Consider the following 72,089-nt stretch of genomic DNA (forward strand, 5'->3'; position numbering starts at 1 on the left):
CTTTATGATCCTAGGACCAAGCATTCTTCAGTTATCATCTGGAAACTGATTGACTGTTCTGCGTCAGTGTGACCCTGACCCTCGATCTACCGACCTCAAAATCAACTGTGGTCATTTACTGGTCATGTCCAATCTCCATAATAACTTTCATGATGCAAGGCAAAATATCGACATCTGCAAAACAATATACTAGAATTCCTCCTTTTTCGAAAAGGGTGGGGGCGGCATAATAACTAATACGTGAAATTATTATTCTTGAGCTGGTGTTCCTGTTTATCGATTTTTAAGTGATATGCAAACATATGGATAATGTCATGCTTGTGTGTTTGTTCGGGTTTAACGTCTTTCTCAACAATTTTTCAGTCATATGAACAACGTGTCACGCTTGTAATAACGGGAAATAAAATTATCGTTTAAAACATTGAATACGAATATGTGTTTGCTCGTTGCCCCAACTATATTATGTGTAGCATCTTTTTTTTTTTCGCATTTAGGAGCCGATTGCTTTAAAATTCCTGTTTTTGGTTTTACTTGAAAAAAGGATATACTGGCTTCCACTTATTGAAAAAAAATTCTGACTCCTAATTGACTGAAAAAAAATCTGGCTCCATTTCAGATTTTCTAAATACATACATATTCATTGGGTGGGCGGATAGCTCAGTGGTTTGCACACTGGCCTTCCAATCCTGAGGTCGGGGTTCGATCCCCGGCAGCTACTCGGGAATTTTCAGAAACGCTTTTCAGTGTTTCCCACCCAGCTAGAGGTGTACTGGTCAGGAACCCAGGCAATCCTTGCATGTATCAGTGCTATACACTGGACACGTTAAAGAACCAGGCTGTCTATTCGCAACGAGCTAGGCTAAGTTAGCCGGACAAGCCTGTATCTGATTTCTGATCTCTCTGTGGGGGCTTTGTCTCACTCTGTCCCTCTGGTCAGATCGCTCTGTGTCTGTACTAGTAGAGGATGATTTCGCGCCCTGTGTGGCTGCAGTTGCTGTAAAGCGCCTTTGAACGTGTTTATCATGAAAAGGGCGCTATATAAATCTGGTATAATAAATAATAATTACTCTGAAAGCCGTTTTTTTTTGCTTTGAAATTGCTTTTAGATTTAACATTTTAATAATTACAAAATAACGTTTGTAGCCTCAATATATTTCATAACATTTTCTTCAATATTAAAGGAGAGCATCATTTCCATACCTTATAGAAATGATTTAAAACTGGCATTCACTTGGTTTGTTCTTGAAGTAAGTAAGTTAGTATTTTATATTTATAGAGGGCGACTCATTTAGCTGACGTTCATCTACCATGAGGCCCTCTTATGGTACAAAGGATTACAAATATGGTTTAAATGAAAACAAAAAATGATAGTACCCCATAAGAAAGTAAGATGCAAATATATAACAAAAAAAGAAAACATTGATATTTCATAACTAACGTTACATATATATTTCATGGCATATTAATCCATTTACTACATTTTGCTTTAAAACACTGAAGTGAGCTGGACGCTTTAGCTAGAGGTAAGACGTTTCAACCCGTGCCTTATTAAAATAGTTTGGCTATAAATGTATATGTGTTTAATGCCAAATAAATGATATGTTATGTTATCTTATGTTATATTATGTTATATTATGCTGTGCTGTGCTGTGCTGTGCTGTGCTGTGTTATGTTATGTTATGTATTCTTTATAAATTTTGTATAATTTATGATATTTCATCATGCTCAAGTAGACAGAAATGGCCATTGTCCAAAATGTTTGCAGAAAATTCATTATGCCATTAATTTTGATGAAAGAAACGTCAAACTATTAGTAAACAGTTATAAAACACAAAATAAAGCTGTCAGTATCATTTGTTTTCTAGGATGCCTCAAGTAATAGGATTTAATGAGACAGAATTGAAAAAATAAGGTTGAGTCCTGTGGGACCGTTTGAAATTTTGTCCTGTAAAGAGTAAAGGCAAAATATTATAGAACTTTTGCCACATGTAATTAGGTATGTTTAAAGATGTCTAACTCTGCCCCTTCTGTTTTAGTTGAACAGCAAATCAAAACTTTCCGATTTTGTACAAAAAAGTAGAAACATGCTACAAAAAAGGAATATAAGGAAATAAATTGTCCCAGTGGGGCTTGAACCTATGGCCCTATGGAAGGAATTGAATACTCTTCAAAAAGAGGTATACTATAAGGTATCTAATACCTTAAATACTGAACACTGCCGAAGAAGAGAGCTAGATTGATTAGGTGTGTTGTAAACGGTATACATAGGCGTAAGAGCATACTGATAATTATACTTATTGCTCACTATAATTCAGCATTTGGCTGTTGAATTATTCAAAACCATCTGCAGTAATACTTCCTACAAGGATATTGCACCACAATAATGATTTCTACTTAAAATACTAATTTTCCAAGTTTTGTTGATATTTTGTTGACATTTTTTAACTTAAACCTAAAGTACCTGTAATAATGATTTTCAATATTAAAACCCTCTAAGAATTCAGGATTTGGCATGCACAAAATTGCAAGATTGTACAGGGGAGGACCCCCGTACCCGCCTCATACAGAATTGATACAACACTTTCTCAAATAAAGGTAACCATTTTATGAAAACAGCTCATAAACACATAGGCAAAAAATGTGAATAACAATATTCATAGTTTTTAACTGTTTATGATAATAAAGCATTTAAAGTACAACCTATTATTCAGTAAAACATTAATCTTGTGCACCTTAGTTATTGACAAAAATGACTTTCTCTTTAAACTCAGCAGAATGCAGGAGATTCTGTGTTTAAAACAACAAAACATTACAGGATGGGTCTCCCCATCGAGCAGTCTCCCCAACGATATATTTACACGCATATATACTGTGTATAGAATATCTGAGTCAGGGGTGCGCCTAACAAAAGATTTACAAGCATATATTTTAAAGCTTAGAATTCAGATCTCAAAACATTTTTTTAGATCTGCTCGCTGCGCTCTCAAGTTTTAAAGTAAGCTGAGGTCTAGACAGCCATCACTTTTGTTTTATCTAAAAGCAATTATTTTACAAATATATTGGTGAACTTTATCAGACATTTTGCTTGCATTTTCATCAGATAAGCCACACAAGTCCCAAGGCCAGGACATGCTCATGATGTTCAGAGGTGTTATTATATAAAAAAAATCCAAAAGTGAGTGAGGACATCTCCAAATATTACACTGAAATGCACCAGTCAATTTATTTGCAATTGAAGCATGATCAAGTGTTGGTACCTTTAAATTTTGATACATATTTCTGTTTTAAACTTGCTTTTTTCAGTCGGTAAGAAATTCTGCACGTAGGAAATTTTTTGCTCTATATACATATAGACAACTGTCCCATTTCCCCTTAACTGAGGCAAATTACTCAATACAGAATTTTTGTCTTTATCGCGCTTATTAGTTTTAAATAACATATACATGTACGAAATAACGTATTGAGACAAAAAAATACCTTCGGTTCACTCTGAAAAAAAATCTGGGCTTCAAGGTCTGTAAAACTATATCCTGACTAAAAATCTCAATAAACGGATTTGTTAGAAGTCCATATATGCATTATTATACCAGTGGAATATAAAACTTGATATTTAATATTTTGTTGGCAAACTGCCTTATAAGATAAATATACTTGTTACCGATATTAGATTTAATTATAAACTCGAGTTCATTTTCGGGAACCCAATATGAAAATCAAAGGAAAACCCCAGTAGAAACCCAAAAGTTCATGAACTTCTGCGTATACCTAAACTAATGTAACATAAAACTGTCTAGTAACATTTACCGAATACACTGTATTATAAGGACTATGCACTCATTTTACTAAATTTGTTTGTTTGTTTTGGGTTTAACGCCGTTTTCAACAGTATATAACGGCAGGCAGTTACCGTAAGGCGTAAAAAATTGTTCGTCTCCGGTACCCCAACCTACCCTAAATTTTTGGCCCGACCCTGACTGTTTTTATGGCCTTGGAGAATATATTTTTCAACTTTTTGACAAAAGTTGCAAAACTGCACTTTTTATGCTTTAAATATGCTCAGTGATGTCAGAAATCACCTTACTGATGCTCTAAAGACATGACCCCCTTGCTTGTATTCATTTTTTTTACACAAAAATAATTTCTAAAAAGTCTAAAATGTCAACAACAAAAATTTCCGACCTACCTATCCTATATTTTTTTAGCATGTTACCGGAAACAAAGAGTTCCTGGATTCTGTAACAGTAGAAACCTGTTCTCCGCAAGTAACTGCCAACCTCCACACATGAATCAGAGGTGGAGGACGAATGATTTCAGACACAATGACATTTATCAAATCGTCACGGTGAACATACGGCCGCCCGGAGAATAAACGGTGCACGCATGTCCGGTGTAACATTAAATACTGATCGCGTTGGAAATATTCCCCATGGGTCCTTTTTCAATGTTGAGAATTAATCCCGTCAACATTTAAACATTAAATTTTGATCAAAATATCTTTTTTCAACGTTGAGAATCGACCCCGCCAACATTTCAACATGAAATTTTAATCAAAAGGGTAAATTTTCAACGGGGTCAATATTTTACACCAGCTTACATTTGCATACTTGTCTATAACCGTTTACTTTTTCTTTGGTGCCATTCATTCCGTAAGCTTTTACGTGGCTATTATTTTCCTTTACGTGGCTAAAGGAATAACGTCCGTCTATTGGTCCATCCGATCGATCATCGTGACCGCTCCATATCTTCCTAAACGGCGGCAAGATTTTCATAAAATAACATCAACTGTTAACCGCATAAAGGTGACGTGCAGACCGGAAACCCATGTCACTAGGTTCAAGGCCAAGGACACATATGGAAGTCAAAGGTAAAATAGCTAGGCGCTAGGACGATTTTTCATTAAATTAACATCAATTTCTTACTTCACCAAGACGGCATGCAGAGTGCACAACCTACCCAGATAGGTCTAAGGTAAAAGTCGTAATTGAAGATCAAACTTTAAGTAGCTTAATTAGGTGTCCGCTTTATATCTTATCTTAACAACTAGGAAGATTTTCATAAAACTAGCGTCAGTTATTAACCAGACGAGGTGCAAAGCGCACAATGTAGATTACTAGGTTCGAGGTCAAGGTCAGAGTGCACAACCCGGGTCACTAGGTCCAGGTCAATGTCACACTTTAAGGTCAAATGTCAAACAGCTTGTGTCCACTCCGTATCGTCTAAATCGCTTGAAATATTTTCATAAATCAGCATCAATTGCATATAACATGAATACCATCTGTAAAGCAAATAGTCCAAGGTCAAACTCACATATAGAAACCAAAAAAAATCAGATTAACAGTACAATTAATTTGCACACATCTGGGTACACTGAATCCCAAACATTATAACTATGAGCATTATAGCATTATAATTTTAAGCATCTAAAGTATCCCTTTCCATATTAAAACACGAATGACAGGCTATTATTCAAGCCACACTTCCATTTTTAAGCTAATGTTAGATAGAAACAATTGTTAGTCGTTCTGCATTTTTATTCTGATATGACTAACAATGCTTAAATAATCACAACGATATTATTTTGACGCCACGTCGACGTGATATTTAGCGCCATGTACGCATTGAGAATCACCGCTTTCAAATTTGATCAAATATTTTACTTTAAAACATGTTTGAAGCGAAATGTCACATAGCACAACTGTCTTGATTAATTTAAACACACGCGGAGTTGGTTTATATTAATATTAGCTGTGCAAAATAATTCGCCATCATTTGCACCCTAATGGAACAGAGCGGACGCAGTGGTTCAGTGGTAACACTGTCTGACTACGAAACCAGGGGTCGTGAGTTTGAGTCCCCGCTCCCGAAAGTATAAATTACTAACATTGGGATAGGAGTCCCGTGCTTTCACGTGTCATGTTAAAGAACCAGGGAAGCTTCTGGAATTGGAGCGTCTTCTGTATCTTGCACTATCCTTCCATTAACATTACTAACAGTCGTCTAGAGGAGTCGCCCATATGGGTTACCGGTGGCGACTATAAATAAACTTATATACGAACGTATAGCCATATCCTGTCCTGCCGCGTATATATGTATATATTGGCAATAAAATATGTTTAAACTATAAAATCTTAAAAAACAAGTTAGTCACCAAAATAAAAATATGAGTGTTTCAATTCACTCTTTTTATACCTTTGATATCCATGAATCTGATACACCGGACCCTTTGTTTAAATTAATCAAAATTGTCAAAACACACGATCACCAGAGGGCATGGTAAGATTTTTTGTAAATGTGTTTTGGAAAGTTTGAAACTCTTCTTGTCAGATATTACCTGTACGGTTTTAAAATAAATTCACAGAATTATTTCTTTGGTGACCTTCTACCAAGACCGTTCATATTATTCTGACTTATCAAGTACAGAAATGACTTGGAGAAATAAAATAGAACATTCTTCAAAATTCGCTTGTCTCTTACAGAAACATTCCTTCTGTGTCTGTTAAAGCAATTTCCTAATTTATAAAAGAAATGACATCGCTGCCCGGCGGGTCTAAACAGATATGTTCAGCGCAGGATTTTACGTTCGGCGCATGATCGACACATTGAATTTAAAACTTTAGTGCGGTAAGAATTGTTCTCAATTTGGTCTATAAAAACAAATAGACAGTAAAATTACCTTACTTGCCTTATCATGTAATAAATGAAGTTTCCACACCTGATTTAAAATCCTAAAAATGATGCAATTTAAATGGGAAACGGCGAAGTTAAATGTTTAGAAACTTTATGCCAATGTGAGCAATTATAAAGTTTATAGACGCATTTCTTTGAAAGTATAGCAAAACAGAGAAAAATTTTTATGGACTATAATCTTTCTCCTGTCATCCGTCCAAATCAGAATGTCTATCGTTGTTGAGTTGAAATACACCATATACATGTATACGAAAAAGGCAATGTTTTGCGCAGGATGAACATTTTTTGGCGATGTTAGGAAGCAGGTTATTGTAAACTGCATCACAGATAGGGCAATGACCGTTTTTGACGCCGTCAAACAATTTACTTTTATAAATTATAATTATAAAATAGATGTTACTGTATCTATTTAACATTTGAGCTGACCATGTACTGGTTTATATATGGAGACGTGTTTCTTTATAGCGATTTTATTCAGCAGATAGAGTGCAGTGACCAATTTGAACCATTGTGTTTATTGTTTTTATCCGATTTCTTTCGGACCTTATACTTGTTTCTTCATGCATATGTCTTTTTCCATAATTGAATACAAGAAGAGTTCTCTTAGTCAATTAGTAGGACCATGTTATTAATCTATACACATTAAATTTTCCGCCCTGCAGTTGATCGTTTTCAGACTTCCGGAGTATGTAAAGATATATCCAACTTTTAAAGAAATGTTACAGTTTTCAAAGATATGCGCAGATACAGGAATTATTTCAGATTAATGCATTCTTTCATATTATTCTATTACTGCTCAGAAGCAAGAGATAATATATCATTTATGCGAGGAGTACAAAAGTGACGGTCTAAAATATAAGGAACTGAAACTAGATTACTGTACCGGACAAGTGGTGCATCGGACAAAACTATTTGAGAATGAGAAGAGAGTATCACATGACATACACATTTCTGAGGACGGCAAAATACATGTCAGTCTAAAAACAGGAATGAAATCGTTGTAATATCACAAGAACATGCCCAATTGAATTAAGATTTACAATTTTCAACAAATGCAGCAGATTTTAAACACAGTCCAGAAAAAATACGTATAAGTAAAGCTGATGCGTCAGAGTTTTATTTACCGCAAACCAACTGCGAATGAGAAGATATCAATGGAAGTAGTGATTTTGACGAAATATATCAAACAATCCCGGGCGTTATTGGCACACTTAGAGAACATGATCAGCTTTACTTGCAAAGGAAATGGTATTTGATAGTAGTAGCAAAAAAAACGTATATGCTATCTACTCGTTTAAGACGTTGTCGAGTGGTTTTCGAAGACAACTACAAAAATCCCAAATGAGATATATGCAGGACGGGACTTTAAAGCTCTGAAAAGTTGGATACAAATTGAACGCTTTGTTGGTGATAAATCTACTGAGAATAGGTCGGTGAATATATATTAAAAATAACAACAATAGTTCCAATGAACATCAAATAACCTGATATATGTTGGCTATTCAAGAACATAAGCATATTCCATGCCTTACTATGTCAGACAGAATGTTCCCTATCCCAGGGATAGCGTGGAATGAGAAACCAAGCATTAGCGAGGTTTCTTATCCGTGCTGTACCGAGGGAAGGACAGTCACCTGCGTTTCAAAGGGACAGGCAACATGTAAGATTCTTTTTCTTGCCTATCATGTTAAAAGATGTTGTAAAATGAAACATGTTTCGGCATTATGTATATTTTATGACAAGGATTAATGTGATGCTTTAAAGTGCGCGCTATTTTAGCTAAATTGTATTTCTTTCGGGAAAGACAGGGATACACGGATAATTGTATACTTCCCCGCTGGGTAGGCAAGAACACCTTTCCTTCCCTACCAACTGAGTACAACAATCAGATCACGTGCTGGGGGCAGGTATTCTTATCTTTCCCTATGGAATTACCTAATCTAATATTGCGTGTACACGCCTTTATTTCCTTTTGTCAATTTCTTCAGGCTAAGTAGATGTGTTCTACATACGCTATTGATTGGATACTTCTTAACTCGTTTTAGGTCATGGGATATCTCGTGCGTCTTGCTATCCGTAGATGGGTTCTGAACAGAAACGAAACCCTTTTTATAAGTTGAAAAATACATTACAAGATTTTTTATATGGTAGTATAGAAATATGCGTCCAGAGGGCACCTGAGCATTGGGCGGTAGTGAGGCTTGCCGGATTACCGCCCATGCGCAGGTTGCCGAGGGACGGATATTTCTATCCGAATCGTAAAAACATGACTGATATTTTTTCTTGCATATCGTATACATGCTAGCATTTCATTCTGGCAGATTATTTTTCTTGCATACCGTATTTAACAAATAATAGGTAGAAATACTTAGTACTGTAGTACTCTTTCTTATAGTAGAGAATGAACACAAAGCGGGGGAAATTAACGTCCGTAAGCAGAAGTGACGTCATGATGTTTTGCGTTACACACAATAACAAAGTTCCACTTTAGTTTTATCGTTTGTAGCGTAACGTTATGTTCTTACGGAAAACTAACGTATTTTGAATCGAGAAATATACTATAAGGAACGGAGAGAAACTATCAAGGTACCTGCTTATTTCGTATTTTACATAAACAATATATTATCAGTGCATGAACCACTATAAAAAAAAACACGAGAGTCATCTGGCATGGGGGTGCCAGATGGGTTTTGCCGGCATGGGTAAAATCACCGGAAACGCCAGTCCGATGTGCAAGAATAAGTTATTTCGAGCAATCGACATCATGTGCCGTGCGCATTAAATAAGATTTTGAGCGCTCGAGATAAGATTTTGAGCGTTAGAGATAAGTTGCCATGCGCCCGAAATAATTTGTCAAGCGCTCGTGATATTTTTTTCTGAAAACAAACGGGTCATGGTGGTTCTAGACCGATCACATCAGTTTCGGCGCTCAGACAAATACTACTACACATGTTCTTGCAAGCCATCACCACCAGCGGCCAACTCTTTTCGCAAATCATAGTGTCAACACTCTCCCTGAAATGTCTTTTGCGTTCAATTGTTTTGACAAAACATTTAGAGAACATAAGTCATGGTAACTTTGTTTTTACCATATCAGTATGCCATAAACAACACACAAAGAACAGTCGCTATATAATTTGAGTGGTCGAATGACTTTCTCTCTTCACTGTATAGAAACTACTTCCTACTGCTAGATGTGCCATGCTCAAATTCATCACTGAATGGAATTACACTCACGTTACCGTAAAGTTGGTTGGAAAGCAGATCATTTGGGCCAACTTTTTGACCTCGCTTAAAAACCTGTCTCAACTTTGGTGCTAAGTGGCTAAATTATGATAAAACAATAAAACAGTTACCTCGGGAACGCTATCAAATGTTATTACGTTACATACATAACAGAATGAAACGGCAGAAATGAGCCACCATATAATTTATATTATTTGTTTATATGCTTTATTATTCAACTCAAAGCGGGGCAATATACGCTTGAAGTACTAGATTACAGGAGGAAGAAGTGAAATTTTAAGAAACATTTTTGGGGTTGTATGTAAAAGGGTTTGAGAGGGGCTGGCGGAGTGTGTTAAAATATGTGTCGGTTGATTGGGGTTATGGTGTTTTGTGCGGCGGTGGTGACGGAAGACTAGGGCACAAGAAATAAAATAATTGGTCAGGATGGGAGGTTAATTTGTGTGTTTGGTGTTACGTGCATTGTTGCACTGATTAAGTCTTTGTCTAATTACAAGCCATCTATGTTCCATGTTTATGAATAGTTTAATTTGAAGTTTTTCTCTGTGCACAAAATACAAAGGACCTACTTTTTGGGTGTGCGAGTCAGAGGGGGTAAAATGTGGCGGTTGGTGTTGGCTAGGGTGTTTTGTGCGGCGGCGGTGTCTGAAGTGTTTGTTTGTGGGTGGGGAGGGGGAGGGGGGCTAATACTGTATATATGAGGAGAGTAGAGTGGATTTCGCACGGCGCAAATCGTCTTATTACTACCAACCTATATCCAAAGTTTAAGGTCAATACCTTGAATATTTGCTCTGGAAACAAAATACAAAGGACAGCTTTTACATTTGAACTAAGTTTGTGACATTGAACTTTGACCTACCAATCAAGTTTATTGGCTCTGTACATCGTCTCATTGCCTTCTATTTATATGCCGAGTTTGAAGTCAATATTTTGCACGGGTTTGAAGTTATGCTCATGACACAAAATATAATAGATCTGACCTCTTGCTATGACATTTGGCTTACCGATCTGGTGCATGCGCTCTGAACATAAATATAGTCCCATCGCATCCTACCTATATGCCAAGATTGAAGTCAATCCCTTCAATGGCTATTAAGCTGTGCTCAAGACACGAATTATGATGGGCGAACAGACTCACTCGTCATCACATAATACGTCAATTTGTGTATGTAACTTCAAAATATAAAAACACAACTTGACTTCTAATGATGATGCTTTGCTATATCTGTCATTATAGGTAAAGAAGGCGTAATGAGCAGGATTTTTGCAAACAAGTTGCATCCTTGAAAACGTATTTTAATAATAGCAAAATTTGATCATCACCCGAAGTACAGTTATTGGAAAGGTTAAATCCACACTTTTTACGCAAATGGTATCGGAAATCACGGTTTAGCCTAGCCCTAAATAGTTGTAATGTTGCCCCTTTTACGGCGATTAATTTAGTTTCGGGCGTCCATTTAATTCAAAAGTTGTTTGTTCTTTTTTTATTTATTTTCCATTTAATTTAACAGGCCCGTTGACACCTGCACGGTGATATAATTTACAAGTATGCACTTAGACTAGCTTACGTTATGCAAAAATCATGTCAAAATCTTTCTACAAAGTTTTATTTTTCGAGCGGAATGAATAAGTAGTGTGTAATAAAATGTTTCTTAGATTAAAAAAAAAACACACTAGAATTACCATATAATTATATTTTACTGTAAAATGAGCGAAGAAAGTACGGAGATCTCCGACATCACGTTGACGTTATTTCCTATGAAATTATCCGTTACGGAGTAGTAATATATTTACGCTTTGCCACGGAACGCGCATATATGAAAAGAAGTTTTTACAGAACGTGATCGCGAGAATCTCCGAGAGTTTGTTAACACACGTTGACCACCCCAAAACGTGTCAAGAACAGCAATTTTATGCTAGAATTTTATTTTGCTGTTAAAGAAATGATTAGCTTTTCGTGAAAATAAATTTCAGTCTTTAAAATCTAACATTGCATTCACTTCTGGGCTTGTTATTTGAATTGAAACCGCGAAATAGTTTCAGTTTATTTGCATTTTGCAGTTCGAATTTCAGATTAAGTTAAACCCCTTTCAGCTATTTCATAAATAGCGAAATAAAAATTCCCTGGAATCTGTACAGTAGATGTTTTCGAGACCGACAAAATTTATTCAATTCGCGTACACTTTTAACATCTGATGTTAAGTATTAGTGTTAAGATTCTAAGGTTGTCTTTTTGGCGATGCTAGGAAAAGAATATGGACTGAGTACACTGACCTCAGATCACAAATAAGGTCGACAGGTAAGGTTTAGCTTATTTTGCGCGGCAAAAAGAAGTATGAACGGAAAAGTTGAGAGAAATGTTTTCCCACATTGTGACTATATTATGTGCAGAAACACAAGCATCAAGAGTTTCTAATAACAATGTACCCCAGTACGCTGGAAACCGTATAAAGGAATCAGTTGCACAAAGTGATGCCATTTCTGACCCCTTTTCCATATCAAGGCAACAGAAATCAAGACCTTCGCCGTCGAACCGTGGTTAGTGGCAGTGAGCTCCAAATTGGTACGATCAACAAAGACTGTCTGGATACGAAATCAAGCGTCCAATGAAAATCAATCTCAGTCGATGCAGAAGATCCCCAACCGTCTTCTCCCCACCCGCCAACCCCGCACCAACCTCCCTTTTTACGCGTAGTTTTTGTGCATAAAAATTTCACATACTGGTCTAGTGCCTAAATCCGGACGGTGCTTAATAATTCGGACACCGCTTTACGATCGTGATTTTTTACTGAAATGAACACGATTGACGCAATCGAAGGCTTCGATGACCAGTTGTCAAAACAGTGTTTTAAAACAGACTCTGAGCGGTCATGTTTCGGGAGACCCGGCGTAAAAGTTTGGAAGCTGCACCGATCTATCATATCTTACACTTCAGTTCATTATCTCTAAGGCCACACCAAATTGATTACTTGGTCAACGGATTTCCCGCTCCATTTTTTTTTTTTGAGGAATGAAAGAATTTGCTTTTGAAAATCAGCTTCCGCTCGCTTCAGTTTTTGTTGAGTGGTTTCAAAATTTCAGAGCGTGCCTTTTTCACTGTTTATGTGCCTTTTTTCACTGTTAAGCGACATGAAATAAAATATATATGAGCCGTGTCATGAGAAAACCAACATAGTGGCTTTGCGACCAGCATGGATCCAGACCAGCCTGCTGTTCGCTTTCAAAGTCTATAGCAATTAGAGAAACTGTTATGCGCAGTCTGGTCTGGATCCATGCTGGTCGCAAAGCCACTATGTTGGTTTTCCCATAGCGCGGCTCATATATATACTTTTAATCATAATTGTCCATTAAAGCACCATAAGAACATGTTTCAAGCTCGGTATTGCACTACTTTGAAAAATTGACAGCTGAAATGACAGTTAGATTGTGTAAATAAATCTTAGAAAGTTCATATTTAAAACAGTGTCATATAATTAATCATAAATGATAAGAACAAAAATTTTGCTGCGATACTTAAAATTATACACTTATATGAGAAATAACTGGGTAGCAGTTAAACGGGTGGTATACTTCAATTTGGACTACACATCCAACTTATTACATCATTGTCCATTCTAAAATGCCCATCAAACTTATGAAGATTGAATATTGCTTAAGCCGGTGCTAGGGGGCGCGGGCAGTGTAGCATTTTCCATTACTGTTAATGAACAGACTCAATAAAACCGAGTCTAAAATTTTCACTGTTTGCCTTGTTCTCTGAACTACCGGGGGATCTACTTTTCAGATTTTATACATGTAAAAAGGTTGGTTTCGAGTGAATTCCAATTTCAGCAATTTTAATACTTTTTGTACACATGGGAAGAATAAAGATGTCTTACCCATAACAAGTCCCTATATCCATGATGTGCATATTTTACCTTGAGACCAATACTGGGTAAAAACATGTGATAAAAATTGAACAAGTCTGTTGTCTAGTCTGTTTGTGCATTCTTAGGACAAATATTTAGTAAGGACAATGGAACCACATACATGTGGTTGTGTAATACAATCCGTCAGCCGTAAAGTTAATTTAGGGTCCAAGCCTTTGACTTTCGACCAGTCACCTATTCCATATGTTATGTAGAGCAAGACGCATAAAATAGTTTATGCTTGTCCTGCTGTTTACCCTTATAACTTGGAAGAAATAATGTATTGTTGACATAACTTTGATTTTAAGGAATGGTACAATTGGTTCTATCAGCTATGTAAAATGAACACAATTTTCCGGCAGAGAATGGGTACGCACATGGAACTTAATCATGGCGAAGTACTCCTAAAAAGAGCTTACAAACTCTAAATCCGAGAAACATGCATTAGAGGCTTATTTTCTTTATTTTTAAGTAGAGTCGACATACAACAATATTATGCTGCTGTTTATAAGATCTGTTTTTCTGATTTGTTTAATGGGTATCATCAGATCTATTTATCAAAAAGAAACTGAAGATGATAATGCATTTATGTTAAGACTCGCAACCTCAAAAGTATGTCTTTCCTTATCTGCCAAAGTTAAATATTAAATCAAAGAACAATAGAAACTGCAAAATAAGTTAAATTTACAAGCGAACTGGCCATCTGTGAATGATGGATTTCCAGGCATCTTGAGAAAATGCATTGAAAGTTGAGAAACACTATAATATTTTCTCTCAATACACTACATGGGAGTAAAAGCTTTCTTATTCTTATGTAGTGACATTGAATCCAAGGAGAAACTCTTTTTTATGTGCCAAGGGCACTGGTTTGCCTAGGATACAAACTAAGCAAACACATAAGGCCTATACATTATATATATGGCTAAATTTCCATTTTTTTCCCTGTCTCCGCCTGTTGTCCCTTCTCTATGATTGTAAATATTACAATGTAAGCATAAAACAATATTGGAGTCCGGTGTTGAGTGGCTGTCATGTATTTCTGGGACAGCTTGTCATTAAACCTTCAATATTTAAGGATCTTTTGTCCTTTTATGTAATTTCAAGCCTTTTTGATATGTTTTGACAGTGGTTGTTGATTCTTGCGACAAGGTTTTTTTTTCTTCAAATCGCTCCTCGCCCGCTCCAAGAATAGGTGAAATCCAAAGAAAATATATATCTATTTTTATTTCGCTCGCCCGCTCCTATATTTTTTTTTTTGGAAAAAAATCTGATGAAATTAATTTGGTGTGGCCTAAAACTGAAAATGACAGCGATTTACCAGATATATCCAGCTATAATATTCGCGTTATTCGAATTTGAAAAAAAGATACACATACTGGTAACAACGATGGTTTTTATCTGAATGTTTAATATGAATACGGCCAAATGCTGACCAAATCTTATATTTTAACTCTAAACATAAATAATTTTTTTTGTTTCAATGCGTTCATTCTAGCTTTGATGGAAGATAATAATATCAGAAAATAGATTTAAAGTAAGCAGTAGTTTTATTCACTCCTTTTATGAGCTACAAGTAGATATTTAATTGTTAGATATGACGAAAAAAAAAACTAGATGTGAAATGAAACCTTTAGCATACAAGCTGTTTATCGTCAACGCTTATAACGCAAAGTTGTGGCGTCATCATGCTTAATGTTTGACGTTCCGCTAGATGGCGCTTGACCTTAAGGTTAAATGAGATTTGTATGTAACGGTATCTACAACATTTAACATTTGTAAAGTCCTCACGCTCAGCGGACATAAAATGAAAAAACAAGTACATGTATATATTTTGTCGTATGGCGATTTGCATTGTAAGCTGATCGGATTTTACGTTCGATATGTGATAAACAAATTTTAATATTAATAATTATTGTGGCAGCGTTATGATTTACATAGACATATTGCCACACTCGACCTCCTCTATCACGATTACTCTACTAAAACACGTGACCGAAACTCTTTCAAAATTTGTATCATAGCTCGGTGTTTTTTCCTAACAAATTTGGTGCAGGTAAATCGTATACACTGAGCGCAGGTTGCGGTAACTAAAAGTGTGCAGGTATTAAATACCCGCACGCTAGTTACCGCACTGTTGGATAGGAAAGTATGCCAGCGTGTATGGGCGTGTCTCTAACAGCAGACAGCGAAGTGCATTTTATTGATTTTCTGCGCTCGCACTGGTTTTACCTGAGCTTTACATATTTGTAAAGCAAGGATTTTAAGTACTCACTGAACTGCTGTATATGGCAATGTGGAACGCCTACTGAACTACCATATATGGATGGTTATGATACAAAACAGAAAGAACATTAAAACTCGGGTAAACGATTTATACTCGGGGGCTACGCCCCCTCGTACAAATCGTTTACCCTCGAGTTTCAATGCTCTTTCTATTACATATCCGCTGCTTTGTGGATATTTAAAATTTTGAGCAAGATAATTAATTACCCCTTCAATCTCATTATGAGTTGTGAATCATTTGAAAAATAATTTTAACCGATTGATTTTTGTCTTAATATTTTGCTTTCATTTTTCTTTTGCCCTAAAAGGATAACCTCAAGACGAACAGATAGCAATGTATATGTATACATATTAGATATCAAATTTACAAATCATTATTATTAAGTATTTCAAGTATGATATGATATACATGCAGCTAATTAATTCTGTTTCACGTCACATTTTTAATGCGTGACTAACACTTTAGAGAGCTTTTCTGTATATTGTACATACTGCACAGCTTTTTTGCTTAGAATTAATGTTTTAAACTCATTCAATCGCTTTAACTTTATTTTGTATTTATTATAATAACTAACCAACGAAGATAATTTCTGATTTTCGAAATTGGCGGCAAGCCCCTTAATGACATACGATATATTGAAGACAATTATAGTTATGACTCTGAATATATAATTATATTGTAATTAGGAACAAAAGCTCCATTACAATCATTGTAAACATAATATTATACATAACATTCTTAACTAAATGAAAAAATATTAACAACAGTAGTACTTTCAATAAGCATAGAACTAAAATAAAACTATTTTAATGACTTTATGCAATGCTATTTTTCAGAAGCGGTCTAATTACATATGGTGTAATAAAATATGTTGATGTTTTATGGGTTTACCGATATTTTTTCACCAGCATTTAAGCTATTTACGGTGTTTTTTACCAGTACTCCCCCGATCTTTAGCCGATCTCCTCGGGGAACCGTAATACGTCTCGCCCAAGATCCGAGCTCCTGAATATGAATATAGAGCTTCCCCGGGCGAACATAATATAAAGTAAATATTTTCCATTGTTCTCGTCTTAAAAAAGCGGATACTAGTATAGTATTATTTCTTTTTAATGTGTTTTATAAAGATTTCTTTAAATAAACCTGAAAGAGAAAGACTTAAACACTGTCATGTTACAATGAATGATAATCGAGATAATTTTAGCCATGCTTTATACTATGTGGTATAAACAAACCAACTCCTCGAAAAGGTAGCATACTAATTGTTTAGATTATTATAAAACGTCTGAGAACCATTTCGGTCAGAAACAGTGACGAGCTTGAATGCATTTCAGAAACGTTGTCGTATCATTTCAGAAGCTTTTGCATACCTACATGAAGTATTTCTCACTAATCAATTCGAGCATTTTTATTATCATAATCTTTCACTGGTTGAAGATGCAGATGGAAATATGTAGCTCTAGGATAACTGTTTTGTGGTAATGAGTCCGAGATGAAGATGCGAATGGAAGTATCTGACGCACGGGAAACTGTTTTGTGGTCATAAGGCCCGGTTGAAGATGCGAATGGAAATATCTGGCTCTCGGGAAACTGTTTTGTGGTAATGACGCCCGGTTGAAGATGCGAATATAAATATCTGGCTCTCGGGGAAACTGTTTTGTGGTAACGACGCCCGGTTGAAGATGCGAATAGAAATATCTGGCTCTCGGGGAAACTGTTTTGTGGTAATGAGGTCCGGTTGAAGATGCGAATGGAAATATCTGGCTATCGGGTAACTGCACATGTTTTGTGGTAATGAGGCCAGGTTGAAGATGCGAGTGGAAATATCTGGCTCTCGGGAAACTGTTTTGTGGTAATGCGGCCCGGTTGAAGATGCGAATGGACATGTCTGGCTCTCGTGAAACTGTTTTGTGGTAATGAGGTCCGGTTGAAGATGCGAATGGAAATATCTGGCTCTTGGGAAACTGTTTTGTGGTAATGAGGCCCTGTTGAAGATGCGAATGGAAATATCTGGCTATCGGGAAACTTTTTTGTGGTAATGATGCCCGGTTGAAGATGCGAATGGAAGTATCTGGCTCTCGGGGAAACTGTTTTGTGGTAATGAGTCCCTGTTGAAGATGCGAATGGAAATATCTGGCTATCGGGAAACTGTTTTGTGGTAATGAGGCCCGGTTGAAGATGCGAATGAAAATATCTGGCTACCGGGTAACAGTTTAGGCGGTAACGAGGCTCTGAGAGCCATACATTTAAATCTACACCTTCAGCTATTGAGCGCGTCTTCTTCCTGCATAAAGCATTCTTCAATTAGTAGCAGAAATTAAATAGAGTCATCTTAAAAACCGAGGAGTAAGACGAGTTTTTCTAGCCTGGTATGCAAGAAGGGTTTTCCAGCACCGACAAAACACAGGAAAATCCTGTCCAGTACGCAAGAAAAAAAATTACGTTGCGTACATGTGTGACTTCTCTATCTTGAGAAATAAACACTATAATGTGAGTCTAAAGAACTACTTTCTTACTCTTAACTCGGCAAAGTAAGAACAAGTTTCCCTCTACTATGGAATCACGTGTGCAAATGTGATTTATAATTGTCTGAAAATGTATAGGTTCAAAAAGAGCCATGAAAGGGAAGTGGATCACAAAACCCAGTACGATAAAGATAAATGTAGAAACTGTGTTCCTTCAAGGTGTATATTTCATTGTTAAAAGATAAAAGTTTGAAAATATCATCCTAATTTTCCTAAAAGTATTCAATACCTAAAAAAATATGTTTTTTTTTCTTTTTTCATTTCGACATTTGAAATAAAATCTGGTTTCCAGTATTAGGTAAAACTATATTTCTTTTTATTTTTTTATTGTTTGTTTGTCTGTGCTTTAGTGCGCGTTGTATGCGTTGTTTGAATTCATTTTTCAACACATGCAATGATAATGATATCTTAATTTACTAATTATAACAAAAAAATGTAAAGACATTTACATACTTCATTGGAAGTCATTTTAGATTACTTAAGGTATTTTTTTCGCGTCGGTCCCGTACGAGGAATGTCCCAAACATTCGCACACTTGTTTATACCATGAGTGGCGACTCTCAAGCGTTTTTATGGTTGAGAAAAACCCAGGTATCCTTTCGTGCATTATTGTAGGCACGGGTGGTATCTGGGTAGAACTGTTGACCTTCCGTTAGCCAGCTGGATGGCTTCCTGACATAAAATAATTCAACACCCTATGTGAGGTTTCGAACTCGCAACTGTGAAGGACAAGTGATTCGGAATCAACGGCCAAAATGCCTCAAAATGCAATGTTATAGGGTCTAACTGTAAAAATAATCTAAATTTTGATTAATGTAAACATTAGGCAAGCTGAAGACACCGGTAACCATAACAACAAAATCATACGAAGGTATCACTTTATTTCATGATAACAGTTATTTTATATCTACATGTATAAAAGATTCATCAAGATTTTATAAAGGATATAGGTTTAAAGTTTGTTGAAAAAGTAAAACTGAGACAATTCAATGGCAGTGCACGACATCTCTACTGCCATGGTTACTTAAAAGTTCAAGAAAAATAGGGTACAATGTAAAGTGCTTGGTATTTTGCTAATAATATTACCCAACATATTCCAACAGAATGGCACTGAAGCCGTCGAAAAAAAAAACGTTTTCATACATTGTTGTTTAAAAATGAGAGAAAATACGTTACCATGGAAACACGAACTCCGTGACATATACATTTTAAGCTTATGTTAGACAGCTAACGCGCATACTGGTAAAGTTATCAATTATGCAGACTTCAACGGATAACAATGAAACCAAAATACACTGAAGTGTTAAATATCCGTATATTCTTCTTTCAATATAAAATACCTTTGGAAGGTCATGTACTTCAAACCTGGATAAAATTTGTACTTGAAGGGACAGAGATAAACGAAATTAAGATTGAAGCAGTTAAAACATTAAATTACATGAAATACAAAACATTGCAGCGGTTCAACTGCATTTGAATTTATCCTGGTAACAAAGAAACCTACCTCCTTAATGACGTCACGCAGTGTGTGAGTTTACCTTTTCTTTGTTGATATTTAAGCTGTATAGATGCCTACATATGATAAGAAATCGTACAGCGAATAATTAATTCAAAACATTTTAATACCTGCTCTTATACGACATTCACACATGTACGTACATGTATCTTTATAAGTTTGTTGGACAAAAAAGGAGGAAAAATCAAAATTAAATTTCAACATGTAGATCTATCAAAATGCTTTAAACATTACTTTCTAGTTAATAATTTTATTTGCTCTATACATTTTACAGTCAACTAATAGATATGTTTTATCGCAGTTTTAAAACCATAATGTTATCGTCAAAGCCAGCTACTACCAAGGCTGCATTTTGTTTATCAAAACACAATGCTCTTGTCCTGTATATGTAATCAGATCTGTTTGATATGATTCCCAGTTTCTTCTTACCATCAGAACTAAGCTGTAGTATCTTGCCTGAGTAAGCGTCAGATACCAAGACATGACCTTCACCATCTACACAAACTCCACCGGCTCTACCGAGTTCTGAATCAGTAAATGTGTTCAGGTGGTTTCCTGAACTGTCAATGGTAACAACTCCACCATTCCAGTTTGAGATGTATATCAAACTGCCATCATCACTGAGTGCAATATTTTGGAAGGAAGTATAACCAGACTGATGAGTATATAGAATACGCTGCTTTATACCATCTTTACTGTATATATAGACGGACCTGCCACCTGTAACATATAGCTGGTTATTACCATAGGCCAGTCCCCTACAAGTATGATCTGTATCAACAGAATTGGCAAGTGTCATACCTCCCCTAATATCCACAAACTGCAGTTTAGCTTCAGGTGCTACTACAGCTACATTGTTACCGATATAACAAACATCATAGGAATATATAGGCATATCACACACACTGATCACCTGGTACCTGGTATCAAGTTTCTTCAGTTTGTCGTTACTGTTGTCTACTAACAGAATCTCTCCAGAAGGTAAAAGACAACAACCACGGATATTACATTTAGTTCTGTCACCTTTTACCCGGATTTTACTCTTATATTTATCCTTGACTGACCATACATGTGAACCTGTTAATCTCTGTGCAGATGGAATTCTTGCCTGGTCATGTGTTACTCTAAAATGAAGAATCAAGTCATGTCAGACCAAAATGTTCATTTTGTAAAAATTATGATAGCATTTAGCTACATTGAATGATATATTTCGATAAACACACCTGGAAGTGCATCCGGTACAATGCGCTTTTTCAATATTTTTATTTTATATCTAATTAATTTACTGAAATTGCAAAGAGTAGGTCTGAATACTTCTCCTAAAGCACGTGTTAAATAAAAATACAAAACTGTAAAATAAGGTATTTAAAAAGGCATTAAGCTATATTTAGTTTTTGACTCTATTTCAAATTCTTAGTTTAATATAATTTGCGTCCGTTATCAAACTAGCTATACATGTCGATAAAAATAAAAGCTATGGATGGAGAACCTCGCCAAAATTATCTTTAAACACGCTTTTAAATCTCAAATCGTCAACCTGTTGGGCCAACACATGTACGCATGTATAACAGCTCATGGAAACAATTTTGATATCTTCAAATGTTAACTGCTTTCATATTCTCCCGAAATAAATAAATTGTAAAATGTACACGTATGAAGCCATAAAGTATAGTAAATAAACATGCATTGATAGAAATATACATGACTGACGTAAGGATTTCACAAGTATAAAATACTTTGTTGTTTACTTTGGCGAATAAGTGTGTGATATCTCTATTATTACGTTGGTGAAAAAATGGTAGTTAGTGTAACAAGAGGACCATGATGGTCCTGAGTCGCTCACCTCTTCCCACATGATCCAGTTTTGAGTATGACGTCGTTTTTTCTATTATTTGACATAGTGACCTAGTTTTTGAGCTCATGTGACCCAGTTTTCAACTTGACCTAGATATTATCAAGATAAAAATTCTGACCAATTTTCATGAAGATCCATTGAAAAATATGGTCTCTAGAGAGGTCACAAGGTTTTTCTATTATATGACCTACTGACCTAGTTTAAGGTGGCACGTGACCCACTTTCGAACTAGACTTAGATATCATCAAGGTGAACATTCTGAGCAATTTTCATGAAGATTTCATGAAATATATGGCCTCTAGAGAGGTCACAAGGTTTTTCTATTTTTAGACCTACTGAACTAGTTTTTGACCGCACGTGACCCAGTTTCAAACTTGACCTAGATATCATCAAGATGAACATTCAGACCAACTTTCATACAGATCCCATGAAAAATATGGCCTTTAGAGAGGTCACAAGGTTTTTCTATTATTTGACCTACTGACCTAGTTTTTGATGGCACGTGACCCAGTTTCGAACTTGACCTAGATATCATCAAGATGAACGTTCTGACCAATTTTCATGAAGATCTTATGAAATATATAGCCTCTAGAAAGGTCACAAGGTTTTTCTATTTTTTCACCTACTGACCTAGTTTTTGATCGCACGTGACCAGGTTTCGAACTTGACCTAGATATCATCAAGATAATCATTCAGACCAACATTCATACAGATCCCATGAAAAATATGGCCTTTAGAGAGGTCACAAGGTTTTTTTATTATTTAACCTACTGACCTAGTTTTTAAAGGCACGTGACCCAGTTTCGAACTTGACCTAGATATCATCAAGATAAACGTTCTGACCAATTTTCATGAAGATCTTTTGACATATATGGCCTCTAGAGAGGTCACAAGGTTTTTCTATTTTTAGACCTACTGACCTAGTTTTTAAAAGCACGTGACCCAGTTTCAAACTTGTTCTAGATATCATCAAGGTGAACATTCTGACCAATTTTCATGAAGATCCATTGAAAATTATGGCCTCTAGAGAGGTCACAAGGTTTTTCTATTTTTAGACCTACTGACCTAGTTTTTGACGGCACGTGACCCAGTTTCGAACTTGACCTAGATATCATCAAGATGAACATTCTGACCAACTTTCATAAAGATCCCATGAAAAATGTGACCTCTAGAGTGGTCACAAGCAAAAGTTTACGGACGGACGCACGAACAGACGGACGACGGACACCGCGCGATCACAAAAGCTCACCTTGTCACTTTGTGACAGGTCAGCTAAAAAAGGGGCATAATTTCATTTAGATAAAAGCAAAAGTTATGAAACCTACAATGTCAGACCGGGAAAGGAAAAGCATTTGTGGACGCCGGGTGTGTCGCAATAGCTTTTATGACTTTCGCCAATGCGAGTTTAAAAGATACTGTCTCATGTTTTCTTATTCTTTCTTTTCTTTTTTATCATTAGTACTTTGTAGAATTTACCTGCCGATGAGCAGGCCAAAATTTGACAGATATCAGTAAGTGATCGGAACATTGGCAGTTAGGTGCGACAAATGTCCGTTGTCTGTCTGGATAATAAATATGCCATATCAGTTTGTCTTTATTTATATCATAGTAGTGCGTGAAAAACGAGTGTTTCAATACATCTGGTCATTACATTATCTTTTTATGTGTGTTTTCTTTAACTAAAGTAATAGTAAAATAGCCGCCATGTGTAAACTTTTATGTGTAGGTAGCAGGGTACACTTAGATTCGAAAATTTTGGGCACGGCCAGGCTTACATGTAGCGAGTCGCAATATTGCACTTCCCTAATGAGCAGAATCAGGGTGGCCATTTTATAAACTGCGTGCATGTTTTGTGCTTTTAATTAATGACAAGATCAGGACTCTCCTACAAGAAAACAGAAAGTTTTAAAAACGAAAGTTTCACACCAACCATTAAAATATCATGCCAAAATCATCAGTTTTGCACTTTTTGAACAGCCTGCACTGTCCAATTTTATTGCATTTCTCAATTTAATAGTCCCTACTGAACTACAGGAAATAAACGGAATGGGGGCCCATCCATCTCGTTTTTCACAAAATAGCAAAAATGTTCCTGAGTATCAATCAACAAGCACGGAACCCTTCCCTATGATTTGAATTTCCCGCGCCAAGGTGACTCATCGATTCATACAAAGCAGCAGTTAGTTTTACAACTGACAACAGAATTTTACATGTATCAGCTGTTTAAATTTTCTAAAGAATTAACAATCATTATCTCTCACGTTAATTTACAGACATCCAAAATCACGAAGTTCAAATTATTACAAATATTGACGGGGGCCAAAATTCGAAGTGTACCCTGCTACCTGTAACAGGTTCTTTCACTGGTTGTAGGTGCTGATCGGATATCAGGTACAAGCGGTAACAGTTTCTAAAGGCGATAACAATGCCCAGCCGAGATACTATGCAAGCAGTTACCTGAGAACCGGAAATTCCATCCGCACTTAAAACCAATGTTTTCTTATATGACATGTTCAACTAATAGCAGTAAAATGAAATCAAACTAACATTTTAACCCTATTTTCTTACAGCAGCGTTATAAACAAAGCACATGACATCTACGTCTTTAGACAGGAAGAAAACGTTGTTACATTTTATAGGTGAACAACAACACAGAGTTCCCATCTAGTTTTATCATATGTAGAGTAATATTATGTATTCTATTTTTCATAGAAAAAAAACGTTTAATGAATTTATATGTACTACCAGTAACGAAGAGGACTTGTCAAGCTTTTTGATTTTTATCCGGTTTAACGTAAAAGAATACAAAGTACTGTTCGCATCTATCTACATATATAGTATACGTCATTTTCAAGAGATTCATCTAACTTGCTCCTCGTTTTACAGCACTGGTAAATACCGGAAACTCCCTCGCCATACACATATTAGTCAATGTGCCTGCTACGTTTGAGGATCGCAGGTCAAGGGAGTCTCAAGTTATTGAGAGAAATCGATTTTGTGCTTAATGAGTCACTGTGACCTTGACCTTTGTTTCATTGACCTCAAATAATGGGAACCCCTGAGCAATAGTAACTAAAGTTTGAGAATTATAGATCAAAGTATTCTTAAGTTATTATGCGGAAACGAAATTGTTAACTGATGGACAAACAGATGTACATACAAAAAGACCAGTATCTGCCACATATCGTCGACACCATTTCGACTTATAACCAATGGCCAAACGAAATCTTTCCAATATAAAATGATATCGGTCCGATGATGGTAAACATATGGATTTGCTTTACTTGGTCGTTATTCACTTAGAAAGTCAGAACAGTTCCTGATAAAATCTAATCTAACTAGAGATATCACTGAAGGTGATGAATGTACCCCCCCCCCATGCACTGGCACAGTACATTGCAATTTGACGCACAAAAGACTGCATAATTATGTGGACTCTATGTATATAGACTGTACGAGTATGTACACAGTATAGTAACAAAAAACAAAGTCCCATACCTATGCAGAATATTTATCTAAAAGAACGTAACGTGCACCATGCACAACTAGGGTTGGTACTGATCACTTGTGTGAAGTTTCATTAAATTGTGTGCAAGGTTTCGGAAGATTAGGCGCGCACAAGATTGCATATGCAGACTGTATGTACATAGTATGTTAATAAGAAACAAAGTCCCATAACTCTGCAATTGTTGTTGAAAGACCCTTACATGCCCCATGCACAACTACTGTTGTTACTAATCACTTGTGTGAAGTTTCATTAAATTGTGTCAAGGGGATGAGAAGAGATGGTGCGCACAAGATTGTGTCTATGTATATAGTAAAGTAACTAAAAACAAAGTCCCATAACTCTGCAAATGTTTTTCTGAAAGAGCCTAACATGCCCCATGCACAACTACTGTTGTTACTGACCACTTGTGTGAAGTGTCATTAAATTGTGTCAAGGGGATGAGGAGAGATGGTGCACACAAGATTGTGTCTATGTATATAGTATAGTAACAAAAACAAAGTCCCATAACTCTGCAATTCTTTTTCTGAAAGAACCTAACATGCCCCATGCACAACTACTGTTGTTACTGATCATTTGTGTGAAGTTGATCATTTGTGTGAAGTTTCATTAAATTGTGTCAAGGAGATGAGGAGAGATGATGCGCACAAGATTGTGTCTACGGACAGACAGACGGACGGACGGACGGACAGACAGACAGACAACCTGAAACCAGTATACCCCCCTTACAACTTTATTGTCGGGGGGTACAAAAACAAGTAAGTCACCAAAACAGAACAAAAATAAGTGTTTCGTTTCACCCTTTTTATACCTTTTTTGATGTCCATGAATCTGAAACAGCGGACCTGTACCAACTGAAAAAGAAACAGTAAATTTATCACTTCTCTCTTGCAGAATGCAGAATTTGCAGACGTGCAATTTTCACGAATGAATTACGGATGGTATTTTAACACGCACCACTTGTGTAGATAAGATGATTTGCAGAGTAAAACTTTTAGCCCGCCTCGTCCTGTCAAAAAAATTGGTGCCTTGAAATTCTGTATTAATACACCGGCATTTTTTGTTTAGGTAGCTTAGCTATGTGGTAGTTGGTTTCTAATTCTATACAGTAGGTTGACCGTTTCGCTAAATTTGTCATTCACATTATGAAATAGAACTTTAATTTCTTAATAAAAGTTTTGACAACGGCTAGCGTTTGTTTATATCTAGTACATAAAAAGAACCTAAATTTCGAGATAAACTGTTACCTCCTCTTGATACTGTTTGTGCTGGCACAGTCGTAAAGTTCTGCAACAACGATGCCGGCATTCCCATACGAGAGATGGTTAAGTCCTGCGCTCTGTCTGGTGTTGGCAATCTCAATATTGTCTTTTCTGTTTCGTTTCTACATGACATGTTAAAGGCTCCCGATATTCCCCCTCTACTTGAGACCACCATAGTACCTGTATCTGTTGATCCGGCATAGTTGTCTACAATATCTAAAATAACATAATAAATAATAGCGTGAATTTGATCATTTTCATATATATCTGATATATATTGACTGCACCTTGAAAGACACAGACGTACAGATTTTACAATGATAGTGGTATAATAACATCCAATAATCGTACACTACACTACGTTACGTAGCAACATTAAAATAGATATCAGCTTATCTCGCAAAATTCCGAGATATTTTAGATGAAGCGATCTCGGTATCCTTATTAATTTAAAATTTTTACTTGTTAACGCCATGTCAATTTCTACGTCAAGTTGGTCAAAAATATTATCATAATATAAATACCTTGCTATCATTCACATAAATAAGTATATTTTTAAACAACGACAAGTTTTGTTGATATCTTGTAAATAAATAGAACACAAATTGATATATAAACTGTTACCTCCTCTTTCTGTTGATAATGCCTGTGCTGGAAGAATATTGTTCCAAGTCCTGGGAAACAGATTTCTACTGGTCATGAAGTTCTGTACCGATCCCTGTATTCCTATAGGGGAGATATATTGGTCTTGAGCTGTGCCTGCTTGTGGCAATCTCAGTATGGTTGTCGGTTTGCCATTGCCATACTGTGTGTTAAATGCTCCCGCAATTCCCGTACGACTTGTGTCCATAATCGCACTATAATTTACAGATCTGTCAGGGCTGTCCACGACGCTTAAAGTATCTAAAATGTCATAAAGAATTATATGGCATGCAGTTTCACTCTCACTTTTCAACTTTGCTGTATTTGTGACGTTTTTCCTAAACTTATCCCATATTTTTACAATGGCTTTGTACACATGTACTGATATGCCATATTAGAGTAAAGCCATGACATTATTCATCAGCTAATCTCGAAAACAATAATATTTAAAATCATTGCCATAATTATCAAACTGTATGTTTTTTATACTCGGTATATGTAACTCTATGGGACTGTGCCTGTGACCTAAATTCGACTTAAAAATATGATACTTGGTACATGTACTTTTCGCTTAATAAATACGTTGTCGCAGCCTCACAAGTACTATAGAGTGATTCAATAAATTCTGTCACTGGTCTTCGTATTCAGATCAAGACAATTTTCACATCCAGACATTTCTAGACAGTTACTCACTTGAAGACTAGTTTGACCCCTGTGGCACCGTTAAATGTCGCAACCACCGTTAAATGTCGCAAGGTTATCTACCGCTATATGTTGCACTTTTAACGCTAAATGTCGCAAGAATGTGTCCGCCGTTATATGTCGCAACACCAACGCAAAATGTCGCATAGCAAAATAAGACAAGAGGGTCAAGATGGCCCTAAGTCGCCCATTTGAGTCACACAAATAACAGTGTAAATATTTTTTAACCTAGTGATTTCATGGAGATAAATATTCTGATTAATTTTCATTAAAATTGGACAAATAAATTTATCCGATATTCCATGATCACAAATATTCTGAACAAGTTTCATGCACATCAAATGAACAAGAGTGTTAACAAGCTTTTCCTTTGATTTGATCGGGTGACCTAGTTTTTAACCCCATATGCCCGGGTTTCACATTTGGCCTAGAAATCATCAAGATAAACATGCTGACCAAGTTTCATGAAGATAGGGTCATAAATGTGGCCACTGGGTTGTTAACAAGCTTTTCCTTTGATCTGACCTGATGACCTAGTTTTTGATTCGACATGACCCAGTTTCGATCCAGGCCTAGAAATCATCAAGATAATCATTCTGTGCAATTTTGTTTCAAATCAAAGCATAAATGAAACCTCTATATGGCTGAAAGGGCCAAACTAGAAAATTTTGCCCCTTTCAGGGGCAGTGACTCCAGAACCCATGATGGAATCTAGCCGGTTTTCGAAAGGAACTAAGATCTTATTGTAACTTAAGTTGTATGTAAGTGTGGTTAAAATCAAATATAAAATGTCACTTCTGTTGTGTTCACAAGGTAAAAATTAACACATTTTGACTGTCAGGAGTCAATCAGGGGCCGTAACTCCGTAACATATGATTGGATCTGACAGATTCATCATGGAATCCAAGATTTATTGTTGTTGAAGATATTTTGCAAGTTTGTGTCAAATCAATCCATAAATGAAGTCTCTAAATGGCTGCAAAAGCCAAAATAGCAAATTTGGCCCATTAAGGGGCCATAACTCTGGAACCCATGATGGGATCTGGCTAGTTTTCGAAAGGGACCGAGATATTATGCCAATACAAGTTGTGTGGAAGTTTGATTAAAGTTGACTGCAAAATGTGGTCTCTATCGTGTTCACAAGCAAAAAAATAGCAAAGTTTGGCCCTTGAAGGTCCCATAACTCTAGAACCCATGATGGGATCTGGCCAGTTTCGAAGAAATTGTAAACGGACGACGGACGGACGGCAGACGACGGACAAATTGCTTTTACAAAAGTTCATCCTGTCACTACGTGACAGGTGAACTAAAAAAATAACTAGACCGATATGTTTAACAGACATTACAACTTAGATATTACTTTCAAAACTTTTAAACTCAAGAAAAGATCAAGAAAGTGTGTGCGTGCATGCGTGAGTATGCTTTTTAGGATCATGGGAAGGGCTTAGCAATGACCTACTGTTCTGATCTGCATGTGTGTTCGGACTTACGTTATTGGTTTGATATTTAAAAGTTTGAGCCTCCACGCAGTACTCGCCACAGTAATAAAATTATTCAAACTTCAGAATCCAACGTAGTCCTGTTTAGCTTTTGCGATAGTAATATCGCGCGTAGTCATGACGGTCATGCTTTTTAACATAGCAAAATGCCATCAAGGCAAGAACACACAAAATAGCAGGCTTTCTTTATTCTATATAAAACTGACTGCTTGCAGACATCTTATCTCGAGCGATCGAGATGCCGCGCGATACCAAATATAAAAATCAGTGATTTTCTTTCAAAATTGTAGACTAAACTAGCCCAGCCAAGCCCTAATTCATTTAAGTAAAACTTGCTAAAAGATATATCTGTGTAATGGGAAATTGTATGATATATGCGACATAAAAAGGCCTGGCCACCGAACGATCGAACCCCGATATGTTGAAAGACGCGAACTGCACCAATCTTGTAACGCCTGTTCATATGAAGGCGCGCTCACGCGAGACTTTAACCTGCTCATGTTACTAATCATACGCCTGCACTCAGTTAACCTGAGCCGTGTTCCTGTGTCTTGTACCATGCAGCTGTGAAAAATGGATTATTTCCATATTGGTCGTGGGTTATATTTCTGTGTTGAAATTTTATAGTTACGGAGATACTCGCGAAGAAACCCGGGCTTAAAAGTAAGCCCTAATTTCTATTTTTTCTTCACGTTTCATTATAGCATTGAAATATAGCCACTGTATGATAATTATACAAACTCATATACATAACATTAACTTGGTCATTAAGGTATTTGTAAAGTGTTTTGAAATCTCCACTGGGTTAATTTTTCAAAAATATTTGGATCTTTTTTGTATGTATATATTATAAGCAGTAATGATCTATTTGTATGTATATATTATAAACATTTTTGATGAACCTTAAATCAATTTTTCAGGCATGATGATTAGATATCCATTACCAAGTATATGACTATGTAAAATGGTTCTATGGAAGACCATTAGTGACTGAATTTATTGAATCGCCCTCGTATACACATGTAACAACAACATGTACAATTTCTATTTATTTTGTGAGTACGTATCACCTTGAAACGCATATTATTCGTAGTTTTATTGATTTCTTGTTTTTAACACATAATCACGCTTACTTGTCAGTCAACACATAGAGACGTCAAATCTTAGGGAGCTGACTAGCGGGACTTCAGAATGACTGACATAAACAAATTCATAGTACAACGAATCTAACTTAAACGGATTGAAAATATATATGAAATAAGAATTTTTACAGGACTTGAACAAGAGATAAATTTATAAAATGAAGATCATATCAACATTGACGGCTCCTACTTACGTTCTGTATTCTGAAGTACCATCTCCTGTTTAATGACAGTGGTACGTGCTGACATTTCTACTCTGTGGTTAAGAACAGGATGGGATGAAATTTCGGTGCAACATTTGTCCAGTTTGCTTTTTTCGCACGTGATTATCACGTTCATCTGACCTGCCGTTATGGCATTATACAAATGGTCAAACATACTGTACCATTTATACACGTCTTTCTCATCGTAACAGTACTTTCCGGCAAACTCTTCGATAATGACCAAGCAAATGCTCTGGAAGTCAATTTTCTTAAAATCGTTCGGTTCTGTAAGAAGCGAACATTGTGAAGGCTGGTAAGAAGACGCCAACGCAACTGCTACTGATGTTTTTCCGCACTTTCTTGGCCCAGTAAGCACGACGGCTTTCTTTGCTTTAAATTTGTGTCTTGCCTCTTTAATTACGCTTTCATCTACTTGACTGCAGGAGATGCTATACTGCTTCAGGAAGTTGCTCGTCAGTACTTTTGTTAGAATAAAAATATATCTGTCAATTAAACGCTATTTAATATTTCAAATTTTTAATAAAAATGTTTATATATAAGGATTTTAGCCAAGTCATATAGACGTTAATCTGATTCTATACTGATTCGCGATATCGCGTGTCGCTACTTTTAATAACTAAATGTGAATTAATATCTTTTTCGAAGTATTAAAAACAAAACAAAAAACGTTTTTTTTCATTGATAAAGATTATAAATTAATGATACGTTTAAATATGACCAAATATAGTTTTTGTTATGATATAATGATTTACCTCCCAAGTTGTGGCAACTGGAAAACATTTCGAGGTCATATCTGATTTCTACACCCTGAAAATTAACACTTAATACAAATATATTGCAAATAGATGCATATTTTTCATAATATATGTTATTTAATTTCATGAAAACTTATATGGACAAGAAATAAAACAGGGCATGTCAGAAGCTAGGAGCCTTCTTGTATTTTATCATGACTGAACCTTCTAATTGATTTTATTAGATACTTTCTTTATTATGCATTTGATAAAATAAATATGTAATTATGAATAATAAAAACTCATTATTTGTGAATTTTCACTCGTAGCTAGAGTAACGTCATGAAATTTCAAATGCGCATAAAACAACATAGAGTTCCGGTTTATGTTATTACCTACATCCTTCACAATTAGCTTTTAGTCAATTTAGCGGTCTAAGTCAAAGATTTGATTAAATCATAATCGATTTTGACATACCCAGCGTAAGGTCCGCCGGTTGTGATTCACTTGTATCATCAAAAACCTTTACTATTTCTTCCAGGATGTCATGATCATGATAATTTTTGCACTCAGTCAGAACCGTCAGGTCTGTTACTATGACTAGGTCTAAAGTTTTGTTCTCATCTCCTTTTGTTGTATGCTTCATGTTGTCGAATATGTCTGCCATAGCTTTAGCTTTGTTTTCATCATACGAGAAACTTCCAAACGGATTTCTGCAGAGGACGAAGCCAACGTCTTCGGGGTCGATATGGCGCCAGTCTGAGGACTCGTGCATCTCGACACATCGTTTGTAATTATAATCCATTCCTTTAATGGCTGCAAGTGCTGTATCAAAATAACGACTATTGTAACTTCCGGTGACAACAACGTAGTGATTGTTTCTAAGTTTTGTTCGGATGTCGACAACTTCTGACGGTGCATTGAAATCTTCTGGTAATTCATTCATTGTTGTTTCAAAACTAGCTGATCCAGGAAAAATGAAAAATATTGGCATATAAAGCGTATAAAGATAATATATACAATAGTATTCGTTTAATCAAAAATATTTAATGCTAAAGCCGTAATAGAGACGTAGTTCAAATAGTTTTAAAATGTACTTACTAATTTCTGTTCTAAATTTTTTATCTCTGTTAATGTAATGACAGAAACAACAACTGTGAAAATAAATACTAACCTTGAAGCTTTGCCAGTATGCCATCGGCAGTTTTAATTCTTTTATTTTTGTCGCCTGAAGCAAATATATGTCTTTGTTATCTTTTCTCTATTTAATTATAATTTATTACTTCAAATTTAAATTTATGCAAATGCAAACAAGAATGTCAGACTGTCACAAAATACGCCCGTCATCGAAAATGGTCTAATTCAAGGGCCATAATCCAAGAGTACCTGGGGCAATTTGGCTGGTTATCGAACTCAACCAAGATATTATGCCCACAAACATTATCCGCAAGTTTTTGGAAGTTCGGATGTTGTTTGACTTAGAGAGCGGACAAGACTAATTTATTTTGCAGTTTTTCGAGTAATTCAAGGGCCATAACCCAAGAGTTCCTGCGGCGACTTTTGCATTCAAGGGCCATAACTCAAGAGTGCCTTGAGGAATTTTGTTGGTTATTAAACATTTTCACCAAATTCGGTGAAGATTGGATGAAAAATGTTTGACTCAGAGGGCGGACAATGCTATATTTGCAGATTTTGAGTAATTCAAGGGCCCTAACTCAAGAGTGCCTGGAGGTATTTTGCTGCTTATCGAACTTGGCCGAGATATTATACCCACAAACATTGTCACCAAGTTTGGTGAAGATCAGATGAAAACCGTTTGACTTAGGCAGCGGACATGCTTTTGGATGCTGACTGCTCGCCCGCTGCCCGCCACAGTTGTACATATAATACCCCCCGCTCTTTCAAAGACGGGCGTATAAAAATCATACAATGAAAATGGCAAGCTTATTTTATCAAATTGATAGCAGTATGATTAATTCAACTTAAAAACAAGAGGGCCAAGATGTCCCTAGGTCGCTCACCTGAGAAACAAACCATAACAGTGTGAACATGTTTGGCCTAGGGATTTCATGAAAACAAAAATTCTGGCCAATTTTCATTAGAATTGGGCCAAAAATGTGGTCTCTTGAGTTTAAACAAGTATTTTATTTGATATGACCTAGTGACCTAGCTTTTGATGCCAGATGACCCATATTCAAATTTGACTTAGAGTTCATCAAGGCAATCATTCTGACCAAATTTTATGAAGATCAATTGAAAAATACAGCCTCTATCGCATACACAAGGTTTTTCTTTGATTTGTCATAGTGACCTAGTTTTTGACCCCAGATGACCCATCATCGAACTTGATTAGATTTCATCAATGCAATTATTCTGACCAAATTTCATGAAGATCAATTGAAAAATACAGCCTCTATCACATACACAAGACTTTTCTTTAATTTGACCTAGTGACCTAGTTTTTGACCACAGATGACCCATCATCTAACTTGACCTAGATTTCATCAATGCAATCATTCTGACTAAATTTCATGAATATCAACTGAAAAATACAGCCTCTATCACATACACAAAGTTTTTCTTTGATTTGACCTAGTGACCTAGTTTTTGACCCAAGATGATCCATATTCCAACCTACCCTAGATTTTATCAAGGCAATCATTCTGACCAAGATTCATGAAGATCAATTGAAAATACAGCCTATATCGCATACACAAGGTTTTTCTTTGATTTGACCTATTGACCTAGTTTTTAAACCCAGATGACCCATTTTCATCAAGGTTATCATTCTGACCAAAATTCATGAAGATCAATTGAAAAATACAGCCTTTATCGCATACACAAGGTTTTTCCTTGATTTGACCTAGTGACCTAGTTTTTGACCCCAGATGACCCATTTTCAAAAATGGCCTAGATTTCATCAAGATTATCATTCCGACCAAAATTCATGAAGATCAATTGAAAAATACAGCCTCTATCGCATACACAATGTTTTTCTTTGATTTGACCTAGTGACCTAGTTTTTGAACCCAGATGACCCATTTTCAAACTCGGCCTAGATTTCATTAAGGTTATCATTCATTTCATGAAAGTCAGTTGAAAAATACAGCCCCTATCGCATACACAAGCTAAATATTGACGTACGACAGACGACAGACGCCGGACATCGAGCGATCAGAAAAACTCACCTGAGCATTGCTCAGATGAGCTAAAAAGCAAAAGGGTTAGGCAACACGTTTTGCCAACATAAGAGGGTTGGCCATTCTCAAAAAGATAAGCATACAAACATTACATAAAAACATTATATTATAATTATTGCATTAGATTTACGACTAAAATACTTTATCTACTAATTCATTGCCATCTGGTAAATAGAAAGCCCATAGGTCGTTCACTAAGTTTAGATAATTTTGATAATTATAAATTATCTGATGCCAAATACTAATAATTTCAAGTTCAAAGGTTTCTAGTACACTAACCTGAAGGTCCGGGTTTTTGAACAGTCACTTGTCGAAGAACTGAAGCCGTCTCCTTCGTATTTGACTCGATTTCGTTAAACTTGCTTTGCCATTGCTTAATAATTTCTTCGTACCACTGGCGAAGAGAATCCCCAAGATTTGGAAGGTTATTGCCTTTAGCATTTTCAATTTCCTTTCGAAACTTTTCTTCACGCTCTGTACTAAACACCTGCTTTGCTATCGCCATAATGGCATTATCAAGACGTCCCCAGTAGCTATCAAAATCTTTGTCAGTCATATCTGAAGTGTTTGGGAGATGCTGCAACTCGTTACGTATCCCGCGAATTTCATTCTTCATGAGAAATATATCAAGGGGTTGTATGCTTGTCTCGAACATTTCCGTAATCAATGTAACAAGAAGTGTAACATCCCATTGGTCAACGTTAGCGGTGCCATGACCAGGATATAGTAAATCATACTGATCTTCTCTGATCCTTTTCTTCCTTTTCAGCTGCATCACATCCGGGTGCCTGTGAGCAAGATATGCATCAACGGTTGTATAAGAAGATCCTGCATCTTTATTAGCAAGCTTGATGAAAAATTCTCGTAAAGGCTCTGGACAAATGTTCACCACAAAGCACACAAGCCTGTAGTATTTATCCGCCATCTATCAAATATAAATTATAAGAAAATAGCTGAAAACAGTTAATACATTAATAGGTTTAATAGAATATTAACCAGTGGCCAGTGAAATGGGACTAGTGCCCTTTTACCAGGGAAAATACGACGGAAATTCTACGGTCGTGCAATTTTGAAAAGTTACAAAAAACAAAAATCCAAAAGGTTTCCAGTCATTATTGTTTCGCAACTGTTTTAAACATTATTGAATTCATTTATCACTTACACTAATTAAACGTCTTCTTTTTAAACAAAATTGGAAATTTTCAGACTGAACGAGGGAAATACTTATTTCAAGGACTAATAGGAAAAAATGAGGTTAAGAAGTTATTTAGCAAAAGTCATATACATGTAAAAACATTTCAGAAGAAAAGTGAAATATTATTATACACTTTATTTATATTATGAACTTTTTATGGATAAACAGACTGGTAATTTTATATGACACAGAAAATTAAGCAAATATTCAGGTGTAGAAGGAAAGAAACAAGCGAAAGTTGGCAGTATGCCTTCGTATAATTATCGGTCATTCATAATGAAATATTTACATGCACTCTATATTTTGGATAGACAGAAAGAATGTTTGAATAAACACATTTGTGCAACCTTGGCATGGAGAAGGGACTTTTCTGAAAGGAATCATAACAGCATTTGGAAACTAATAGTGCTCTATTACTTGCATTAGTGTTGTTGACGCATATACTGTTGATTTTACTTTTCTGTCAAACATTCTAATCATTATGAAAATACTACGTGACTGAAAGTGAAAGCTCTTTAATTCAAAATCTTTACGGATATTCTTGCATATAAACTACTTTTGCCACTAGATCCAGGCATTTATTAACGGGAGAAAAACAGGCAATTCATGTGCTGTTAATACACGATTGTTATTTGTGAAATGCTTAGCTGTGCCGGGGCCGAACATTCTTGCGCAGGTTGGCATCTTCTGTCTGCGTCTTGTCTCGTTTATACAAAACCTTCTTTTTTATAGTATAATTGATACAATCAAATCCATAGTAGGTTACGAACCACAAACGCACTGTCATCACCCTTATAGAGCCACACATGTGCTTACTACTCGCTTACTTCCCCTGTTTACTCTCTTTCAAATTCGGCGTTAGGAAAAAAAAGTTTTATATCTCCGATACCGGGAATGTACTTAATCGCATTTAACTTGAGAAATCGTTTATGTTTAGAAATCATATCAACGATTTTTTATGGAAGATTATTTATGCAAAAATTCTATTATTGTATTTGATCAAACGCTTTATGATTAATGACAACTATTATTGCAATTGGTAAAGTGCTTTATTGTTGATGACAAACATTATTGCATTTGGTCAAATGCTTTATGATTCATGACAAACATTCAATTGCATTTTGTCAAATGCTTTATGATTGTAGACAAATGTATGTTATGTAACGCAATTTTGATGAATATAAACACTATATGCTTGGTGTTTGATAACATACTTCCTGCATAGCTCTATATCAAATGTTCGCATGCATATACTTCTATTAGTCTGATGCACAGAATAAATCAACTGTTTGCATGTATGACCATACTTTGATTTTGTAAAGTAGCTCTTCCATAATGCGTTTGCATTAATTACAGTTTTAAATAGGAAAAAAAGAAATTTCGACACTTGGCACAGCGACAATGCACTATCCACCATACACTAAGTTCCTTGACTTCAACGAAGCCGGGAACCGGCAAATTTTGATAAATTTTAACGCTAGGGGCGCCACATGTCCTAAAATTATAAGGACTGATCCCCAGGCTTGTTCAATTGCTATAAAGGAACAACAACGAACAAGTTCTTTTAAATTGCCAGTATGTTTTAAAAATAAAAATTGTTTCTTCACTAACTTGCTTACAATCTATCCAAACAACATATACAGTACCTTCCATGTGAAAAAAAAACTTACAGAAAATGTCATAATCGTAAAGGAAAAAAATGTGAAAATGAAAGTAAGATAGATCTCCGGTTCTAAATTTAGCGCGTTCAAACGTGGTTATTAATAAAACCCGGCCCAGCCCAAACCACGGAAATAGCCGATTCTGATTGTACGGAAACCACCGGAAACTTACGGACGGAAGGCTAATATAATTACGAATGATATCGTGTCGATATCAACTTACATATTTAGAATTTAGTAAAAAAAAAACACTGAACTTTATGATGCCCGCGAGGAACTTCTTTGATGAATGGGTTAAAACTGCGTGTTCTTTCTGGTTGCAAAAACGTCTTAATATAATTTGTAAACTTGTACACAGGAAATCGTTATACATAGCGTTGTTTTGACGAGCCTTCTAATTAGTTCCCGATATTTTGTATCGTTATCATTATATACTATCTTATAATCACGTTTTGTCCAAAAAGTTGTTATATTTCGAAGAAAAGAATTCCTCTCGGGCCTCAAAGAGTTTTTGTTTCACCTGTGCATTCCCAAAGCCTAAATAATTCTTTGTGTCCGGTAACATGCCTAAAAAAATAGGTAGTAAAAAGGCAGGATTTTTTATACTTTTTTGTTCAATGAGACTTTACGGAAATTATTTTTATGTCAAAAAAAAAAATGAATACGAATAATTTCTAATATCACTGACAATTTTTAGAGAATAGAATGAGCAGTTTTTTAAAACTTTTTATTAAAATTTTTTTAAAAATCTCAAAGACCATAAAACAAATATATAGAAACAAATAGGGAGATAGGTTTGTTCACGCAGGATTCTGAGTATCTCTTGAACTTAGTCGACTGAATTGACGTACGATGAAAGTCATAATCGATTTCATATTCGGCAGGTTCCTATAATGTTTTAATATATATTTTTTTTTTTTTTTTTAAGTTTGCAAGTGATCTCTGAATAAACTGACTTACTTAAGTTATATTCAAATTAGTTCAAAACTATATAGAGTAGAATCGAGATACAAATTTTACCTTTTTTCATTTTTGTACAGATGTCTCGTAAACCGGAGGTCGCGGGGTCGAATCCTGTCAGCGGATTTTGACCGTGACTCCAACAGTCCCTTCTTTCGGTGCGAGTACTGGTTACTTTCCAGGAAGCAGTCATCGAGTGTATTTCACATTAGTTGGTGAACCAAAACTCGACGCGAAAAAGAAATCTTTTAAATGGGAACAAAATTACCATTTAACTGCACTCAATATACAGAACGATTCACACTGTTTCGTGAAAAAAGACCAAGTAAACTTGAACTTGTTAAGGTTCGTTTGGATATTTACCAATGCTCTACACTTTCAGATTATGAATTTAGATACTTCAAAATTAAACTTCAATGGTTAGACATATCTTGCAAAACTTTGCAATTTATTTAGGTTGATTTGATATATTATTGTATACAGAATGCCTTTTCAGTCAGTTTGTTAGTGCTCGGCATTTTTGATACATAACAACTGAAGGATCGTTTGAGCCCGCTAATCATAATTTACAAATAAGTCTCGAAAAAGCAAAATAAAACTTTGAACGGGTGTTGTTTCTTCAAATCTCACAAATTTCTTTATTAAGATTTTTTTTGTAAATTTATCAGTATCACAATGTACTGCAGACGATTTACTCTAACACTGCTTACTTTACTATGGTTACGTGACCACACCGGAAGTGAACTGTACTTGGATCTATATTGAGCAGCTTTAATGCAGTCGCATTCTGAGACCTTACGTTTTGTGAGTTTTTCATTGGTAGAACCAAACCTATTGTAATTATGCAAATAAAACTGTTGCTCTTCTTTTGTATATACCGAGTAATTGTACGATAGTTTGCAGTTTTTTACGAAAGATCTGAGTGTAATTTTTCAGCTATAATTGGTTTGTTAAACTGCCCATGTGTGACCAAATCCATAAAGCATCTCAGAAAAGTTTTAACCTTACAATTTCTTTTTCAACTTTACGGTAAAGAAAGTGTAATGAGCGGGATTTTCCAGAAACAAGTTGCATCCTTCATAACTTGTTTAAATAATAGTAAAAGTTGATCTTCACCCGATATTGCATTGTATTGAAACTCCTTACGCAAATCGCGTCGAGAAATCACATTTTAGCTCAACCCTAAATATATATAGTTGTGACGTTTCTGTTTTACGGAGATTAATTTATTTTTTGGGTTTCCATTATATCCAAAAAGTAATTATGTTTCATTTGGTATAGCAGGCCCATTAAAACCTATATGTTTTCAAATGGAATGACTAAGTAGTGTGTTCTTTTTTTCACAAAAAATAGGCCGGGTTCACACATGTATGAACACAAGATAAAGTAATTTAATCCTATGTATAAATAAGCGCATCATCTTTTAATCAGTACGAAAGTATCGATCTCTCATAGGGAGACACGAAAATGTAATATCACATGCGCAGAAAAACAAAATAGCGGTGTTGCGCATGTGATATGAAATTATTGTTTTATCATTAAATCTATATTTATAGTCCTTTCCATTGTTCTAGATGTAGTCACATGTTCAACGATAAAAAATCGTATTTTCTCGAAGGCGGAGCCAAACACACATATTGACCTCCAGCTGTGACGTCCACACGTTATTACGTTAAAACAATGCGACGTCGTATACAATTAACCACGAAAGATGACCTAAGGCTGCAGACATTTGTATCTAATGTTTATACTTATGAGTAGGCTGGATTTGATAATAAAACAATTGTCGTTTTTATGTGTGGTCGATATGTGGATTTATCGACCTGTTAAAGCGATATCAAGTCGATAAATTCGCTCGAGGTTGATATTGCTTTTATCAGGCCGATAAATCCACATATTAGCCAAGCCATGAGAAAACCAACATTGTCTATTGCGATTAGTTTTTAGTTTATACAAATTTGTTTTAGTTCGATTGTGACGAAAGCTTCAAGCTTATTGTAACCACTCTCGAGTCCGCTTCCTGGAAAAACCAGTACTGGTGTCATATGAGAAGTCATGGTCGTGACCCCAGTGGGGCTCGAACCCACGACCTCTGGATTGAGCGGCCAACACCTTATCCACTAGACCACCGCTCCCTATTGCGATTAGAGAAACCGTTAGCAAACAGCATGGATCCTGACCAGACTGGGCGGATGTTGGTTTTCTCATGGCGCGGCTCATATCGACCTCACCAAAAGGCAATTATTGTATAATATCACATGCGCAGAAATTGAAAATAACTATTTTGCGCACGAGATATAAAAACGCTTATGATATATTATTCAAGTTAAACTAATGGGAAAAGTGCATTGGACATTGTGTGGGGTATAATAATTTAACATCTGAATTGCACACATTTGTAATCCATGCTTTAAAATGTTCATTTTAAAAACAAAAAAGTTAACATTGTGTGAATAGTTGTATAAGCATATAGCAAAAGCATAGTTCGTAGTCCGACCGGACCGGGTTTTTTTTAATTCTGTGTTAAAAAGATATGCTAGTATTATTTCAAATATAAAAGAAAGAGAAATCAAAAATTAAATAATCTAAAAACAAAAATAGCGTTAGCAGTGAATTGTTAAAACATGAAAGTTCATTGCTATCACTACCCTCCCATTTATCCGTATTAGATATTTACCGTTTTTTATTGTTTTGTTTTAAACAGACTGAGCGGACATGTTTCGGGGTGTGTGTGTGGGTGGGTGGGTGGGTGGGGGGGTCCGGGTTCGAAACTTTGCGACCGATCTTTCATATTTTATACTCCAGTTCATTCATTTCTACAACTTACTGTAACTCCGGGTATCATCTCCATACAAAATCACCCGGTTTTGTTTAAAGCTAAATCATATGATTTATCATTTGAGCAACATTTTGTGATATTTTGTTTTCAGTTTTCTTGTATTTCAGGAACAAAGACCTATTACATAGAGTTATACCTCTTCTGGAAATGTTTACTTTGATATTTTTTATGAAATTTTGTAATTGCCTCCCTTTAATATGAAAAAAAAATGTAAAAAGTGGACTATGTTTTTAGATTTTGATATAATTTATTAGTTTATTTAGTTTTATATTCAAATTTGAATACTTCAACAACCTGAAACAAATGGCAAGTATGAAAACAGCGCATAGCTTCGTAGTTCATCTATTTTCGATTTATCTTGGTTGCGCAACCGAGATAGGCAAAAGGATTATAATAATAATTTCATAAACTTACATTTCTAGTTAATTTTCGCAAAATGTGTACTTACCAATGCAAATCTTTGACAACCTTAATATAAGAGTGTTTATATTCATATGTTCCCTAAGACAAGATATTTTCATTAAATTAAAACTTAATATGCTAAAACGCTATCTTGGTCGGGCAACCAAATTTTATAAATACATTTGTACTTCCAGTGCACGGTATAGACCCCTTCGCCTTATGTCACATCGTTAGGTGTGAAATAACGACGTACATTTAACTAGCCTGTCCAGTTCTGTTGAAAGTATCCTGCAAACTGCTATCTCGTGTCTGTCCGGTACACAAAATGACACATCGACTGCCGAACGTATTACTTCTTTGATTGAGTGTGATTCAAATATCTTGTTATTTTAGGTCTTCGCTTATGTCAAGTGCAATACTTCATCAAACATACGTATCATCAATATCAAATACTTTGCTTCTACTTTTGTAATAATGAAATAAAATACACATAATGGCCTTGATAAAGATGACGGTATCACCATTCGTAATTATATTAGCCTTCCGTCCGTAAGTTTCCGGTGGTTTCCGTACAATCGGAATCGGCTATTTCCGTGGTTTGGGCCGGACCGGGTTTTATTAATAACCCCGGCTACCTCTTTCTACGAGAGTTTCTTGAAGGGATCAGCTATTAACTGTATTCTCAAATAAGTAAGCTGGAGTTATCGTTCTTCATTTAAACGAAAATGGACCCAGCTAACAAAATATGAAGACATGAAATTACGTATATGAATAAGCATAAAGCGCAATACAGAAATCGTTGCTCTCTTGACATTACACAAGTACTTAATGACATTACAGTGTATGCATGTAATAACTGTAATAAAAACAGTTGATTAACAATGAGAGAACGTATTTTCTAACATTTAACTAGTCTCCAATAGCCCAAATCAAGTAAATGACTACCAGTTCTCTTTTGGCACTTGGCGTTAGAAAAAATACTTTGAAAAATTATCATGAAGCTATACATAAGATACTAAGGATTTTGGCATTTAAAGCATTAATTGGTTAACTTATATCCATATATAAGTGATCTAAATTGCAACATGTAGCATGCGTTTGTCATCAACAATAAAGCACTTTACCAAATGCAATAATAGTTGTCATTAATCATAAAGCGTTTGATCAAATACAATAATAGAATTTTTGCATAAATAATCTTCCATAATTTTTTGCAAGTATCAATTGGTATGTTTTAATTTCTCACAGAATTCATATATATCTTGAAAGCAGGTAAATACATACTCAAAATACCTCTTTGTACTCTTAAACAAGAACTCGCAAAACATAAAAAGCCCCCATTGATGTATTCAGTAACTGCACAAGGAACAGAAATTATTTGGTCATTGTGCATTGGATGTTTGATGTACTGACCTCAAATAAATATTTACGGGTTATTTACAAGTCATAAGTGACCTCCATATCAAATGTGAATGTGATCATAGACTAGCATTCCCTAATTATTTGGCAAAAACAGTTCTACTATTCTGGGTCAATGTGGCCTTGACCTTTGACCTACTGATCTCAAATGATCCTAAGAGTTATCGTCCGGAAACAGATTAACTGTTCCGGGTAACTATGACCTTGACCTTTTAACTACTGACCTCAAATTCAATAGTAGTCATCAGCTGGTCATGATCAACGTCCCTATTATGTTTTGTGATCATATGCCCACTAGTTCTCAAGTTATCATCCGGAAGCAGTTTAAATATTCCGGGTTACTATTTCTTGATCTTTGACATACTGACCTCAAAATAATTAGGGGTCATCTGCTGGTCATCAGCAACCACCTTATTAAATTTCGTGATCCTATAGCTAGGCCCAAGCGTTCTCAAGTTATCGTCCAGAAACAGTTTAACTGTTCCGGGTCACTGTGACCTTGACCCTGATCTACTGACCTCAAAATCAATAGGTGTCATCTACAGGTCATTATCAACCTCCCTATTAAGTTTCGTGATCTTTGCCCCTAGCGTTCTCAAGATATCGTCCGGAAGATTTCTACTTAAAATACCCTTTTCCCAAGTTGTGTTGATATTATATAACTTAAACATAACGTAACTGATAACCATTAATTTCCGTATTGAAATCCTCTTAGAATGCACAAAATTGCAAAATTTTACGGGGGGTGGGGGAGGACCCCCGTACCCGCCTCATACAGAACTATCAAAATAAGATAACCATTTTATTGAGAACAGCTCTCTAACACATAGACCAAAATATTGCCAATAACAATATTTATAATTTTTAACTGTTTACGATAAAACATCATTTAAAATACAACCTTTTTACAGTAAAACACAAATCTTGTGAAACTTCAGTTAATGGCAAAAATGACTTTCTCTTAAAACCCATCAGAATGCAGGATTTGGTGCTTAAAATACGAAAAACATTGTAGGATGGGGTCTCCCAATCAAGTAGTCTCCCCAACGGTAAACATACACGCATATATACTGTGTATAGACTATCTGAGTCAGGGGTGCGCCTAACAAAAAAATTGCAAGCATATATCTTTAAAGCCTAGAATTCGCTGGGGCCACTATCTCGAAAACTTATTCGTATCGTAAGTTAAGGTATGATTTACGATAAACCTAAGGAAATACTAAGGAAGCGTTACTCAGCTATCTCCAAACACCTCTTAACGCCCTCGTAAAGGGTTCGTAACTAAAGGTATTGTTAGTTAGTTACGATATCGTAAGTTGTGGATAATCCATTTAGTGACGTCATTTTCGACCAACTGCACGTGTATCTGATAGCCCACAAGCTGCCTGTTGTTGAACATCATGGGAAATATGTCCATATTAAGGGAATTTTACCACTTGCAACGGTATAACGCCTACTAAAAAGTATTGAATTTTACATTTCATCAGACTTTACTCCGTAATAAAATAAAAACAGTTGTCTAATATTTATTCAGCGATGACTTCTAAAATGTTAGAGATGCCTATTAGCTTAACGCTCAACTTAAACTCTAAACTTTTGGTCACATATACCAAGTTTTGTAAGGTATTATTTTAGACTAGGGTATTCAAAGAACACATTTCATACAAAGCTGTATTCAAAGAACCTTTCTACAATGTATAGACTTTGCCTTAAAACACCCAACATCTGCACAGGAGTGTTGTCGAAACAATCTACTGTACCGATAAGGCAAAGAAAACTGTTGGAGTTTGCAATAAACAATGTCAAACTTTTGATGAGAAATTAGAGTTTCACGCCTTTTTCTGTGATAAAATTAGTCAGCTAACTGCATTACTAGTATCCCTGGGTTCCTTACAAGTCTTAAGCTGTTCTCCACAAATGCCTGTCAACTCCCACTCATAAGTCAGAGGTGGAGAATGAATGACCTTAGGTATGTTGTCTTTAGACAATAATCACGGAGAACAAGAACGCCTCGCCAGGTATTCGAACCTAATTTGAGATCTTAAGTGTTCTATGTATTATGCTAGCTGAGCGGGAATCTGCGTGTAGCGTTCACTTTTAAAAATCAATTTATCACAGGTTTGACGTCGCAGGAGTATAATAAAGCCATTACATAAAAATGATAATACACTAGTGTAATAAAGTTTTGACGTCGACGTCGTTTATAGTATAGGAGACGTTGGTCAAACTGACTTGTTTATAATAGTTAAAGAAAGTAGAAATTTAATGTTTCGACAGGAAAAGCTAAGCTGTGATAAAAAGAATATTTCATTTGTGACTTTCCACATTGATTTTATTTCACTCATTGAATATAATTGATAAAAAATGCTCGACAGAGCCTCGCATTTTATGACTTTATTCAACTCGTTTAATAAATTCAATATGAAAAGACATGTATGTATGTAATATCCTCTATAATACATCTTTAATCTATATAGACGTTTCAGCCTGTTGTAAGTCTTGTTACTTTCTCAGGAGGCGACTCTTATTGTGAAATATTTACAGACAAAAATTAAGTTCATGTTGATCGGACAGAAGTGGTTCTTTGTAACTACACATATATAGTCTTGCACAATGCAATTCCTTTCATTATTGGTCAGTTCAAAAAACAGTGACGGAAACATAATTCAGTCTCACCAGTTATTACAGTTTACGGGCTAAATGTCTAAGATTCCAGTATTTGTATGATAGGAAATTTCAACTACATGTATATCTGTGAAATAAACGCAACGCGTTTCGTACTGCTCTAAAGCTTTATAATATTTGCATTTTTTCCAACACCATTTGATGAATAGAATCCGCCAGTGAATATATACAGCAGTTACTGTGGTAAAAGCCAAGTTTTCATCAATTTATATGAAATACTTTTTGAACTAGGCGCGTCACAAGGTGATAGGACGTATTTTCGATTCTCTCAGGAGTCATAACTCTGGAAATAGGGGACGGAGACAGACGAAAACGTAGGAGGTGCACAATTTCATATCACGAAAAAGACTTATGCGAGGTTTCGTCAATTTATATGGAACACTATTTGAGCGAGGAGCGTCACAAGGTGAAAATGTGCATTTTTTTGGCTATTTCAGGGGCCATAAATCTAGAAATATGGGGCAGAAACAGACGAAAAATAGGAGGTGCGCAAGTTCATATCATGATAAAGACTCATGCAAGATTTCATTTATTCATATCAAATACTTTTTGAGCTAAGCGCGTCACAAAATTCCGACGGGCAGACCCACGGACGGACGGACGGACGACAGGACGCACAATACCAAACTATATGCCCCCTCCACTCTGTTGTGGGGGCACAAAACCTGTGCGTTTTCACCAATAAAACAGATTAAAAGCATTAAATTTATCTATCTATACGAAATAAATTCATGTTTGTTGACACAATCGGATGGAAAGACAACTTCAATAAATATATTTCCGCTAGTTTCAGCGTGGAACAATAAGAAACAAACAGATTCATCTTGAGAAAGGTAAAACAATGTAAGTTTTTATACGCTACGAGAACGCTAAGGGATGGATTTTTCAGCCACAACTTACGAGGACATTTACGAAGTGTCGTAAATAACGAGGCTTTCGAGATAGAGAAAATATCTGCTACGAATACCTTACGAACCTTTTACGAACATCTTAGGACTTAAGGTACCTTCAAAATAGTGGCTGGCAGATCTTAAAGCATTTAAAACAAAATCTGCTCGCTGCGCCCTCAATTATTATATTAAGCTGAGGTCTAGACAACCATCACATTTGTTTTATCTAAAAGCAATTATTATTCAAATATGTAGGTGAATTTTTTCAGATATTTTTGCTTGCATTTTCATCAAATAAGCCACACAGGTCCAAAGGCCAGGGTATGCTCATGATGTTCATAGGTGTTATAATTATACAAAAAATTCCAAAGGTGGGGAGAGTACATCTCCAAATATCCACTGAAATGCACCAGTCAATTTCTTTTTTCAGTGGAAGAATGCGCCCCCCCCCCCCCCCCCCCACCTACTATATTTCCCGATCAACATCCAGTTTTTGGCTGGCTTTGCCCCTTTAGGAACATTACCTTCTAGGTATCAATTACATATTTGATGTATATGTAAAAGCCATAATGATAGCGTTTTCTTTTTCTTACTATTTTTGCTTAAAGAAATTACGGAAGAGCAGAAAGGCCAGGTGTATGTTATTTATCAACTCGAAATTTCAATTTATTAAGTCGAAATTTCGAGTTACGTATCTTGAAATTTCGAGTTACTTAGTCGAAATTTCGAGTTACTAACTACAATTGTTTACGTTAATGTATAGGTCCTGGCCAAGATTAGGTACCTGGTGTATCCATTGGGTAGCCCTACAGTGTCATTTGGCAGCGTTTGCTCATAGAAACTATCACTATTAAAACCATGTTTCTTTATTTATTGATTGTGTTGGGTGTAACGTCCCACCGATTCAGGCGGCGTCGGAGGAAGACCTCAGGTGCCTAAACCATATTTAAGTCTTGAAGGTTTTCAACCTAGTTTGAGCCCATATGTCAAATATAGACATACCTAAATGAAAGTGTAGTTATGAGTCTAACCAAGATTGTGTACCTGGACAGATCTAGATTTTGAGGAGAGGTCGTAGAAGGTGACCGGACCCCAATTTCACGAAAAAACTTAAGTAATTACTTAGTTAAGTCTGTTATTTTAAAATCATGCTATTGCTTAAGATATTGTTATTTGATGTTGATTTTTTTTCTATACCAATGTATTTATAGCAAAATTAAACTATGGTTAGTGGTATTTGTCTGCAGTACTTATTTCAGTCTCGCAAATACGATATTTCTATTTAAGCACGAGACTTAAGTATTTGCTTAAGTATATTTCTTATTTTTATATTTCATTTTCCGTAAAATTCAGAATTTTTTGTGTTTTGATCTGTGAATAGTCATGTACGGGTCTGATATAGATGAAAAAGTCAACACTGAAGACGTATATAAAGGGCAAAAACAAGCATTTCAAATAACAGACTTAGCTAAGCAATTACTTAAGTTTTTTTCGTGAAATTGGGGCCGGGTAGTATTCAAACTTAGAACATTTCACTATTTCGACCACATCTGGAAGGTTTTCGACCTAGTTCGAGCCCCTAACACATGAACATATTATACATGTAAATGAGAGTACATATATCCTGAATATAGTTTGAAATCTGGAGTAGCTCTAGAGGCTATGGTAGGTCATACATTGATGTATGGTAGTATATGTTCAAGTCCCTACATGTTCGGTACAATATATGGATGTGTATATAGATGATTCCACTTTGAAGAGTTAAAAGTTGTCCATTTCATTTTTGGCCTTTGACAGACGGGCAGACGTTCAAATTTTGCGGATAAAAGGGCAAGATAGTAAATCGAAATTTCGAATTATTTTAGTCGAAAATTCGAGTTATTAATAAGTCGAAATTTCGAGTTACTAACTCGAAATTTCAAGTTAATAAAAAAAACGCACCTGGCACTAATGCTCTTCCGTAAATATGTACGAAATAACGTAAAACAAAAACAATAAATGAGAAAAAAAAAGAAATTATCTTTGGTTTACTCTGAAAAAAATATATTCTGACCTTCGTGGTCTTTGAAAAAAAAAATTCTGACTTCCAAAGAAGGCAAAAACATATCTTATTGATCGGATTTGTCAGAAGTTCCTATACAGTATGCATTATACCAGTCTAATGTAAACCTTAGTTGGCAAACTGCCTCTGCAATATGTAATGGTTATAAGATAAATATACCTGTTACCGATGTTAAACACAAGTTCATTTTGGGAACCCAATATGGAAAATAAAGGAAAACCCCAGTGGAAACCCAAAAGTTCATGAACCTGTGCGGTACACCTAAAAACTGTATTATTACATTTTTCGAATACACTGTATTACATGTATAAGGACTTTGCTCTCATTTTACCAATTTTGAATGTTAGATCTTGTTTTCAACAGTATTTCAGTTATGTAACGGCGGGCATGTTCCTGGATTCTGTACCAGTACAAACCTGTTCTCCTCAAGTGACTAACCAACTTCCCCACATGAATCAGAGGTGGAGGACAAATGATTTAAAACACAATGTCTTTTATCAAATCGTCACGGAGAACATACTGCCCATCCGGAGATTGAATTTGCGACTCCGCGATCCGTAGATCTGCGCTCTCCTATTGAGCTAAGCGGGCGGGTTAAGAAATATGGTAGTAGAGTTAAAAGCATTCATAGTTAAAATTAAAAACGCCTCTCAATATAATATACAGCACAGATGAAGTCCCACAGGTAAGAAGCAAAGGTTAGGTTCTGCAGCTCCCAGACTGTGGAACTCATTATTCCATCATTTCGCTACTAGTTCCGGCCTCTGATAAGCAAGCGGGAAGGACATAATTGTAAATGCTTCTTTGCTCTAATTAAAAGTTTGTTATTTTGTTCTATTCCGTTTTCTTACGTTGCTGCATTTCATTGCATGTAGTTCACCTTTTTCACTCTTCTTGTTTTGTTTTTTCTTAGTTCCTCAGATTTAAACTTGTCTAACATTTATCTGATAGTTCCTCATACAATCAGTAATTATATCTTATTGTTGTTAGTGTTATTTCATTAATGTTACTTTTTTCGTCAGTTATTGGAATTTCTGTACCCCCACCAATCCCGTCCGTCCGACTTTGTGTCGTGCATACATCGAAAAGTATTTGACCTGGTGTCATCAAACGTCACATAATTGTTATTCCGTATGGGGAATTGTGAACCTGATGTCAGACTTTAACAATAAAAGATTATCATATCTAATAAAATAGACTCTAAGCGGAATAAAAACACATTTAATTTCAATAAGGAAAGTGCAATGTTAATCAACATAAAATATTACCTTTTGATAAACAATAAAACGTCAGTCCTCTTTCCTTTGATGCCTTATTCACTTGTTAAAACACATCTTGATAATGAAATTATACTTTTTTTGTAAATAAACTGTAAAACTGTTTAATGCAATCAAGTTAATCAACGTCCGTTTCAAGTAGTATTTGGATACGATTAACTATAAATAGAAACAAGTGTGTAATTCCTGATCTAAATTTAGTACATGTAACTCTATTAATAGGAACACTTTAAATTTAGTAACAGTATGATCAGTACATAAACTGAACACGGGGACCACCTCAACATGATTTAATGAATTTATGTGCAGCAGGAAAACATTCCTATAATGATGGAAAGGTCTGACTTATTATGCCACCGCACAGGATAAGATTTGGATTTGTCTGTCCATCCGTCTGTTCGTCAGAGAAATGTTCTGTTACACATATCGCAAAAAGTATTTGATCTAGCGCCATAACACTGTCCTGAAATATTCTTCAATATTTTAAGTTGTGCATCTGAGACAAATTTGAAAAGATCACCTAGTCCGATCGCAATGTATCCGTCGTCCGTCGTCCTTGCCCGACATGGAAAACAAATCTAAACTGGGTTAGCTGGTATTAAAATGAGGGTCAGCAGGTAAAACATTGTCAAAATTGTAGAAAACTTAGTATCTTGCGTCTACATCCCTTTGATCAGTTTAATGTTATACGCCCGAAGGGACGTATTTTGTTATACCCCCGGTGTCATATGTAAGTATGAAGTTTTCAAAAAGGGAGATAATTAAAAAACTGTGACCACCTAGATTTATGGTTCCTTGTCACTACACTCCTTCTCACCGACTTCTATCAGTTTGTATAGTATCAAGTACATATCTTGCTTAGTATACGAGTTATGTCCCAGACAAGGTTTGCAAACAATGGGAGAAAATTCAAAAATGAGACAAACTAGAGTTATGGTTCCTTGTCACTCCATTTCCTATCAATGAGCTCTACCATTGTATTAAGTAACAACTTGGTACCTTCAGTATTCTTTAGTTATCTTCTGGACAAGAGGTGTGACGGACAAACGGACGGGCAATATCGCCGGCGACTATATGCTCCCCGACTTCGGGTAGAATAAAAAATGGAATCAAACATATTTACAAAGTTTTTCTTTGATCTAATCTAGTTGCCTAGTGTTTAAGCCAAGATGACCCAATTTCAAACTTTGTCGAGAATTTGTTAACTCAAACCATTCTATCTGACTAAGTTTCATTGTGATTAGGCTAAAGGTTTAACCTCTACAGTGTTAACAGTGAAAATGTGTACGGCGGATGACGACGGATGACGACGGACACAGTGCAACTTGAGCACTCAGATGAGCTAAAAAGTCGGATGTGCAACTCCTAATCTTAAATAAAATTCTTATATAATTTCATGACCGTTACGATCGTTCGATACCTTTCCCGATATGTGTAACAAAACTATTCTCTGATGGACAGAAAAACGAAAAAACAGGCAAATCCAAATTTATATCACATATCGCATACTGATGATGATAGGCTGTTTTTCCTGCAGCGCATAATATAATCAAATTATGTTGAGATGACCCCCTTGGAAGCAATCGTCCTGGGTGTTCACACTCCACTTTGTCTTAATTCACAAATTCTAATACCGGGGCTATATTGGAGTCACGCATCTTGCTTACACTCACATACTTAGGTGGCTATAACTGTACTTTTTCTTTGATGCATGTTTCATATGTTATAAATAAAAAAAAAATTATACTGCTGATATATATTGTCTATTGTTTTGTTGTCCATCTTAAATACCATCTAGTATACACGTCTGGTTCGTAAAATTAATTTAGTGTAACAGTCACAGCAACTTTTACTATAGTTTCGTAAAATTAGTCGTTGCTTCCCCTTGACCTGTACTGTTGACCCTCTACTCGGACAGTTAATTACATTACATAAACTGAACATTCATTTTTGCAAAACGTCAGTGTAATGCCATTTGTTTTGTGATAATTACCAAATATTCCTACATTCTGTAGACATATATACATATAGCTGCAGGTAATTATTAAAAACTTGAACCGCCGTTTTTTTTTATCTACAACTGCATGTACCTATTTTTCTATTTGGTTTAAACATATTTTATTAGCGAAATAAAAAAGTTACAAATTGTATACAATCTACCAAATACAAAAATACGCTTAGGATAGGATCAAAAGCCGATGGCTGATATAGACATTTTCTTGTCTTTTTGATATATTTGTAATTGTATCAATGGTCCGACATTATTTCAGTTGTCCGTGTAAAAGACCATATGTTTCACGTATTGCGCAATACAGTACTTGTACTTTTATATCAATAGTTGTTTATTTATTATGGTCTTTTGTAAATATTTCAGTTTATATACTGGTTTAAATTTCACTGTGGATGTATTGTTGACAATTTGGTAGGAAACATGGGCGAGCAGGTTGTATTCGGTGAAGTCAAGCTCAATTTTAGTATGAATAGTACTTCCGGGTCACAGAAGTGTGATTTTGATGTCAGTTTACAGTAATGTGACCAGAGAAATCTCTCTTAGAAGATACATGACCCCTACTTTTCTCTTCATTTTATATCAGTTTTATCATAACTCTTTAAAATGAGGAAAGGATTTGTTCTCTGAAATGGGTCTAGCTATGTTTGCTAGCTCTTTTTTGGTAAAAATACATGTACATTTTTTCTGGTAGTCCTGATAGGTCCTTAAAACATAGAAATTAGCCGATGACATCATGCCGTCAGAATGAACGTATCGATAGTTGTACAAAGTACTTATCTAAGATTAAGATTTTAACCATTTGTTTACGAATTAATTTTTATGAAGATTGGTTTTTTTTGTGTTCTTTTTCTTCAATTTGTTTTAGTATTTGTATTCCAATTAATAGAAAATATAATATACTACATACCTAATGTTTAAAGTTCTACTCCATCCGTCATACTCACCTGGTTTAACGCCGGTGGAAATAAGTGGTTTTCCTGAACTGGAAAGGGAGTTCGGAGGAATCAAATTTGACACTGCTGAAGAACTGATGCAGCGCACATAAACATTATTTTGTCATTTAATAGTGACTGGTATGCAGTGGATATAGCACCATCAAAGTTGCACAATGGAGACTTCAATAAGCCTACAGGTTTCCAGCCCAATCCAAAGTTTATGTATGTAACTAATTATTTAAAATATACATACTGGGAAATAAAATATGTTTAAAGTTGCGCAAGACTTAATGGAAGTTAAGTGTAGAAAGAATAAATGTGTAAGTTTTTAACAATAACGTTCGGCGTCGCGTTTGATGCCCGGGACCTGTAGATAATTTGTGTGTTTGTGTTTATGTTACATATTTACAAAATAGTTGATATGCACAGTTCATTGACAGACGAAATATCATTATCTGCAAACGTACGCTTTTGCGCAACATTCAAATTTTCATATTTTTTGTAGAGAAGTGAATTACTTTAGACCTTGACATAACAATTTGTCACGTGGTTTATTTCCTTTCAGGCATTTCATGCAAGGAGGGAATCCTTGAGATTGTCTATGTCAAATCTAGTTGTAACTCATGAACATACTTAATATTTGCCCGATTTTGAAAACAATCGTCAAGATTGTTCAGATTATTCGGATTTGTCAGAAGCGAGGCTAGTTTTCCGTATATATAAAAACTTCATTTAATTTCATCTTCTTCTGAATCTTAAGGCAAGAACAGTTTCCTAGCTTATTCCCTATCAAAATTGTTACCTTGTTGATTTGTGAAACGTTTTAAGACCATTCTCGCTCTTATGTTAAGCATTTAGCGTTTGTTACATTTTAATGTGTTTCATACTATACGTCATCTATTACAAGTATTTTTTTACAAATATTTAATCATACACCAATCAGAAGAAAGCACATGAACTTAGTATAGATTGCCTAACCAAAATTGTAATAATAAACTAAAGTTGATTCATGTTTTGACGTTATCAGCTTTTCAAGGAGAATGTGTATTATATAAGTTGTAGAAGAGTTGTTTTGGACATGGTCCTGTGAAAATTTAATTCTATCAAATAAATCAGGGAAGGCGGACTTGATAGCCTGAAATTGGGCCATCAGTCATTAATGAATTGGTTCGCTCCGCTCGCAATACATTGTATCAGTGACATTTATAAATGCTAAGACCAACAGCCAAATTGCTTTTTGGGGTGCCATTGTATCACATATCTATTATAAAATATACATCATTTCATGTAAAATTGCTAAATATTTTCTCCACATTCACCTAAACAACTACGTCTCCTATACTAAACAATTCTTGATTCGCCCTTGAATAAGATCTCAATCTGCACAACTATTGTCTTTAAACGGTAGAATTTAAATCATTTAGGTAACTAATATCATTCTTTTACACTTTATGGCAAATATTCTTTCAGTGGTAGGAAGTCACGAGATTGCTGTTGTTGCACCAGCAACTCATTTGAGTTTACAGAAGACAATGAAAATATTGAAGGTAAAGGGCGCTATTATCAGCCTGAAGATGTTCAGGGAGAAAACTTTGATGATTAGAATGGTGATAGTACTTTTGATCCACCATTATTACAGTATTATTTAAGAATCTTATTCTAACAAAAGTTGTTGTTTCTGTTAATGCTAAAGTAGAATGAATCGTGTCAGGCTAGTTGGTTGTGTATGTGTGTATTTAACAGAAAAACAATAATGTAAGTAAATGTGTGTTATCGTACATATATGTAAAATACACAATGCCTCTCCCCAGTCCTACGAATAAGAGTGAATATATTGTTTTGAGCATATCGACGCAGTAGACCATTAAATTTCTACCATCGGCAAGCAAACTTCATAGATGATCGCCTAGATGGCCATATCTTAAGGGTCAGTAGGTCACAGGACTAGGAGAACTTGAAATTGAATATGATTTTCGATCAATGTCTATTCGACTGTCAAGTCAGTAGATTACCCATATCAGCCGATTAAGGGAAACAGTGACAGTGAATAGCTACAGCTGTAATATATCCTGGAAACAATTTGAAATTTGGAATAATGGTAGATGCTAGGATAGGTCATACATTAATGTGTGGTAGCATATGTTCAAGTTCCTACATGCTAAGTTCAATATATGTAAGCGCATGTAGATGAATTCACGTTGCATTGTACTATCTAAAAGTCATTAAAGTAGTCGATTAAGATCAGATAAAAAGGCAAGACACTAAACGAAATTTCAAGACACTCAGTCGACATTTCTAGCTGATAAATAAAAAATACCTGACACTAATGCTTTTCCGCAGATTTGTCTCATTGAGTTTAAGCTATACGCTTGTCTGCAAAGGTTATGATGCTGATGACGTTTGGACCCAAAATAAAACCCATTGCAAACTGCAAATCCCTTTGAAGTAGACGGTATATGTGTTGACATCTGTTATAAGTTTTAAACCATGTTGTGTTACTGAAATAATCTCTGTGGTCTGTTACAATAACAGCAATTACTTTTTTTTTCAATTTGTGAAAACGTGCCACTGCTTTGACGACTACCGCTGAAATCAATGTGAACATTCCTTAGGTGGGCGTCGCATTTGTTCTTTCTGATGAACAGAAAAATCGGGAAGCAGATTCTTATGTTACGTGGAACAAAATATGTGCAGTTCATAAAAAGGGATTTTGAACAAAGGGAAAAGAAATATGCCTCCATACAGTTTCTGGTGGATTGAGGTATCTATCGGCCCAGTCGCAGCTCGCTCCTGGTAATGCCTTTTACATCTCGTAAGAACATGCTCCGCAGTCTGATGTTCCTCACCACATTGACATGTTGGCGGTGATGCCAGTCTGTATTGCTTGTTCATGTGAGCACTTAGTTGTGCCAAGAGCGGTGCCACACTACCATTATCACTTGTTCAGACCAATCAAGGAGATGAAAATCATCTTCCTCCATCCTTTGTCTCGTTAGGGCCTTGATGATGGTGACTTTTTCCTTGTAACTCACAGGTTTTGTTGGTTGTTCTGACTGAGCTCCTAGCTTAGCCAGTTTGTCTGCCTCTTCATTGCCTGCAAGTCCACAATGGGATGGAATCCACTGAAGTGCTACTTTGCAGGTTATGCTCTGCATTCTCCAGGCTAGCCTAGCTGCGGAGCTTTATTGTTAACCTGAGCTTCCATGACAGACGGTGTATCTGTGAGGAGCTTTCCTCTGCCGAATCTTCAACCATTGAGACAGTCTTCATGAGTGCTTCACTCTCTGCCTTGTAAATGCTGCAATGATTTCCTGTGGCTGCATGTAGTGTTTCTCTATTGCCAGATGGGTATTGAATGAAAACACCTGCTCCTCCATCTTAGACGGCGCATGTGGCTGATTCGTCGGAAAAGACATGAATCTATTATTCCGGACGATTGTCTTCATTGATCATAGCAAGTCTGAGGTTCTTCCGAATGCCTTCATCCTCTTGCTTCCCGCGGTCAAGACGAGGAACTGCAAGTCTCACAGTCACTGAGGACAGATCATTCGTTAGTGGGTTTATAATGTCTTCACTACCTAGGAGAGTGGTTGGTATGTTCAGCTCGGTTGAGTTTCTTTGCCTAATGAACGAAGTTGCTACGTTTGAGCCGATTTTTGGTGTAGCCATCTAGCTTGGCTTTCATGGGATGGTCTTGAAAAACATTGAACCTCTCTGCTTGAAGCAGGACCTTTGCATGCCTCCCGTTTTGTAACGGTTGTGTGCCTGTTAGCTTCTCCATGAAGGGTGTAGATTTTATAGCAACCGTCATGTTCCGCAATGCATGGTTCTGAATGTTGTCTAGAGCCTGTTGGTTAGTTTTGGCAGTAGTGGACCAGGCAGTTGAGCTATACTCTAAATGGGGTCTCACTGTTTCCTGATACACTGACTTGAGTATTTGCTCATATGCTCCCAACGTTATTCCAGCAAGTTTGCGCATCATGGCAAGCTTCCTACGGGCATTCCCTTCTGCATGACTAATGTTGGGCTTCCAGGTTAGCCGTTTGTTAAAGGTTACTCCAAGGTATTTTGCCTCGTCTGCTTCAATCAGCGAAGTATTTCCCATCTTGATTTTGCCCGCCCTCTGCTTTGACGACAGAGAGAATACTGTGGTGGACGATTTCTTTGTATTGATCGATCCTCTCCAATCTTCAGTCGAAGCTGAACGCTTATTGATGGCTTATTGCATCCTGTATGTGGCTGTAGTGGCATGTTCTTCCTTACACCATAACACCAGATCGTCAGCGTATAGTGCAGCCTTAAATCCTTTCGGTAGTTCAGACACCAAATCATTGATGAAAAGCAAAAAGAGTGTAGGGGATAAGACTCCGCCTTGTGGGACACCATGACGCAACAGGAACTTCCTACTGCTGACATGTTCTAAACTGACTCTTGCTCTCCTGTTATAGAGGTATGACTTAATCCACCTCATCATGTGACCTCCTACTCCACTCCTCAGCAGTTTGACGAGGGGTCCGTCTGTCCAGACTTTGTCAAACGCTCTCTGCAGATCAATCTATGCTGTAAGCACGACTTTCTGCTCTTGGAAGGCGTCCTGTATCTCTTCCGATAGATTAGTGGTCTGGTTCTCAGTGGTGCGGAATTGTCTGAAGCCAGCTTGTTGCGTTGCGAATATGTTGTTAGTCTCCATGTACCACTTCAGACGTGCATTCACAATCCTCTCCATGGTCTTTCCAACACAGCTGGTTAGGCTGACTGGGCGATAACCTACAGTCTTCTATGGATCCTTCCCTTTCTTGTGGATGGGGATCATGACTGCCTCTTTCCATATCTGTGGAAGCAGTCCTTGTGGCCAGCTGTTGTTGTAAATTTCCAGGAGTTTGCAAATTGCTGCAGTGCCTAGATGGGTCAGCATTTCATTTGTGACTTCATCTGGTGCAGGAGACTTCTTTGTCTTCAACTGCTTAAGAGTTGTCTGTAGCCATTTTTCTTTTCGGGATTCCCTTTGCCGTTCCCTGTTGATGGGGATGTTGGAAACACCTTTGTAGTTAGAGGCAAAAGTGTTTGCCGCTTGTTTACCCGTCAACAGTTCACCATTCTCTTCCTAAGTTACTGAGCCTCTTCCTGTGTTATCATCGTTCAGCTGTCTCGTCAATCTCCATAGCTTTTGCCGCCATCTCGCTCTAGGTTGAACGAGTCTGTTTTGTTTCTCAAGCTCTTCCTCTGTGCTTCCCTTTTGTGCCTGAGGAATTAGGCCTTGGCTCGCTATTAAGAGAGGTTACTTTCTTGTGAGGGATTGTTTTCTGCTTCCTCCCTGGTTTCTGATAATTTTGCCTGTAGATTCTCCAACTCATCACTCCAGTAGGCTTATAGTCCTTTCTTGCTCCCCTTGGAATGGCGCTGTAAGCAGTCTTTATTATACTGGCGTTGAAGTCTTTGACAACCCGGTTGATGTCTCTACATTCCACTCTGATGTCTTTACACAGCTCATCATTCAGAATTTTGTGAAAGGTCCATCTGGCTTTCTTGTAGTTCTGGAGATGTTAGGTGAAGTAGAGGCTTATATAGTACGATGGACCGGACGATGGTCGTTACCTCCTAGTTGTTCATCGACTCAGACTTTCGGCTTATCACTCAGACTTTTGTAAAAGGTCCATCTGGTCTTCTTGTAGTTCAGTCTGGTCCATAGTAAGATGGACTGGGCAATGGTCGCTGCCTCCTAGTTGTTCGTTGACTTCTCGCTTGACATGTCCATGTATGTCATCAGTACATAAAGCAAGATTAAGCCAGCTTCTTGAGTACAAAGTTGGGGGATCATCTGGCTTGTTGATGAGGTTTAGCTTGTTATCATCTTGCCAGGTCTCCACTTCCTCTCCACGTTTATCCAGGTGGTCATATCCGCAGCTTTGTGAGTGACTGTTAAAGTCTCCTACAACGATGAACCTCGTTTCATCAGTTGTAACTCAAGGGACAGAGCCTTGTCACTTGGAGAGTATATATTCCAAGTTTCAAGTTGAACTCGTTCTTTCTGAGGCTCAGAACTTGGAACTCGGAGTCATCCATATGTGTGTTGGTCTGGACAGCGATGCTGTTGTTCCTGACCAATGTCATTATGCTTCCTTTTCGTCTGCCGATTCTGTCACAGCGAAAACACTGGTATCCTCCGACTTTGAAAAATTTCTCTGGGTGTAGGTAAGGGAGGCCCTGAATGCAACAGACATTGATGTCTTTCTCATGGAGTGTATGCAGACATTTTTACTTTATATCAGGCAATGAGAAAGTGCAGCTGTTGGTGACTGTTTCCTAAATCAGATATCATACCTAAGACCAAAATCATATTTTATAAAGAAGTGTACATCTAGCACTTTTCTCTCCGGTGTATAACTTTGTCTCTTTTCCATTTAGTGTGAAGCGTCTATCCTGCATAATACTACATTACATTATTTATTATTCGTTAGAATTAAAACTCATTATTACCTTGATATCATCATTTTTTATTTATTTTTTTTTTCTTGACTTTCATTTTGTTCCCTTCATGAATTCCATGGTAATGTGTCTATTACTTATTCCACATACATTTTTGGAAATACTGAGACAGTCTTCTTCTAGAATAGTGGCTTTTGTTGCAAGATTTACTGCAAGCAGGACTTCATATAGATAAAAATGTTCTTTCAATAAATTTAGCATGTGTTGTTATCTTGAGACCTGACAAAAAAAACTTGACAAGATTAACAATACAATTTATGTTTGCACACATCGTCTGCGTATAGTGAATCCAAAATTATAACTATAAGCATCAAGTATAATGTGTCCCTTTTCATATAAACATACGTGATTTTGTATACTGGGCGTCATTGAAAAGTTACCACTTAATATATACATCATTACTTTTTTTTTACAATATCGACGTCACGTTTTCATGGCCTATGCGCGGTCTATTACTCATAGACCCTGTCTGATCATGTCTCCTAACCCATTTCATGACTGTCAGGTGAGAACAGCACATAAGACGTGCAATTTCACGACAAGAAAGTTCGGCGTCAACCATGCAAATGGCCTGATGGCGTGGATCGTGCCTTAATTGTGGCAGTCTTAGCAAGGATATTCTGTTTTTGTAACGTATTCCTTTTAGTCTGTCGACTAACTTTCAAGTGCGATGAATTATTCGCGATAGAATTTTCGTACATGTGGACATTGCTGGAAAAAGTCATTTTGCACGTGCAGCCCGTGCATCAAATGGAGTTAATCGAATTTGAAAAATCTTTACACCAGTGACGTCTCAGTTGCGTCAAAAATGTAGTCGTGTTATGCTTTTAACACAGTCCAATGCGACTTTTAAAATATAAGGGCCATTAGGGTGGTAACTTTTCAGTGACGCTGAGTATATTTTCTCTGATAGATAACACGTATGACAGGCTATTGTTCAAACCACACTTACATTTCAAAGCTAATATTAGATTTTTCTAACATGACCCCACTTTTTTTTTGATTATTATTCACCACTGACAATATTCTTCAAGAAATGTAAGTTACACTTATGTAAAAAATGGGGCCTGATGTAGCCATTGGAAAAATATCGATTTTATACAGAATAAAGAAGAACATCTATGTTGTCATTTAGTGTATTCTAACCTTTAACGCGCACATAAGGTACAATAATCAAGCAGCACTTCCCGCCTCGAGTAATGGCGTAAAGAAGTCCCATTTTTTTCCGAGTTAAAGTGGCATTTCATGTTTGGTGTAAGCCGGTTTCTGTTTTTATTTTATTGTTGACCCATACTTGACATTTTAGTAGCATCTTCAAGGAACTTTTTCCGTATTTGTAGAAATGTAAAAAAAAACCTTGTTTATAATGTTTACCTGTCAGGCAATAAATCGCTCTTAGAAAATTCAGGACTTCTGCTTCTTGTAATTATTCTGTAAATTGATGCTACCGTGGAAACGGAGCCCTTTAAAATGATCTTTATATCTAAATGTGAAATTCAAAAGCGTTGACACCGGTCTATTAAAGGAACACAACTTCGGCTTTTTATTTGCATCTTAATAATATCTATGAGACTGGTAGCAGCATCCAGAACAATTTTTTTTCATAACAATGTCCGACGAAGGGTACTGCTGTAAGTATTTTAAGCTGTGAAAGTTGTTGAAATAAATGCAAATAGCACGCAAATATTACATTAGAAATAAGATGTTTGTTTTAAAGCTACATTAATAAGAAAGATAATTTTATCTAATATTTATTTAAGAAATTACAATAAAAAGCAAGATATAAGCTATCTTAAACATCTCTGTTGCCATGGTTACTTTAAACTTTAAGAAAAATAGGGTTCCTTGTAAAGTGCTTGGTATTTTGCTTATAACATTTTCCAAATATTTCATGTTGGTCAGAATGACACTGAAGCCGTAGAAAACACTGTTTTCATGTATAGCTGTTTAAAAATGATAGAAAATGCGTTACCCTGGAAACACGAGCCCCGCGACATATACAATTTAAGCTTACATTAGAAAGCTTACGCGCATACTTTTAGTAAAATTATCAATTATGCAGACTTGAACCGACAACAATGAAACCAAAATACGCTGAAAATGCTTTAATATTCGTGTTTTCCTTCTTCTTTCAATATAAAATAGCTTTGAGGGTCATGTACTTCAAACCTTGAGAAAAAATTATACTTGAAGGGACAGGGATAAACGAAATTGAGATTTGCTTCGGTTCAACTAATTTGAATTTACCCTGGTAACAAGGTAACATACCTCCTTAATGTTTTGCGGTCTATAGGTAATTTTAACAACATAAAGCCAGTTATGCTTTGGCTATGTGTTACAACTCTCAGAAGTTTGCTAATTTTATGTAGAACACATAGCAAGTTAGTTCAATACTGTATAGTATACCTATAATTTGCAGTAAAACCCGAACATATCTCTGCTGTCATCTCACCGACATTTCCGATAACTTTTTTCTATATTACGTCTAGTAATTAATAACTTCTGCATGATTTAAAATTTGTTAGCGGGAAATGTTCTTGTACATGTGCTTGCAGGCCTTGGGTGAATTTTCAATTTAAAAAGGAACACTATTATGAATAGCAAGCAACAGGCAGAATACATTACGAAAAAGAGAAGCTTGTGAAAAGAGCCAAGAATGTTTTTGCAATACTGATAGATTTAAAATGAAATGAACTTTTATTTGATTTATAAATTACATACACAGTGCGTATATGTTGACTACGGGTTCTAAAAATGTACTCATTTTCAAATCTTGACAAAATATAACAAATGAAAGGTCACGAAATAAGGATTTGCAAGATTTCGACATCGTATTAAGTCAGCAGTAATTAACGTAATAATCTAAACAGAAAAGAAGTAAGACAAAACGTGACTGAAAGGTCAACTTCATGCGTAGATATCAGAAAAAACGACACGCATGTGAACAGCGCAGATTGCGCCGCCATTGCTTCGGATATTATGGAGTACAGTGATTACATAAGGATCTACAACTAAACTATTGGTTTCTCTGTGTTCATTGTGATGTCCCGACTGACCATATAACAGTAGTTCCCTTGAACCTTTTACACGTCTCCTTAGAGACTAAACAAATAATAACGAACAAAATATTCATTTCAGAAATTCATATTTCAATATTGCGGTAAGCACTTGGGTCGCATCGCTGACAAACACATACACAATACATAATAACAAACTATGAACTTCAATTGCTTATGTAACATCAGAGTTTAAATTTAACAATCACTGTGAAAACACACATTATATATTTGTACAAAATAATTAACATGTAATTCAATTAAAGTTTGTTTCGGTATATCTTTGATCGAAATGTTCCAACACCAGTAAAATGTCTTTAATAAGGAACGACTTCATTACATACTTGTAGATATACAATCAAACCTAAATACAAAACATAATGATTTAATGATTGAAAACTGTATTCTAGATCAATAAACATGACCACATTTTATTTCGCCAATTTGGTTTCCACCTGACCAGTATTAACATTAAATGTTTTTGAAAATTGTTTAAAAATTTTCCCGTGTAGTGTAATGTCAGAAACCCAAAGCTGAACTAACTAACACGCAGTTTTTGATACGCACTATAACTTCGTGCGCAACGTATATAGCGACCCCTAGCGGAGACTTTAATCCCTTTAAGGGAAAATAATTTCTTTCTAATTCGTCTGCTCAAACGAAAGAAATTATATTTTCCCTGTCCTTTAATATTTCAAGTGTCTTAATAATTATGGTTTTAGAACTTAACTTCATGGACAAAACAATTCACAAAACCGCCCTTCAAATAAATGTTCTGGCAGATTCTAGTGTAACGATCTACGGGAAAAGTGATTATAAAAGCTGAATGTATAAAGATTCTACATCTTCAGCACTCTCAGTGCTATCGTCTGAAAAGAAAATGTTTCGGTGTAGTCAGGCCATTTTTGCATGTTGCAACATACGAGTACAGTTTCATGATCGTTAAACACAGAAAGAAAGGCACAGCAACAAATGTTTGGTTTCATTTCGCCTATATTGGTTACATAAAGAGCAATAAATCTGAATTTGATTTCATTTTGAACGAAAGTTTTAAATAAGTAAGAAGACACGAAATGTTTCTCAAGCTGCTTGCAAGTGCGGTAAGCTCATGTTATTTGACTAAATTTTGATTTTAATCTAGACGAAGCTATAGTTTTTCTCATTCTTGAACGAAATCTTTTAAGCAGTCGATTAATAAATCGTATCCCATTCTTGTGCATGGTTTTGATCTTGAAGTTGGTAGAAAGCCATTTTCAAAATGTTTCAAACATGCGTGCCGAAAGTGAAACAAAATATGTTCGAAAAATCATTGCGGAAATAGGTTTATTTATTTTATTGTTATGTCTGGTTTTCATACTCGTGTCATATATTTTATTCAATGTATGAGTATCAATATTCAGCATTGTAATCGCATGTTCATTTCATTAAATTCCTTCATATTCCAGGTGAACGGGCATTCAAATATTTAATTAAGAGAAAATAAAGCTAAGGTTTAATTTTGAAATTACTTTGTTATATGAAAGATAAAGATTTTATCTTTGATGAAGTAAAGGATCAAGCGACCTTTACAGTACAATAAAATTATGTACAGCAATGATCAAATTTCATATGAATTTTATGATGACGGACATCGTATACTGGTAGGGCTCAAATAGTGTCACAAATTTTTTACAATATTTTCAGCTCATTTTGGAAACCATATATGCAGCCACGACAATTCCACCAGTGAAGATTCTGTATGACTTTAGTCATGTAAGTATTTTATCATTACCTTTTTAATTAGATATTAAGAAAATTTGAAATGTGCATTTCCTATTTCTGTACTTAATGTATAGAATGAAAATTTTCAAACATGATGTATGATAAAAAGATCATCATACGTCTTAAGGTTTTTTGGTCTTTTGATATATAATCTAATGCATGGACGCCAACAATTACGTTTGTAGTTTCGAGTTTTATTACCATTTTAGTGCTACCAATTAACGGACGTAAAAAGCGCGAAAAAAACGGGTCATGTTTGCGACGTCATGGTAACATCATACGCATGTTTATCGCTCTAAAAGATGATGATACCAATTTTGAAATATCTTCAAGTTTATTTGGTATTACAACTATTAGCAAATCTTAAATTTTTTGCCCAAATTTAACCATTCCCCCTTAAAGTCAACTTCTTTTACGATTCCAGTGCATTATTTTTTACTACACAAAATACCAAACGACGGGTTAGAGAGCTGTATTTTGTAATAATTACAGTACAGATACGTTTTGATACATTACCTTAGCTATTGTCATAATAAGTTTGATACATTACCTTAGCTATTGTCATCATAAGGAAATCTGGTTTACAGAGGGTAGAAAAAATAATAATTTGTGAGTGTTGACACTGTGTTGCAACGTAAAAGTTTGCAAACGATAAACTGAAAGGGCATTTCTTCTATTTCTAGATTCTCCGTATAACAACTAACTGACATATTACTACAAAAGCAACACAATTACTTTTATTTGCAATCGATTACATAATAGTAACAACATGATTAAATAAATTCTTCAGACAGTGGGAGTGTATTACAACAGACATATAGTATTCAAAAATATTTCGGACAGACATAGGTGTTATACAATATATATGGGGACAGTGGTGTTCGTTTATTTCAACTACGTAGAGGAAAAACACTAAAGCAACGTAGTTAATCAAATTACTAATATCACCGTGAGCTGTGTGAATGAACATAGTGAACAAAGTACATCTAGCGCATTTATATTTATATCATACGTATTGTTATATATTTTGTGGTTGTTTTTCGTGTGCTGCAAGTGATAGGGGTGCGCTGCGAAAAAAAAGCATGCGGTATGCTTGCAATTTGCATTACAGTATCATTAGTTTTATGAAATTATTGAAATTTACGTAACTAGCATTAGCATAAATGATTTTCAGGTGTTTACTGAGAGCGTAAACGATATGTCACGTGATCTAGATACACAGTATGTTTGTAAACATTATTGATCATTTGACATATATTTACAGGTATAAGGAGCTGTGATTTTCCCACGCTGTGCAGTTGGAATTAGGTCAATACTTGTTTACGTTGTTCAATATTTTTCAGTTCGGAGGGAAATAGCTGGAAAAAATGTTCTAGAATTTGACCTTTGTTATGAACTTATAGTTTGAGAGTATAACATACATGTAGTAAGCGCCCTTAAGAATTTTGTGTTTCGCGTTTTACATTTTTTTTGTTTTGCGCGTCTGGTTTATTTTGCGTATTGTGTGTAGAGTTACCGTCGTAAACACTGCATAGAATCGTATACCTTTCCATACATTTTTTGTGTTGAATTCCATCATGGAAACGTCTGAAGCCAAAATTACTTCAGAGGATACACAACTTAAGATGGATGAAGTACGTAAGAATATTGAGAAAAAGTATCAACTTATTCCTAAGGCTAATAAAACGGCCCCGCCCGAAAGTACAGGGTCACAAGAGTAGGGCGCGAAACCCAAAACATCTGTAGGAAAACTCCCACTACTAACTTCTACTACTAACCTCTATACCACCGTCAATTTTCCCATCATCCTTTCCTTTGACAAACCCATCTGTTACTTAGCCAGGACCCAGGGTAGACTATACTGACATCTACGCCCTTACCAACAATTTTGTCACAGTCTTCGGCGTTGCCAACTGCTCCAGTTCTGCCCAAAATTCCCTGTTATTCCGGAGATGAACCCGTACCCACGGGAGAAGTACCGTTCGTGGTTTGGCGTTATGAGGTTCAATGCATTTTGAACAATCCAGAGCTGAACACATCACACATTTTGCAGTTGATCAGGGGATCTTTGCGTGGCACGGCCCGGATCATGACCATACTTCTTGGACAGACTGCTACTGCCCTTGATATTTCCCTTTCCAAAAAATTGGGTTTTATGGTTTTTGGGGTTTCCTCAAACAAAGGGAAAGGAATTTTATTTTACAAATTTTACAATTTCGTCACAAGAAACCCTTTCAGAGTCTGTTTTAAATTTTCTATCTTGGGGAAGGGTTGGAAACATTAGTTTCAAAATTTTTTAATTTTTATAAAGGGGGGCCCCAAATTTTCCCCGGGTTGGGCCCCGAAATGGGGCCCTTCTCCGTCACAGTTTTTTTGGGCCGGGGTTTTAAGGGGCCCAAAATGCTTTTGTTTTTGCTTTTCGGGAAAAAAAAAAATATGTTTCCCTTTGGGTAATTTAATTTTGGGTTAATTTGGGGGGGGAAAAAAAATGTTGAAAAAACCCGATTTTTTCACACCCGGGGGGCCTTTTTCCTTAAAGTCCCGGGGGTTCGCTTTTTAATCTGCGAAAAAAAATGCCCCCCAACAAAACAAAACCTTTCCCCTTTTGCGGAAAAACCTCGTTTTAAGGCAACTGGGGCCCTCACTTTTAAAAATTTAAAATTTGGGAAACTTTTAAAATTTTTAAATTTTTTGAATTTTAAAATTTTTTCTTTTTTTGAGGGAAAGGGAATTAAATAAGAATTGGGAAACCAAAAAAATTTTTTGGGGTTTTTGGGGTTGCAAAAAAAAGGGACAAATTTTGGGGGTTTCCAAAGGGAAACCAGGGGAAAAAACCCAAAAAGGAAAAAGTTTGTTTTTTAAAACCCTTTTAAAATAATAAGCAAAAAAATTTTTTACTCGGAAGGCCTTTCCCTTTTTCTTTTTTTCCCGGGTTTTTAAAAAACCCCCAGTTTTTTTAAAGGGCAAAAAACGCGGAAGAGGGGCAGGTTTTTGATAAACTTAGAGGTCGGGGGGGAAAGGTTTATGGGGCGGTTTTCCATGGAGGGGCAGTAGTTTGAGGGGGAGAAGCCAAGGGGGCAGTGGTTTTTCTGTGGGGAAAAAGTTTAAACAATTAACCTCTTTTGTAAAGGGGCCCTTTCGGGGGGGTTTGAGAAAAAAAAGCCCCAATTTTTTTTTCCCCTTTTTAGGGGCAGACTCATTGGTACTACAAATGAGGAAAATTTTGTTTGTTTCTTTGGGGGAAATTTTTTTTAAAAATTTTTTTTTTGATTAATGTTTTAAAAGGTGTTTTTTATTGACCATTTTTGCTTTTCAGTCTTTAAAAATCCAAGTTTTTTTTTTTTTTCACTCTTTTTGTTTCTCTTTTGGGCTTTCATTTTTTCAGTTTGGGAGGTGGGTTTTTTTACCCCTCAAATTCGATGGATATTTTTGGGGGGCAAAAAAGTTTTTTGGGGACCGTTTATTTTTCTTTTTTAAAAAATTTTTTTATTTTACCCGGTTTTTTTGGGCATACCAGCAATGATTTTAATCTTTTTTTGGTTTTCCCGTTTATCATTTTTAACAAAAATTTTGTTTTTTTGGGGGGCCCCTTGTTGAGTAAAATTTTGGGGTTTTCCGTTTCCAGGGCAATAGTTTTCCCCTTAAAACCAGGGGGGTGGGGAAATAGGCCCGGAAAAAGCCTTTGGGTTCTCGCACTTTAACCCCGTTTTAAAATATGTGGAAAAAAAGGGGGGCCCTTTTTTCCTTTTTCACCTTTTTTAAAAAAAATTGGGGACCAAAAACGAAAAAGGGGAAAAAATTTTGGGGGGTCCCCTTTTTCCTTTTGTAAATTACTGAGGGGGTTCCCTTTAAAATTTTTTTAAGACTTTTTCACTTTCTGGCCCCCCTGTTTTGAAGGGTTTAAAAAAAAAACTTCCCTTTTGTTAAAAAATTCCGTTTAAAAAATTTTTTTTGATATGGGGGCTGCCGGAAAAAATGTGAATTTTTAAAAACCCCAAAACTGGGAATTTGTTTCAAAAAAACGAGGCCCTGGGGTTTATTAAGGGGTGGGTTTTTTTTGTTTTTTCAAAATCTCCCGGGGGGTTCCCCCAGAAGGGGAAACCAAACAAGGGGTATTTCGGTGGGGGCAACCCTCCCCCTTTTGTTTTTTCTTTTGAAAAAAGGAAAACCCTTTTAGGTTCCCCTTTGGGGGAAATTGGGGAAAAAGGGAAATTTTTAAAAATTTTTTCCCCCTTCCCCCCCTTTAATGTTTTTTTACAAGGTTTACTTTCCCCAAAAAAAAGGTCACCAAAATCTAAGAAAAAGGGGGGAAAAATCTCCCCCTACCGGTTTTGGGGAAATTTCAAAAGGGAGGGGGGGAGGGGTTTGAGGGCCCTCAAGGAGGGGAAAAATTTTATTTCCCTTTTCCCGGGTTTTGGGGGTATGCCGGGGTTTCTTTTTTTGGGCCTTTTTTTTTTGTTCCAAAAACGGATGCTAGGGCAGGTTTGGTTTTTGGTTCTGTTCCCCCCTTTTAGGTTTTCTAGATGGCAAGAACGGGGTGGTTTTCATTAAAGCTTGCCGGGGAGGGCTTAAAGGCCCCCAAAGAAAAAAACCGGGAAAATTTCCGGCCCCCAAAATTTTTGGGAAAAATTTTTTGCCCTTTTTTAAAGGGGTGTTTCTCCCATTTTTTTCCTTTCCCATGGCTAAATTTTTAAAAATTTTTTCAACTCGAAAAAAAAATTTACTTTTTAAATTTTCGTTTTTACTTTTTAAAATTGGGGGGCCCCTTTAAAAATTTAAATTTTAAAAAGAAATTAAATTTTTTACAAAGGGGGATTTTCTTAAAAATTTTTTTAAAAATTGGGGCCCCCCCCGTCGTTTTCGTTGGTGAATTCGATTTTTTAAATTTTTATTTTTTATACATGTTTTTTTAAAACGGTTTTGTGGGCACGGGGCTGAGACAGGGGGAAAATTTTTTAAATTTTCATTTTTTTTATAAAACATTTTTTTTTTTAAAAAATTATCCCAATTTAAAAATTAATATGTTTTTTTTGGGGGGTTACGTTTTTTTTTTTGTAAATTTTTTGGAAAAATTGGGTTTTTTTGTGTTCATGTTTTTTTTTCCGTTTTTTTTTTGGTTTAAGCGTTTTAAAATTTTACGAATTTTTTCGGGGCCCGGGAAAACTTAACTTTTTTCCCACCTTTTTTATTTTTTTCTGTTAATGGGTATTTTCCCTCGGTTTGGGGTTATTTATCCGGGGGGGGGAACTTTATATGTCAGGGGGCTGCTTTTATTCTGAATTTTTTCTTATTTTTAAAAAAAAGGGGCTCTGACCAAGGGGGACATTTTTTTTACTTTCCTTTGGAAAAAAATACAGTTTTGAACGAAAACACAGCGGGTTGGGGGTTTTCCTTTTTTTTTTTTCCTTGGCAGACCGGCCCAAAATTTTAAAACATTTATTTTAAACCCCGGAAAAAATTAAAAATAAATTCGCCCCCAAAAATAAATTTTGGGTTTTAAAAATTTGTTTTGGGGGTGAAAAACCCTTTTATTTTTTTTTAAAAAAAGTGTCCCCATTTTATAACACTTACTTACCCCAAAAACCAAATAAGAGTCTGACGCTTTGTGCTTTGGGTATTTTTTAAGGGGAAATATTTCCCAAAAAAGTTTACCCCCCACACCTTTGACAAATTTGCAAAAGCCCCTTTCCCTAAATTTAAAAAAACGTTTTTATTAGGGGCATTTTTCAAATTTAAACGTACCCCAGAATTTAATTTTTTTTTTGGGCATAAATTTGGGGCCTTTTACACCTTTGGGTGTTAAAAAAAATACAACCCGGGGTTTTTCTATTTTAAAAAAAGGGTTTTGGGAAATCTGGGGTTTGCCGGGGCTTTTGGGAAGGAAAACCCTTTTTTTTTGGGTCCAAAGGGTTTGGCCCCCCACTTTGAAAAGTTAAAAATGGGGACAATTTTTTATCATTTTTTGGTCTTTCCCCTATGGCAATTTGACAAAAAATAAATTGTTCTCTTTTTGGGCAAGGGGGGCGGGGGCCATTTTTCTTTCCACTTAAAAACTTTTGCTGTTTGGAAATTGTTAAGATATTTATTTAATTTTTTGGGAAAATTTTTGTTTTCCCAAAATTTAAAAAAAACTTTTATTTGGGGGCCCCCCCTTTAAATTTTGGTGAAAAAATTTTAAAGGCGTTTTTTTGTTGCAAATTGGTTTTTTGCTTTGGCCGGGCCCGGGTTTTCTCCTATTTGGGTTTGGGAATTTCCTACTTTTTAAATATGGTTTTCTACAAAGTATTTGTAAAAACTTGCAACAAGGGTTTTGGGGGAAAAATTTAAAAAAAGTTAAAAGTATTCAGAATTTTTTAAAAAAAAGGGCAAACTGTTTTTCTTTTAAATTTTTTAATTTTTGGGGGTTACAAAGTCTTTTTTTTCATATTTCCCTTTAAATTTTAAAAAAAAATTTTTTGGGCAATTTCTTCTTTTTTTTTGGGGGGTTTTGTTTTCCCTTTTTGGAATTTTTTACCCGTAATTTTTTAATTTTTTCATTTTCAAAAAAAAAATTTTTTTTAAGGGTTTTGGGTTTTTTACCCATTTTTTCATTTTCAAAATATTTGGGGGGGTTTTTCCTTCCTTTAATTAAAACCCCCTTTCCCCCTTAACCCTTAAATACCTTTTTTTGGGGTTTTTTTTTTTGGTTTTTTTAGGTTTGTCTTGGCAACAATAAAAATCCTTGGTTTTTGGATCCGGTTTACGAACGTTTGGGGAAAAGTAGGGGGCCAAAATGCCCAAAATCCGGGCCCTAATTTGGTTTTTTTTTAAAATAATTTTAATTTTAAGATTTTAAAAAAAGCGAAATTTTTAAAAATTTTTATTTTTTTTTTCTTTAAATTTTTAAAATCCTTTCCCCAGTTTTGTTTTTAAGTTTTTTTTTCGCAACAAAAAACATTCCAGGGTTTTTTATAATTTTATGGAGCAAAACCCATTTCTTCTGGGTATAAAATTTTTTTACAAAAAAAAACGGGGCCCTTTTTTACGCAAAAAATGGGCATCTTTTTAAAAAAAAAAAAATTTCAAGCAAATTAAAAGGTTTTGGTTTTTTTTAGCACAAAACCGACAGTTTGCAAAAGGAAAAAGTCAAATAAAAAAAGGGGGCTTTTTGGTTTTTTAATTTTTTTTTCCAAAAATTTTTTTGTTTTAAGGGGCAAACTTTTTTTTCCTTCTTTATTTTTTGGGGCGTTTAAAACGCAACGTTTTAAACCCCACGTTTGGGGTTATTGTTTGCATCGTTTGGGGCTTTTTGGGAAAATTTTTTCTTTTGTTAAAAATAAGGGCCCGTCTTTTTATTTTTTTCATTTTTAGGTTAAACCCCGTTTGTAGACAAAAAATCCCAAGGGGGGTTTCTTTCCCCCGTTTTAGCCTTTTTAAAAAGGGACGGGCCTCCCGTTTTTCGCTTTTTTGGGTTTAGTTTTTTTGTTTTTTTACCCCTTAGAATAAGATTTTTTTTTTTTTTCTTTTAAACTGGTTTTTA

General features: G+C 35.7%; 1 protein-coding gene across 2 annotated transcripts; it reads right to left on the reverse strand.

Moving 5' to 3' along the window:
• Positions 1 to 20,400: 20,400 nt before the first annotated feature.
• On the reverse strand, positions 20,401 to 50,475 carry LOC123539750 (uncharacterized). 2 transcript variants are annotated; one of them, XM_053526865.1, is made up of 9 exons: positions 50,313 to 50,475; positions 35,211 to 35,856; positions 32,906 to 32,959; positions 32,209 to 32,694; positions 30,968 to 31,456; positions 27,413 to 27,691; positions 26,774 to 27,004; positions 26,342 to 26,380; positions 20,401 to 21,291 (listed from the first exon to the last, which is right to left on the reverse strand). In XM_053526865.1, exons 2-9 carry the CDS (start codon positions 35,854 to 35,856, stop codon positions 20,459 to 20,461), a joined length of 3,057 nt encoding a protein of 1,018 aa, XP_053382840.1. In that variant the 5' UTR covers positions 50,313 to 50,475; the 3' UTR covers positions 20,401 to 20,458. The 2 variants fall into 2 exon arrangements, with proteins under 2 accessions (XP_053382840.1, XP_053382839.1); XM_053526864.1 differs by having other exon boundaries at positions 20,401 to 21,290; positions 26,338 to 26,380.
• Positions 50,476 to 72,089: the final 21,614 nt, after the last annotated feature.

The sequence above is a fragment of the Mercenaria mercenaria genome, chromosome 16 (assembly GCF_021730395.1).
Source record: "Mercenaria mercenaria strain notata chromosome 16, MADL_Memer_1, whole genome shotgun sequence".
NCBI lineage: Eukaryota > Metazoa > Mollusca > Bivalvia > Venerida > Veneridae > Mercenaria > Mercenaria mercenaria.

Coding starts and splice junctions, on each gene's coding strand:
- LOC123539750 (XM_053526864.1), bottom strand. CDS start 35,856: ATGGCGGATAAATACTACAGGCTTGTGTGCTTTGTGGTGAACATTTGT. Junction 32,960..35,210: donor TCAAAAACCCGGACCTTCAG/GTTAGTGTACTA, acceptor TATTTGCTTCAG/GCGACAAAAATAAAAGAATT. Junction 21,291..26,337: donor ATTCATGGACATCAAAAAAG/GTATAAAAAGGG, acceptor TCTTCATTTTAG/AGTAACACATGACCAGGCAA.